The sequence below is a fragment of the Oncorhynchus gorbuscha genome, linkage group LG04 (genome assembly GCF_021184085.1).
Source record: "Oncorhynchus gorbuscha isolate QuinsamMale2020 ecotype Even-year linkage group LG04, OgorEven_v1.0, whole genome shotgun sequence".
NCBI lineage: Eukaryota > Metazoa > Chordata > Actinopteri > Salmoniformes > Salmonidae > Oncorhynchus > Oncorhynchus gorbuscha.
The window spans coordinates 55,412,813-55,484,901 of NC_060176.1; the positions used below are offsets into that span (position 1 = coordinate 55,412,813).

The 72,089-nt window shown below is 42.5% G+C and overlaps 3 protein-coding genes and 1 long non-coding RNA gene across 6 annotated transcripts in view; 1 reads left to right on the plus strand and 3 right to left on the minus strand.

Annotated features, from left to right (window-relative positions):
* Positions 1-17,364: 17,364 nt before the first annotated feature.
* On the minus strand, positions 17,365-23,502 carry LOC124033306. Its single transcript, XR_006838357.1, has 4 exons — positions 23,030-23,502; positions 22,803-22,907; positions 21,489-22,122; positions 17,365-18,066 (listed from the first exon to the last, which is right to left on the minus strand). It is a non-coding gene; the product is annotated as an uncharacterized LOC124033306 (long non-coding RNA).
* A 1,120-nt stretch (positions 23,503-24,622) lies between these two features.
* Positions 24,623-27,230, plus strand: zgc:153044 (uncharacterized protein LOC751678 homolog). Its single transcript, XM_046347328.1, has 2 exons — positions 24,623-24,694; positions 26,370-27,230. The coding sequence occupies exon 2, from the start codon at positions 26,449-26,451 to the stop codon at positions 26,989-26,991; it is 543 nt and encodes a 180-aa protein (XP_046203284.1). The 5' UTR covers positions 24,623-24,694; positions 26,370-26,448; the 3' UTR covers positions 26,992-27,230.
* Positions 27,231-27,264: 34 nt separating this feature from the next.
* On the minus strand, positions 27,265-38,417 carry tgoln2 (trans-golgi network protein 2). Of its 2 annotated transcripts, none has more exons than XM_046347327.1 (4): positions 38,217-38,417; positions 30,839-31,503; positions 29,778-29,861; positions 27,265-29,587 (listed from the first exon to the last, which is right to left on the minus strand). In XM_046347327.1, exons 1-4 carry the CDS (start codon positions 38,272-38,274, stop codon positions 29,585-29,587), a joined length of 810 nt encoding a protein of 269 aa, XP_046203283.1. In that variant the 5' UTR covers positions 38,275-38,417; the 3' UTR covers positions 27,265-29,584. The 2 variants fall into 2 exon arrangements, with proteins under 2 accessions (XP_046203283.1, XP_046203282.1); XM_046347326.1 differs by having other exon boundaries at positions 27,265-29,590.
* Positions 38,418-47,337: 8,920 nt separating this feature from the next.
* Positions 47,338-72,089, minus strand: part of LOC124034311 (transcription factor 7-like 1-B) — a 54,551-nt gene continuing 29,799 nt past the window's right edge. The window contains exons 5-12 of one of the 2 annotated variants that reach the window (XM_046347325.1): positions 53,957-54,092; positions 53,656-53,758; positions 51,681-51,764; positions 49,875-50,021; positions 49,461-49,620; positions 49,223-49,330; positions 48,940-48,991; positions 47,338-48,257 (exon numbers count right to left, since the gene is read on the minus strand). In XM_046347325.1, coding sequence (XP_046203281.1) covers positions 47,770-48,257; positions 48,940-48,991; positions 49,223-49,330; positions 49,461-49,620; positions 49,875-50,021; positions 51,681-51,764; positions 53,656-53,758; positions 53,957-54,092 — 1,278 coding nt within the window. In that variant the 3' untranslated portion in view covers positions 47,338-47,769. Of the gene's footprint in view, positions 48,258-48,939; positions 48,992-49,222; positions 49,331-49,460; positions 49,624-49,874; positions 50,022-51,680; positions 51,765-53,655; positions 53,759-53,956; positions 54,093-72,089 lie in introns of both variants that reach the window. The other variant, XM_046347324.1, reaches the window with a different exon arrangement.

A 72,089-nucleotide genomic window follows, 5' to 3' on the forward strand; every position in this document is an offset into this window, starting at 1 on the left:
AGTGTCACTCAGATATCCCACTTAATGGTTTGGTGAAGGCCTGGGATTCTTTCTCTTCCATTCGCAATCCTCCTAACCCTAGCTCCCCGCCAATTACGCCTTTTAATCTATATGTAGATAATGGTGTCCAGGACCTCCCTGTTGAAATGGCAGGTGTGAAGAGGTTATTAGCTAACTTTTAATTACTGTCCATCATTCAGCGCCGTGCCTGATAGATTGGGCCTCTCTGCCTGTCCGCTTATCTAGCCTCGCTATGTTGGCTGAACGCAGGGTTAAAGGTGACGGTTTAGAAAGCACCGGGTCGCTGACTTAATATCACCATTTTTACACAGACCTTTGGGGTGGGGAGAAATGAGATGAGGAGGGGGGGGGGGGTGTAAAAGGAAACAAGACAAATTGTGTCGAATGGTATAATGGAGGATATGAGGAGAGAGAGAGATCAGGAAAGGGGGAAGGACAAGAAGGAAGAATGAAGAAAAAAGGGTTGTAGGGAACAGCTCTGGAGCAGCATCTCTAGCCACAGGTGAAGTTATGAGGTAGATTCATTCTATGATCAGTGGTTCAGACATACGCATTTTCTCATTCAAATAATGAATTGCAGATAAAACTAATTTTGGCAAGTTTAAAGTCACATGCAAGGTGCACCATCCATCTATTCATATAGACACTTACACCTGCCCTTCACTGTCAGAGAGAGATCACGCTGTTCTTAGAAATTACTTTTAAATCTCTCGCTCTCTCTCTCTGACCATTTTCCTGTACTGGCCTGGTGTAAAAGCCCTTATTGTACTTCCACAAAAAACCCAACCCCATTCATCCTCCCCAATACTTCTAGTCCGAAAGCCCAGAATAACATGACCACTGAGGCTCAGAGCTCTGTCTGTGTCCATTAGCAATTTAACAAGCTGCAGATTACTTTGGCTAAATTTATGACACAGGAAGGAATTAGATTACCTAGCAATAAGAAAAATAATTAAAAGGAAAAATATATTTTGTTTCGTTGGCCATTTTTATTTCAGGGGTAAGATGTAAAAAGAGTACTCTTGCAGTTAAACTTTTAAAAAGCAGTTTGCTTCTCAATGTTATGGGGTTGGAATGAATCCACACTAAACAAAAATATAAACACAACATACAACAATTTCTATGATTTTATTGAGTTTCAGTTCATATAAGGAAATCAGTCAATTGAAATAAATTCATTAGGCCCTAGTCTATGGATTTGACCTGATGCGGTAGGGGCGCAGACATGGGTGGGCCTGGAATAGCATATGCTCACCCACTGGGGAGCCAAACAGAAGGAGGTTTTCCCCACAAAAGGGCTTTATTACAGACAGAAATCCTCCTCAGGTTCATCAGCTGTCCGGGTGGCTGGTCTCAGACGATCCCGCAGATGAAGAAGCTGGATGTGGAGGTCTGGTGCTGGCGTGGTTACATGTGGTCTGTGGTTCTGAGGCTGGTTGGAAGTACTGCCAAATTCTCTAAAACGATGGCTTATGGTAGAGAAATTAACATTAAATTATCTGGCAACAGCTCTGGTAGACATTCATGCAGTCAGCATGCCAATTGCAAGCTCCCTCAAAACTTGAGACATCTGTGGCATTGTGCTGTGTGACAAAACTGTGGCCTTTTATTTCCCCCTGCACAGGGTGCACCTGTGTAATGATCATGCTGTTTATAAGCTTCTTGATATGCAACACCTGTCAGGTGGAGGGATTATCTTGGCAAAGGAGAAATGGTCACTAACAGGTATGTAAACAAATTTGTGCACAACATTTGAGAGAAATAAGCTTTCTGTGCATATGGACAATGTCTGTGATCTTTTATTTCAGCTCATGAAACATGGGACCAACGCTTACATGTTGCATTTATATTTTTGTTCATTGTAAATGGAATGACATGTTTTATGTTCCCCCAGTTTATAGTCCCCCACTTTTCAAATCAGCTTATATGCTTCATTTACTACATGGTTCATTTTAAAGCTTTCCAGAGCATAACTATTATTTTTTTGGAGAAAAACCTAAACTCAAATCCTGTTCCCAGCAGCAGACTGAAATGTGACATGATTCTGTGTGTTTATTTGAGTGTGTTAGCTAATACAGTATATGTGCTTCATTTGAGAGTGTGGAAGTGTGTGTGTAGACATTTTCCAGTCTCTCAGAGTGACCCATCAATAACACTGGAGCAAGATCATTACTTTTAATGTTGTGCCATGGTATTAAACCCTGTGTATTAAACCATAGACGCTTCATCATAACGTTGTTGAGACTTAGGGTACTCCTGGGTTTTTCAGGTGAGTTACAACCTGTAATGTAAAACATGTTTTGTTAAACAGCCTTGGCACAGAAACAGATACATGGACATGTGTTTATTGGCTGTTTTAGAGCACTGAATAATGCTGCTATTTAGGTTGGTTTTGAGAATGCACCAGGGAGGATTTTATGCCCTTTACCCACACTTTGCCCTCCTTCCCCCTTCCCCTAGAGGTGAATTGGGGGTAAATTTAAAATACTAGGCCAACCCCATTTATCCCCCTTTCCTAGTGCCTGAGGTACATAGATACACACACTCAAAAACACATATGTGCCTATTCAAAACCACAGTGAACAGGGTTTCTTCCTCTCGGTCCAGCATGGAAAAGACTACAGGACAGTCTGGGAATTATAGGTTTCCTGGTTGTCTGATATGTTCACCAAAGTCTTAGATAAACATACAAAAACATACAGCTGATAGACATACTTGCAATCAAGACATTGGCTGAAACATTTTTACAAGCTCCCATTCACAACTGTACACAGCCTCGCACGGCCACCTCACTGATTCAGGGAGAGCCATCACTATTTAGCCCTTGAAATGTCTTCGATCAGATTTACTATTTTAAACTGTGCATGGCCAGGCACTGTCACAATGATTAGAGCGCTGTGGAAATCCATATTTCCCAAGCTTAGTTTCTCTCTCCTCCCTCACCATCTTTTACAGCTTAGAGACTAATTCTGTTTGAAGCGATCTGCTGCTATTCCAGCACACAGTATATCTGGTTATTCCAGGGAACTCCCTGCTTTCGTGTTGAAGAGGAGAGGAGCATACAAAGGACAGAACTAAAAAAAGTAAAAGAATTGGTCAAATCTAAAACATTCTTGCAAGAGGAGTTCATTTAGACCAAGCAAAAAGAAATCTAGCCAATCTACTTTTCCCTTTCTCCCTCCTGTCTCCCCCTTACACCAGATATATACAGCACTGCTCTTCAACTAATTTAATCTTTATAAATTTAGAAAAATGTTTATATACAATGATAGCCTCCAATATGACAGTGAATCCCTAAAAAGTCATGCTTACTGTGCAAAATAAACAAGAAACTCTACTTGATGAATATGCATTTGCATGCTTACATAAATGCCAAACAGTATTGAGAAGTATATCTTGTAAGCCCTTGAGTTACCACTTGATATGGTAATGAATAAAGGTGTGACGTGTAAATTCTTTCCTGGCCTGTTCTGTGAAGGGGTCCTGTGCGTTTTGATTCTGTGTGCTGAGCTCTGTGGTAAATTAAAAGTGACCCATGAAGACCCTGGGCCCGGCCCCGCCGCTCCTACCTATGGAAACCCCTCATCTGGATCACATTGGGCTCAAATGGAAAGCAGAACCCCTTTTCTGATACAGGGAGAGGGGAGGTGGGAGTAGGGGTCTATCGGGAGGGAACAGGGTGGGGGCACTTGTGTTTCTACTCAAGCCTGTCCCTATGTGTATCAAAGTGCAATACAATATCTTGGGCTCTTTCTTTCTCTCTCTCTTTCTCTCTCACACACACACACACACACACTTTCCAGTCAAGTTCTCAGTATGGAGAATGAGAGACATGTGTGTCCTTAAACTCAGTTAACATCTGAAATGGTGTGCAAGTTTCAATGCTTTAGTTACCCGAAGCAAATAAATGACCAAGTAAGAAAATACTACGGAGTGGCTGTGGATCAGACTATTCCTGAACGTTTCTTTCTGACAGCTAAAGGTCCAAGAGGACCTGCGCGTGTGCAGATGTAAGTAGCACAAACGTCTCTGTGGACGTTATGGTATTGGTTACCATTGTACAAATGGTGGCTGCATAGCTTTATCATTAGAGAGAGTCTCTCAGTCTCAGAGAAATGCAGACAGCTGACATTTTGACCATGGTATCCATGGCAACAAGGATGTGAGGAAAAAGTGTGTTCCAGGTGAACTTTTTTTGTGAGCACTCCTGAACTGTTTTTCATTAATCGTCTCACAATGTGTATTTTCACCAGTCAGAAAACTCAAGAGTATGAAATAATCATTATCATCTACATAATTTAATGGTCACAATTATGTGTGTGTGGTTTTGCTATCCTTGTGGGGACCAGAATCCTCACAAGGGATTGTAAAACAAGGAAAATTCAAACAACTGGGGACATTTAGTCAGTCCCCAAAAGGGAAAAGGAAATTTTAGGCCAGTGTGTGTATGGTTGTTTTCCTACCTTATCAGGACCCCAATGTCCTAACAATTAACCCGAATGTCCTGACAACGTAGAACTTTTTTGATGTCCTGAATTTGTTCAAATGCTATTTTAAGCTTAAGGGTTAGGTTTAGGGTTTGGGATCAAGGTTAGGATTTTTGGGGTTAGGGTTAAAGGTTAGGTTTAGGGTTTGGGATCAACATTAGGGTTTTTGGGGTTAGGGTTAAGGGAACATTTTATTTTTAAATGGTCAAACATTTTTACTTCCAAAAAAGTCCTGAAATTTAATGAAAGAAAATCTGCTTGTGAGATCTACTATTATGATTTATTTAGAAGCTGTATTCTTAAGCTATATTCTTCAAGAATCATTGGGTACATTTGTATAGCCATTTAAGGCCATGCGATTGCATATACTATTAGTCTTAAACACCCCAGGTAATGTGATTGAAAATTCTGAGTAAAATAGAGCTTTCTTACATCATAAAAGTGTACAAATTCGCATAAATCCCCAAAGTACATGCAGTGCTGGTTCAGAATGGTATCGCCCAATCATAATATATGACAACACTTCAAAGGGGCAGTCCGCATTTTAAACAAAATGTTTCCCCACCACTGTCTTGGTAAAAAGCTGAGGGATGGGGCTGGAGAAATGTAACCAGTCTCAAAATCATAGACAGCTGTGGCCGCAAGGACTGATCCTCTATGATATCAAAAGTTTAGTCTTAACCATGTTGAGGCTATACAGTGTTTGGATAGCCTTAATATATTGGGGGGTTCTGATGGGGTACATGAGTTGAACTAAGCTCATGAGGCATTTATAAGCTATATTCTTCAAGAATCATTGGGTACATATAGCTCAATTATGTAATTGATTTAAGTCCAAAAATGGATGTAGCAACTGCATATTGCCCCTTGACGTGCCATATATGGAACGTGTGTTCAATATAAAATGACAGTACTCTCATCCTTATCAGCAGTGGTGCAGACCTTGGCCTGTATAGGGACGGATGGGAGGGCATATTGGTCCAGGAGAACAGCATAGTCTTATTTTGGCCTAATACCTAACCTGGCTGACACACCTGATGCCATGAGCTAAACCAAGCACAATCCCACCTTTATCACCAAGCTATTGAACAATCACGAGCAGAAGAATCATCTAAGCAGGCTTAATTTTGAGACAGCAGCAACGCGGTTTTACTTGGGGCGTTACTGCCCCCTGCTGTTAAACCCTAGGAATAAAATATGATAACGCAACATGGAGGGAGGGTGGGGGCGACGTTGAACACAAACTTATTGTAAGGTGCTACTCATATACAGTAATAGTCAACAGTTTGGACAAACTTACTCATTCCAGGGTTTCTATATTTTTGCTATTTTCTACATTGCAGAATAACTGTGAAGACATCAAAACGATGAAATAACACATATGGAATCATGTAATAACCCAAAAAGTGTTAAACACATCAAAATATATTTTATATTTGAGATTCTTCAAAGTAGACACCCTTTACCTTGACAACTTTGCACACACTCATGGCACTCTCAACCAGCTTCATGAGGTAGTCACCTGGAACGCATTTCAATTAACAGGCGTGCCTTGTTAAAAGTTCATTTGTGGAATTTGTGGATTTTTTTCCCTTTGTAATGCATTTGAGCCAATCAGTTGTGTTGTGACAAGGTAGGGGTGGTATACAGAAGATGGTCCTATTTGGTAAAAGACCAAGTCCATATTATGGCAAGATCAGCTCAAATAAGCAAAGAGAAACGACAGTCCATCATTACTTTAAGACATGGAGGTCAGACAATATGGAACATTCCAAGAACTTTGAAAGTTCCTTAAAGTACAGTCGCAAAAACACAAAAACACTATGAAGCACTATGATGAAACTGGCTCTCATGAGGACCGCCACAGGAAAGGAAGATCCAGAGTTACATTACCGTTCAAAAGTTTGGGGTCACTTAGAAATGTCCTCGTTTTTAAAGAAAAGGATGTTTTTTGTCCATTAAAATTACATCAAATTTATCAGAAATACAGTGTAGACATTGTTAATGTTGTAAATGACTATTGCAGCTGGAAATAGCAGATTTTTTTATGGAATATCTACATACAGAGGCCCATTATCAGCAACCATCACTCCTGTGTTCCAATGGCACGTTGTGTTAGCTAATCCAAGTTTATTATTTTAAAAGGCTAATTGATCGTTTAAAAACCCTTATGCAATTATGTTAGCACAGCTGAAAATTGTTGTCCTGATTAAAGAAGCAATAAAACTGGCCTTCTTTAGACTAGTTGAGTATCTGGAGCATCAGCATTGGTGGGTTTGATTACAGGCTCAAAACAAAGAACTTTCGTCTGAAACTCGTCATTCTATTCTTGTTCTGAGAAATGAAGGCTACACCATCAACTTTTCAGAGACTGCGTGAATCATGTCTTCATGGTCGAATTGCTGCAAAGAAACCACTACCAATAATAAGAAGAGACATGCTTGGGCCAAGAAACACGAGCAATGGACATTAGACCACTGGAAATCTGTCCTTTGGTCTGATGAGTCCAAATTTGAGATTTTTGGTTCCAACCACTGTCTTTGTGAGACGCAGAGTAGGTAAACAGATGATCTCCACATGTGGTTCTCACAGTGAAGCATGGAGGAGGAGGTGTGATGGTGCTTTGCTGGTGACACGGTCAGTGATTTATTCAAGGCACACTTAACCAGCATGGCTACCACAGCATTCTGCAGCAATACGCCATCCTATCTGGTTTGTGCTCATTTGTTTTCCAACAGGACAATGATCGAACACACCTCCAGGCTGTGTAATGGCTATTTGACCAAAAAGGAGAGTGATGGAGTGCTGCATCAGATGACCTGGCCTCCACAATCACCCGACCTTGACCCAATTGAGATGGTTTGAGATGAGTTGGACCGCAGAGTTAAGGTAAAGCTGCCAAGTGCTCAGCATTTTTTTTTTTTTATTCCAGCCCCCTTCCCCAAAGGAGGCCTTTTTGCCTTTGGTAGGCCCTCATTGTAAATTATAATTTATTCTTAACTGACTTGCCTAGTTAAATAAAAAGGTTAAATTAATTGTTAAAAATGTGCAAACTCCATCAAGACTGTTGGAAAATATTCAGGTGAAGCTGTTTGAGAGAATACCAAGAGTGTGCAAAGCTGTCAAGGCAAAGGGTGGCTACTTTGAAGAATCGAAAATAGAAATATATTTAGACTTGTTTAACACTTTCAGTTACTACATGATTACATGTGTTATTTCATAGTTTTGATGTCTTCACTGATTCTACAATATAGAAAATAGTAAAAATAAATGAAAACCCTTGAATGAGGTGTCCAAACTTTTGACTGGTACTGTACATATTCCTTGATTTACTTATACTATAAGTAATTCAACCAGATGTCACACTGATAGCAACTTTATACTATTACCCAATTCATAGGACACAAGATAATATTTAATTTCACAGGACAATTAATTTATTGTGGACATTTTGACCATTAAAAGATCTTAGAAATATTATACTTATGTTAACATTTGGACAATCCGATGTCTTGAAAGTATGCTTTCTTGAATTGATAAGAGAAATATTTCCTCCAATTCAAACATTGGACAGGAAATTGTTGTTGAAGTGCTCTCCGCAGTTTGAGGAGGTTTGTTAAGCACAGGTGTTTTCAGCATTGTGAATATTAAGGGCTCTGCATGTGTCAAATACACTGTGGTAGTAATCACACGCCGCTATGATTACTGCAATTAAGAGACCAAAGACATCGCCCCAGTCACCTGTCTGTCACTCTACAGAGGCAGGCTGGGGTGGGGTGGGTGGTATGGGGGAGCAGTGACTGGCTGGCTGAGTGAAAGCTGCCTACTGCAGACAGAAAGAGAGCCTCCATGGGAGCCTTTCACACACTGGAGTACAGAGTGATAACGCAGTATGGTTGAGTGGCAACCTGCTGTTCCCACAGAGCGATAATATACATACAGAAAGATCATTCTTGGACTTAAAATTGGTTCAAGAAACACCAGGCCTGGAATGTTTAGCCGCTTTCTAAAAATAATTACAGTAGCGCTAAAACAAGACAAAGAGGCGCTTTTCAAAATGTCTGACAGTTTATTCCACAGTGAAAAGAACATGGGGAATGTGTTTCATCAATCCAGAATTCAGTAATGGCAGTACATAAAGGACAGAGAAGCCAAGGAAGTAAGACCTCTTCCACACTGGTGGTCACTGATTAGTTAGGTTGGTCATCCTTAACTCCTATGACTGAGCTATTCTGAAAAACTGCTTCATACAGTACAGCTTGATCAATTTGATAGTCAAGCTTTGACAGTTGTTTCGTTATCATAAAATGCAGTCTCATTTTTGGGCTAAATCACTTGTAAATAGGGGATGAGGACAACATTGCTATGCCATAATGTTACTCAGCAGAAAACTGATAGATAAACATACTCATTAACACTCAGACAAAATCATCTCGTCATGCACACAGTTTGAGCATAAATGTACACACATGCAGGCACACACACACACACACATGCTCACACATGCACACGGACACACACACACGTGAGGTGATGGTTTGTTGAACCAAAACCTCAACTCTGAGCACATGATTTTAGCTTGTTTGTTAGATAATTAGTGGGTTAGTTAGATAATTAGTGGGTTAGTTAGATAATTAGTGGGTTAGTTAGATAATTAGTGGGTTGGTTAGTTAGATAATTAGTTAGTTAGTTAGTTAGATAATTAGTGGGTTAGTTAGTTAGATAATTAGTAGGTTAGTTAGTTAGATAATTAGTTAGATTGTGGGGAGCTATCATGTCTCAAAAGAGCGATTCCATGCCAGCTGAAAATATTTTTTATATCTCAGATTGTTCTGGCAATTCTCACAGAAACTTCATTGGGAGATGGATGTTTGACTGGATGGTTTTTACATTTGTATCATTAGTTTGTTGCTGTTAAATCATGAAAGTAGCTTTTTTAGACCCTTTTAAAGACCCCTTGAACAGTACATGACAGACATCTTGGTGTCATTCTTCTTCTTATAGTGTACTGTAAAATATGTATGTCTTGGTTCTGAAATAAAACCTTTCACAACTATTAATAAGAATCTCAAAACTACCTTTTTAGAATTTGTTTCATTTTAAGACATTGTTTGGAAGCATATACTTTACAACAGGAATCATCAACTAGATTCAGCTGTGGGCTGATTTTACTTGAGCCGATGGTCGGAACATAATTACAAATCATTTGTAGACTGAAATTACCGTAAGAAACCTAAACGGATATAATATGACAAACAAATCATTTCAAACCTTGCTTAAATTTGTATATGATTACCTGTCTCTCGTGTGGGAATACATTTCCTAAATTAAAACTCACTTGGAGATGATTTCCTAGTGTTTTGCAGTATTTTATGTCCAACAATGAAAATTCCAATAAACAAAAAGTTGGGGGGCCAAATAAAACCACCAGTGAGACTAATTCGGCGCATGGGCCACCAGTTGGGGAACCTTGCTCTACAAGTAAATCAAATTTCCAGAGTGGGCTCTCCGCTAATTCTGAAGGTATGATCAATTTGAGCATCACCAAAACAGTGAATGGACAAAATATTTCAAAGGGAACTCTGCCGGTGACAAGGAGGACTGGAATTGGTTAGTGACCTAAATATCTATGTATAAAAACGGGTCATATCATTAAAAGTATGATAGAGCCCACTCTGGAAATTCGACATGGTTTGAAGAGTATATTGTTACAATGTCTAAAAATAAGCCAGACTCCAGCTACCCAAGTCATAGACTGTTCTCTCTGCTAACGCGCGCCAAGTCTGGGACCAAAAGGCTCCTGAACAGCTCCTACCCCTAAGCCATAAGACTGCTGAACAGTTAATAAAATGTCAACCCTGACTATTTGCATTGAGCCCCTTTTTATTTGTACTGACTCTCTTGCACCGGCACTATGCAGACTCACTGGACTCCACCCACACACATTGACGTCACACTCACACTATCACATACGCTGCTGCTACTCTGTTTATTATCCATCCTGATTGTCTAGTCAGGTTTAACCCCTACCTATAGTTGAAGTCGGAAGTCAAATTAGGTTGGAGTCATTAACTCGTTTTTCAACCACTCCACAAATTTCTTGTCAACAAACTAGAATTTTGGCAAGTCAGTTAGGACATCTACTTTGTGAATGACAAGTCATTTTTTCCAACAATTGTTAACAGATTATTTCACTGTATAACAATTCCAGTGGGTCAGAAGTTTACATACACTAAGTTGACTTTGCCTTTAAACAGCTTGGAAAATTCCAGAAAATGATGTCATGGCTTTAGAAGCTTCTGATAGGCTAAATGACATCATTTGAGTCAATTGGAGGTGTACCTGTGGATGTATTTCAAGGCCTACCTTCAAACTCTGTGCCTCTTTGCTTGACGACATGGGAAAAATCTAAAGAAATCAGCCAAGACCTCAGGAAAAAAATGTGTAGACCTCCACAAGTCTGGTTCATCCTTGGTAGCAATTTCCAAATGCCTGAAGGTACTGCGCTCATCTGTACAAACAATAGTACGCAAGTATAAATACCATGGGACCACGTAGCTGTCATATCCGCTCAGGAAGGAGATGCGTTCTGTCTCCTAGAGATGAATGTAATTTGGTGCAAAAAGTGCAAATCAATTCCAGAACAGCAGCAAAGGACATTGTGAAGATACTGGAGGAAACGGGTACAAAAGTATCTATATCCACAGTAAAAGGAGTCCTATATCAACATAACCTGAAAGGCTGCTCAGCAAGGAAGAAGCAACTGCTCCAAAACCGCCAGAAAAAAGCCAGACTACGGTTTGCAACTGCACATGGGGACAAAGATCGTACTTTTTGTCCTCTGGTCTGATGAATCAAAAATGGAACTGTTCAGCCATAATGTCCATCGTAATGTTTGGAGGAAAAAGGGGGAGGCTTGCAAGCCGAAGAACACAGTCTCAACCGTGAAGCACGGAGGTGGCAGCATCATATTGTGGGGTGCTTTGCTGCAGTAGGGACTGGTGCACTTCACAAAAAAAGATGGCTTAATTAAGGACAACAAAGTCGAGGTATTGGAGTGGCCATCACAAAGCCCTGACCTCAATCCTATAGAAAATTTGTGGGCAGAACTGAAAAAGCGTGTGCGAGCAAGGAGGCCTACAAACCTGACTCAGTTACAACAGCTCTGTCAGGAGGAATGGGCCACAATTCACCCAACTTATTGTGGGAAGCTTGTGGAAGGCAACCCAAGTGAAACAATTTAAAGGCAATGCTACCAAATACTAATTGAGTGCATGTAAACTTCTGACCCACTGGGAATGTGATGAAAGAAATAAAAGATTAAATAAATTCTCATTCTCTCGACTATTATTCTGACATTTCAGATTCTTAAAATAAAGTGGTGATCCTAACTGACCTAAGACAGGGAATTGTTACTAGGATTAAATGTCAGCAATTGTGAAAAACTGAGTTTAAATGTATTTGGCTAAGGTGTATGTAAACTTCCGACTTCAACTGTACATGTACATATTGCCTCAATTTCCTCGTATCCCTGCAAATTGACTCGGTACCAGTACTCCTTGTATATAGTTTTGTTATTTTGTTTGACCATTTCCTTTTTATGTTTCTTACTTAAAATGGCTACTTTCATCATGATTCTCTCAAACAGTTTGATAGAAATAAAAGCATTTCAAACATCCTTCCTCCCAATGAAGTTTCTATGTGAGAATTGAAAGAACAATCTGATAACAAAAATATTTTCTGCTCCCACTGGCGTGGAATCACCCAATAGTTAGTGTTCTCACTCCATTTCAGGAGGTTAGTAAAATGTCATATGATCAATGACACAAGGATGTCCATCCTCATGATGACTCAGGAAGTAAAGACAATATACTGCATGGCCTACTAGATGCTGTTTGATCTCACCAAGGGGCAGGGTGGAGTGGGTGACAGGATTAAGAGTCACATATGAAAAAAATACTATAGTATACTATGCTCTAAATACTGTAGTATTACTATATTTATATACTATCGTATTCAGTGTAGTGTTTTATGGAAGTATATTATAGTTTTCAATGTAGTGTTTTTGCGGACATGACTAATATACTATAGTATTCACTGTAGTTTTTGCATAAGTATACTATAGGTTTCACTGTAGTGTTTTTGCAGACTTTACTGTAGTGTTTTTGTGGACAACTCTAGTATACTGTAGTAAAGCTTACTACAGTATAAATACTGAAAATATTACTATAGTAAAAACTATAGCATATACTATAGTAATTACTGTAGTTTTTACAGATATTGCTCTAGTATTTACTATGAGGTTTTTTGTAGTATTTGTTTGTACTTTTTACCCCTTTTTCTCCAATTTCGTGACATCCAATTGGTACTTACAATCTTGACCCATCTTTGCAAACTCATGTTTGGACTCGGGAGAGGCTCATAGAAATGGAGGATTTCTCCTTGAGGAAACCTGCTGGGCAAAAATAGCAAATGTTCCATAACCTGTAGGTAGGTAGGTAGGTAGGTAGGTAGGTAGGTAGGTAGGTAGGTAGGTAGGTAGGTAGGTAGGTAGGTAGGTAGGTAGGTAGGTAGGTAGGTAGGTAGGTAGGTAGGTAGAACTGGAGTCTGATCAGATATTTCAGAGCATCTGTTCTTTTTTTATTATCTGTAGGGAAGACAATATTTGCTCTATACGTGGCATGTAGGCATCTCACTCATAGTTAGCACAAACTGAGATATGGGGCAATGAAGAAAAGCACAAAATGTTCATACTTGAGTAAAACTAAAGATACCTTAAAAGAAATGACAAGTAAAAATGAAAGTCACCTAGTAAAATACTACGAGTAAAAGTCTAAAAGTATTTGTTTTTAAATGTACTTTATCAAAAGTAAAATATTGTAAAATTCCAGACGGCACAATTTTGTTTTTGTTTTATTTACAGATCGCCAGGGTCCTTCTGTAGCTCAGTTGGTAGAGCATTGCGCTTGTAACGCCAGAGTAGTGGGTTCGTTCCCCGGGACCACCCATACGTAGAATGTATGCACACATGACTGTAAGTCGCTTTGGATAAAAGCGTCTGCTAAATGGCATTTATTATTATTATTATTATTATTACTATTATTATTATTATTAACCCTCAGACATAATTTACTAATGAAGCATGTGTTTAGTGAGTCCGCCAGATCAGAGACAGTAGGGATGTTCTTTTGATAAGTTTGTGAAATAGACAATTCTCCTGTCCTGCTAAGCATTCAAAATGTAACAAGTACTTTTGGGTGTCAGGGACAATGTAAAGAGTAAAAAGTACATTATTTTCTTTAGGAATGTAGAAGTTGTCAAAAATATAAAGTAAAGTACAGATATCTCAAAAAAAATACTTCACTAGTACTTTCAACTATTTTTACACCACTATGGGAGGGGATGGGAATGTGAAGCATATGCAAATTAAAAATAATCTAGTATAACAATATTTTTATAAAAAACTGTTTGTGGACATTGCGGTAGTATTTACTAGTGTTTTTTGCAGATAATGCTGTATTATTTAATCTAGTATTATACAATACAAATATATAGTAAGAACTACACACGACAGAGGGATATTACAATGTAGAGTGTAGTATTCACCAGTATACTACACAATCCAATAGTAAGCACTATACAGTCAAGAGATACTACAGTGTGTAGTATTGTATTCCACAGTATACTACAAAAGTATATAGTAAGCACTACACGATCAAGGGATACTACAGTGTGCAGGATACTATTCTACATTTTAGACATTTATCAGACAAGTCGCTCTGGATAAAGAGTGATTTACAGGAGCAATTAGGATTAAGTGTTTCGCCTTGTCGACTCAGGGATTCGAACCAGTGTCTTTTCGGTTATTGTATACCGAAATGATATAGTAATTTCTACACATGATCCAGGGATACTACAGAGTGTACTATAGTAAAATGTAGCATTGTTTTATGTGGGAAGATACAGTATGTTAGTAAGAGCAATGAATCAATAGCCAAATTGTTAGGCCTCATATGGGGTGGTTAGTATACCAGTCAGTTAGTAGTAAAGCAGGAAAGGGTTGCTATTTCCTTTGGTTTATCTTAGAAGATAATACACATCAGTGTCTATGCAGACTGCAAACCAAGCACTGAGCTACAACACCTTTTGCAGGTTGGCCACACAATGGACAGAGGGACAAACATTTGTCAGCCATTTGTTAAGATAGAATACTTCAGCTTTAATGAAATACAATTCAGCTTTAATGAAATACAATTCTTTATCATAGTTACTGTACGATTTGTAATATATATATATATATATATATATATATTTAAATCAATCGTCACCCTGAGCAGAAGTGTGTGGTCGACCTAGGTGCACTTTTTCTTTAAATCTATTGTTTGATCCAGCTTTCCATCCCAGATCCTGGAGTCACCCACCATTGTGCTTTAGGGGGCCAAAAGTAACATGTCTCAAGAAACATATCACACTTAAGGTTATAACAGATTGATAAATACATAGTTCTTGTATATGATTTTGGGTGATCTGTGTCTGGCGGAGAAGGGTTTCAGGAAAATGTGAGAGGACTGTCTCAGACTCAGGGCACAAAGCAAAGGGTTAGTGAGTGTGTTAGAAATTACAAGTCCAGCCAACATCATCCATAGTACAGTTGAGTATTAGTAACAATAGGTCTGTTAGCAGACGTTAGTACTGTTAAGTATTAGAGTGTTATTGTTAGTGTATTTATTAAGGAATGACAAGAGAGCTGTTGGCAGTTGGGGGTTTGGTTTCAGTGTAAGAATATTAATGACAGTAACAGCCCCACTCTTAAACACACAATGTACACCCACACACACAGTGGTTTTAACAGACCATTAGGTTAAGGATGGTTTTAACCAGGGAGAGTCAGACAAGGCACTTCTCCAGTGCTTGGGTTTCAGTTTGGTTGATTAGTGAATGTTAGACTGTTAGTCCAGGTTAGTAAACCAGGATTACCCCAGTGTTGGTTAGTTCCTCACGACTTCAGCTAAGGTTACTCAAGAGTTACCAGTACATGCAGCAATCACAAGACAAACCAGGCCTCAGGAAACCATCTAAAAACTAGGGTGGTAAGATTGAGAGATGCCCCCAACCCCCAACACAGCTACACACACTGACAACTCTAACATCCTCAACACTCCTGTAACGTTAAGGTAGACTAATGTTACCAAACCATCCGCACGGGCTTGTCATGGGCATGCTCCCTGCTAGCTTGGTTAGGAGCACATCATTGAAATTAACAGCAAGGCCATCTCAGCAGACTCAATCTTGTTAGTCATGTTAGACATCAGAGAGCGGAGGTGAGTAAGGCGTTAGTGTTGCAGAGAAGAGAAAGGACAGTGCTGACAGCATGAGGAGAAGCAGGCATCAGAGAGAGGTGTTAGTCAACTGCAGTGTCAGTGCTTTGATCAGCTGAACAGTGTGGAAGGGGATCAGAACGTGTTTACAAAGGAGGGGAGAGAAAAGCATCCCTCAGTTAAACAGTATTTCAGGGAAAGAAATGCAAAGCACCAAAGAGTCAGACACACAACACTACAACACCACCCCTTATGAGTCTCTCTTATGGCATGAAATGTGGTCCTGTCCAATAAAGTCCTGAGCAATGTGGCATAAAAGACTACAAGTAGCCCTTTCCTGCAGTCAAATGATCAAATCTCCATCTAAATGGACTCATGGGTGGAATGTTATTTATATCTTTTATCATTAAACATTATTTCAAAAACCCGCAGAAAATTCTGTGTTTCTATGGTTTTGTAATGTTTGTCTTCTTTGATGTATATAAACTGTAATATTGGGATGCAAACTCAAAATTGAATACATTTCAAATGTATTTCTAATATGGTACAGGTATTTCTTTAAAGCCCATAACCATGTGTGTGAGGTTTCATAGTAGATTTGTTTAACTTCTTGGTGACAGGGGGGGCAGTATTGAGTAGCTTGGATGAATAAGGTGCCCAGAGTAAACTGCCTGCTACTCTGGCCCAGATGTTAATATATGCATATTATTAGTAGTATTGGATAGAAAACACTGAGGTTTCTAAAACTGTTTGAATGATGTCTGTGAGTATAACAGAACTCATATGGCAGGCGAAAACCTGAGAAAAATCCAACCAGGAAGTGGGAAACCTATACAGTGTAAATGGGGTCGTAATTACACTTCCTAAGGCTTCCACTAGATGTCAACAGTCTTTAGAACGTTGTTTCAGTCTTCTACTGTGAAGTGGGGGTGAATGAGAGCTGATTGAGACAGTTGTCTGCCAGAGTGCCACAGGCTCCGAGTCACGGTCACGGGAGAGTTAGCTCTCGTTCTATTGCTTTTCTACAGACATAGGAGTTCTCCGGTTGGAACATTTATGATAAAAACATCCTAAAGATTGATTCTATACTTAGTTTGACAAGTTTCTACGGGATGTAATAACTTTTTGTCCACCGTTCGGCTGGACCTGAACGCGGGTTTGGATTTGTTTACCAAACGCGCTAACAAAAGAAGCTATTTGGACATAAATGGACATTATCGAACAAATCAAACATTTATCGTGGAACTGGGATTCCTGGGTGTGCATTCTGATAAAGGTCATCAAAGTGAATATTTATAATGCTATTTCTGACTAATGTTGACTACACAATATGACGGATATATTTTTGGCTGCTTTGTTGTCTGAACGCTGTACTCAGATTATTGCATGGTTTGCTTTTTCCTTAACGTTTAAAAAAAATCTGACACAGCGGTTGCATTAAGGAGAAGTATCTCAAATTCCATGTATAACACTTGTATTTTCATCAACATTTATAATGAGTATTTCTGTAAATAGATGTGGCTCTCTGCACAATCACCACATGTTTTACTACTGAACGTAACGCGCCAATGTAAAATGAGATTTTTTTATATAAATATGCACTTTATCGAACAAAACATACATGTAGTGTGTAACATGAAGTCCTATGAGTGTCATCTGATGAAGCTCAAAGTGATTAATTTTCTCGTGGTTTTTGTGACTCATCTCATTGGCTGAAAAAAATGGCTGTGTTTCTGTGAGTTGGTGGTGACCTAACATAATCGTATGTGGTACTTTCGCTGTAAAGCATTTTTGAAATCCGACACTGTGGCTGGATTAGCGAGAATTCTATCTTTAAAATGGTGTAAAATTTGTATGCTTTGAGGAATTTTAATTGAGATTTTTGTTGTTTTGAATTTGGCGCCCTGCACTGTCACTGGCTGTTGGAGAGGTGGGATGCTACACATCTCCCAGAGAGGTTAAGACAACCAAGAAACACTGACTGATTTTGCTGATTGCAGTAAAAGGTTAAAGGGGAACCAGCAATGTGCCAATGATAATCCCATTTTATGTAGGCTAAGTAAAATATCCAAATAATCACAGCAAGGTGATACACTTCTAACACATATTGATAACTAAAGAAGTGTGGCTGTGCCCCATCAGCAGTGAGTGAATGCCAATGTTGTGCCCCTTTCTCAGTGGGTGAAAGCCATAGGTCCCAGTTCCCGTCCCAGTTCGGTAAGGATGAACCACGTTGACAACTGCAGGGGGAATGACATGACAAGTCACTGAGTTCTGTTTTACACAATACAGTAATATGTGTAGAAAACAAGAGGAAGAGGACAACAGACATTTAGTCTGCACATAAAATGTCACTAATTTTGTCACAAACTTCAAGTAATAAACAAGGAGTCCTCGTGTGTGTGTAATCAGATTTTTGCCAATGGGCTGGATTCTAAGGATTACTACAGTTCCAGGACATGTGTGTTACCTTGGTAATCCGATCTGGCATATGTCACACATTAACTCAACAGCCATGAAAGCAGATTAGACTAATCTGATTTAGTTATGGTTCTGCTTTCAGGTTGCTTTGTTCTCTGCCTTTTTTCTCTGGCAGTATAGGTCGACTGCTCTGTTAAAATGCGGTGGATTTATATACAGTTGAATTCGGAAGGTTACATTCACCTTAGCCAACTACATTTAAACTCAGTTATTCACAATTCCTGACATTTAATCCTAGTAGAAATTCCCTGTTTTAGGTCAATTAGGCACACCACTTTATTTTAAGAATGTGAAATGTAACATATATATATATAATATATATATAATTTATTTCAGCTTTTATTTCTTTCATCACATTCCTAGTGGGTCAGATGTTTACATACCAAATACTAATTGAGTGTAGCATTGCCTTTCAATTGTTTAACTTGGGTCAAGAGTTTTGGGTAGCCTTTCACAAGTCTCCCACAATAAGTTGGGTGAATTTTGGCCCTGTCCTCCTGACAAAGCTGGTGTAACTGAGTCAGGTTTGTAGGCCTCCTTGCTCACACACGCTTGTTCAGTTCTGCCCACAGATTTTCTATAGGATTGAGGTCACGGCTTTCTGATGGCCACACCAATACCTTGACTTTGTTGTCCTTAAGTCATTTTGCTACAACTTTGGATGTATGCTTGGAGTCATTGTCCATTTGGAAGACCCATTTGCAACCAAGCTTAAACTTCCTGACTGTCTTGAGATATTGCTTCAATATATCCACATAATTTTCCATCCACATACTTTTCCTTCCTCATGCAGCCATCTTTTTTGTGAAGTGCACCAGTCCTTCCTGGAGCAAATCACCCCCACAACATGATGCTGCCCCCAACCGTGAAGAACGTGGGTATGGTGTTCTTCAGCTTGCAAGCCGCCCCCTTTTTCCTCCAAACATAATGATGATCATTATGGCAAAACTGTTCCATTTTTGTTTCATCAGACCAGAGGACATTTCTCCAAAAAGTACAATCTTTGTCCCCATGTGCAGTTGCAAACCGTAGTCTGGGTTTTGGAGCAGTGGCTTCTTCCTTGCTGAGCGGTCTTTCAGGTTATGTTGATATAGGACTCATTTTACTGTGGATATACAGTGGGGCAAAAAGTATTGTCAGCCACCAATTGTACAAGTTCTCCCACTTAAAAAGATGAGAGGCCTATAATTTATCATAGGTACACTTCAACTATGACAGACAAAATTAGAAGAAAAATCCAGAAAATCACATTGTAGGATTTTTAATGAATTTATTTTGTTCTTTTGATGCAACTCATCATTCTTTGTCCTCAACACGGCGAGTTGAGTTTTTACCAAAAAGTTATATTTTGGTTTCATCTGACCATATGACATTCTCTCAATCTTCTTCTGGATCATCCAAATGCTCTCTAGCAAACTTCAGACGGGCCTGGACATGTACTGGCTTAAGCAGGGGGGCACGTCTGGCACAGCAGGATTTGAGTCCCTGGCGGCGTAGTGTGTTACTGATGGTAGGCTTTGTTACTTTGGTCCCAGCTCTCTGCAGGTCATTCACTAGGTCCCCCCGTGTGGTTCTGGGATTTTTGCTCACCGTCATTATGATCAGTGACCCCACCGGGTGAGATCTTGCGTGGAGCCCCAGATCGAGGGAGATTATCAGTTGTCTTGTATGTCTTCCATTTCCCAATAATTGCTCCCACAGTTGATTTCTTCAAACCAAGCTGCTTACCTATTGCAGATTCAGTCTTCCCAGCCTGGTGCAGGTCTACAATTTTGTTTCTGGTGTCCTTTGACAGCTCTTTGGTCTTGGCCATAGTGGAGTTTGTAGTGTGACTGTTTGAGGTTGTGGACAGGTGTCTTTTATACTGATAACAAGTTCAAACAGGTGCCATTAATACAGGTAACGAGTGGAGGACAGAGGAGCCTCTTAAAGAAGTTGTTACAGGTCTGTGAGAGCCAGAAATCTTGCTTGTTTGTAGGTGACCAAATACTTATTTTCCACCATAATTTGCAAATAAATTCATTAAAAAATCCTACAATGTGATTTTATGGATTTTTTTTCCCTCATTTTGTCTGTCATAGTTGAAGTGTACCTATGATGAAAATGACAGGCCTCTCATCTTTTTAAGTGGGAGAACTTGCACAATTGGTGGCTGACTAAATACTTTTTTGCCCCACTGTAGATACTTTTGTACCCGTTTCCTCCAGCATCTTCACAATGTCCTTTGCTGTTGTTCTGGAATTGATTTGCACTTTTTGCACCAAATTACATTCATCTCGAGGAGACAACGCGTCTCCTTCCTGAGCGATATGACGGCTGCGTGGTCCCGTGGTGTTTATACTTGTTCATCTGTACAAACAATAGTACACATGATACCTTCAGGCGTTTGGAAATTGCGCCCAAGAATGAACCAGACTTGTGGAGGTCTACAATTGTTTTAACAAGGTCTTGGCTGATTTTTATATTTTTCCATGATGTCAAACAAAGAGGCACTGCGTTTGAAGGTAGGCCTTGAAATACATCCACAGGTACACCTCCAATTGACTCAAATGATGTCAGTTAGCCTATCAGAAGCTTCTAAAGCCATGACATCATTTTCTGGAATTTTCCAAGCTGTTTAAAGGCACAGTCAACTTAGTGTATGTAAACTTCTGACCCACTGGAATTGTGATAAAGTGAATAAGTGAAATAATCTGTCGGTAAACAATTGTTGGAAAAATGACTTGCGTCATGCACAAAGTAGAGGTCCTAATCGACTTGCCAAAACTAGTTATTAACAAGAAATTTGTGGAGTTATTGAAAAACAAGTTTTAATGAATCCAACCTAAGTGTATGTAAACTTCCGACTTCAACTGTATAAACACACTAAACTAATCCCTTACTTTCTGTCTCACCCTCCCTTTCATATTCCCCCTCTCTCAGCACGAGGAGATACTGTACAGCACAATGGTAGCACTGTTCTTTGTGTGAGTATAAGGCCCTTGAACCAGTGTGTAACGAGATGTGTCATTGCTCAAACGCCTAACAAAGCCTCAGTCATATCTAGAGAAGAGAAAACAGTCTACCTCAATGTAGGTTACCAGATGGTCTCCTTAATTAACAAGGTCATTTAGCAAAAAATAGTGCTGTCTTAGTCAATGACTTCAATGGAAATCTACATTAGCTTGATAAATAGTGTTACCTGTTTAAAAACAGCTTTGTTGACAGCCTTGTCAGTCAGGACATGTTGTGGACTCATCTAAATAGGCTCTGAGGGCTGGCACCTTCCCAACATCTTCCTCAGGATATATCTGGAGATAAACACAGAGCAGAGAGCAGCAGAAAGTGGAACGCAACCCCCTGGAACACCTGTCCCCAAAACCCTACCAAGGACGTACTGGACCATTGGCCTTGACCACTGCCAATAGATACTATGAAGAGTTACTAAATTAATCTGCAAAATCACCAAGAATCATAGGTGTTGAGGAACAGTATCTAATGGACCTGAATAACCTTTTTTTTTTTTTTACTTATTTGACATGTTTTACCTTGAACTAACCTCATTTAAATTAATAACTTGTTACGGCAGCCCCCACTATTACCAACAATTGTCAATAAAAAAAATATCAAGGAATGGAGCACACAAAACAGAATTACCATCAATAACGGCTGTTAAACCTCTGCCTTTACAAGAACCCCCTCCACAGTATGAGGATATACTGGACACATACCCATCTCTCTCCCTACTCCTGTATTCACCAATCCTTCAGGGACACCAGGGCACCCCAGTCGTCATGGGGACTTGCATCCTGCCAGCTGGGCTGTGGGTTTGGCCACTGTATACAGAGGGCATCCATTAGCACCATTTAAACATCAGCAGTGGAGGTGGACAGGGTGAAATAAGAACTGTTTGTAGTAAAACTAGATTGATGCACACTACCCTTCCGTCATCACATGCTGATGCCATAGAGGGGCGGCAAGCATGAATGTCTGCCCAAAGAAAAATACATGTTGATTGTTCCTATGATTACATTTTTTAAACTCCATCGTGGAACAGCAGATTGCCAAAACGGACAAGGCACATGATGCTGTGGTGGCTCACACACTCACTGCGCTGTTGCTACATTCAAATGTCTCAATTATTAATGTAGGGTTAGACTAGTTGGTCCTGCGGAGCTTTGCCTGTGAGTGTCTGCTTGTATTAGGTGTTTTCCTTTAAACTTCACTGAAATGGGTGTTGAAAGGGTATTTAGCTCTTATAAATCTGCCGTGCTACACGAGCGCATCATAAAACATAATTTCAAAATGCACCTCGCAATGACGATTTGTCAAACCCAGCTTGAATGATTAAATACCATACATTATGATCGTTTTAATGTTCTCCTGCGCATGGTGTAATTGGGACAACAATTGTATGTCTGAGGCTACGGTCTTGGAAGCTAATCACTTATTAAAATGTAGAAGGAAATGTCATGTTATTAAACGAATATCAGAAAATCGGTCAATGGTCTCCCACCTTTTGCTATGATGTAAATTTGACCGCCGGTCCACAATGCACCAGTCTCGCAGCATCTGTGTCAGTCAGTAAGGGTGCGATGAAACGCTCGAGCTGTCCGATCCTCTTCGGGTAGGATGAGAGATGTGCAAAACTATCACTCATATAGTGTAGATATTCTTAATTAAAAGCGAATCCTTACCAATTGTTTTGTGAAGCACAGTGCACAAAAACCTATTCCAACTTACCCGTGCGTCGATCTCCTCTAAAATGAGGACGTGCTGTGGAGCGCGTCATGTTGCTTGAGCAGAGGTCTGGTAAATGGCGAGCAGCTGCCTCTGATGGGCGGTTAAAAGAGAGTAAATAAAAAGACTGGACAAAGGAGTGTTTGGATGGCATGAGGAATTACTAGTATGCAGATGTCTGTATTTTGTATGCAAGCGCGTGTAGGCTATGGACTCCAGCTGCCATAAATATACGTCCTATTGTTACTGCAAACTCGAGACAGAATGCCCGTAGGTCTCCTCCACCATCTGCGTCCCCTCTGTAATCAAAACGAGTCTATGCGCTGTCCCAACCTTTTCAAATGGGCTACAACAACAACATAATCTCTGCGGTGAGATAGAATATAATGAAGCACACTGTAAATATGGGGCCTATCCTATGCCACAATGTAATCCGTGTCCAGTTTGTTTAAAAAAAATAAATGATCACATTAATAATAGCCTTGCCTGCACAACGACATTGAGAAATTAAATGTAAGCACACTCCTGTCTGTGACCACCTATAACCTAATCTCAATAAGAACTTAATCTCATACAGAAAGCAATTATATGCACATACACACAGTACCAGTCAAAAGTTTGGTCACATCTACTAATTCAAATTTTCTCCATTGTAGAATAATCGTGAAGACCTCAACTATGAAATAACACATGGAATCATGTAGTAACCAAATAAAGTGTTTTGGAAGAATCTTATATTTGAGATTCTTCAAAGTTGCCTTGATGACAGCTTTGCACACTCTTGGCATTCTCTCAACCAGCTTCATGAGGTAGTCACCTGGAATGCATTTCAATTAACAGGTGTGCCTTGTTAGAAGTTAATTTGTGGAGTTTCTATCCTTCTTAATGTGTTTGAGCCAGTCAGTTGTGTTATGACAAGGTAGGGGTGGTATACAGAAGTTACCAAATAGGGCTAAAACCAAGTCCATATTATGGTAAGAACAGCTGAAATAAGCAGATAAATAACAGTACATCATTACTTTAAGACATGAAGGTCAGTCAATACGGAAAATGTCAAGAACTTTGCAAGTTTCTTCAAGTGCAGTCGCAAAAACCATCAAGTGATATGATGAAACTCTCTCTCATGAGGACCGCCACAGGAAAGGAAGACCCAGAGTTAACTCTGCTGCAGAGTATAAATTCAAGTCAAAAAGGCAAAGGGTGGGTACTTAAACAATTTTTTGGGTTACTACATGATTCCATAGGTGTTATTTCAGAGTTGATGTCTTCACGATTATTCTACAATGGAGAAAATACTAAAAAATAAAGAAAAACCATTGAGTGGGTGTGACCAAGCTTTTGACTGGTACTGTATATACATACACACAGCACCTGTTGCTACCAGACTTAACTATTGCTAATACTGAACAATTTAAAACACTTGCCCCCCAATCCCCCTTCCCTGATACATGTGTAAATATTATGCTGTAAATTGGACCTTCCTGTATTATACTTATGCTAAAATGTCTACTTCATTCATCGCACACACAGCACTGTAATTTCGGTAAACTATCCCTTTAAAAAGAAACGTGTTGTAAGATATGGTCACTTCGGGATTCCGTAGCTGAGAAATGAACAGACGTCACTTTACTTCTTCCTGAAAAGAATGTGAGCCCGAACTGAATTGAGGTAGTTTCTATTTATTTTTTCAATGTTTTATAATTGGTAAATTATATTTTGGCAAAAGTATTGAACTATTTTAATAAACAGAGCTATGTACAAGTTGCTGTTGATTAGCCGCTTCCTAGCAACTGGCTGGCTATGTTAGCTGCATGGAGATATTTTCACATCCCCCGGCGGCTCCCCATTAAAGCGCGTTAAAGGGGCACCCGACGCCCTTGCAATTGAATGGAGCATGTTTAATGCAGAGCCGGTCGCCGGGGGACGTGTGTGTGTGTGTGTGTGTGTGTGTGTGTGTGTGTGTGTGTGTGTGTGTGTGTGTGTGTGTGTGTGTGTGTGTGTGTGTGTGTGTGTGTGTGTGTGTGTGTGTGTGTGTGTGTGTGTGTGTGTGTGTGTGTCCGGCTGTCGGACGCAGATGAAACGACGTGAAAAGGAATCGCGCAGTCACCTGGTCTGTTGAGGCTAGAGATTCTGGCTACGTTCCAGGCAGACTGAGTTCCTAAATATTGTTTCAAAAGCTGCAACATTGCTTTAAGGCCGATTTACACAGCTCTAGCACAATAATAACTCCAGTGCCCCAAAGCCTCTTTTAGCATGGTCAGTGCCATTGAAAACTTGTCAAAGTTAGTGGATAAATGTCTTACTCAAGCTGCTTACCATTGAAAAGACACACTTGTCTGCTCAAAGCAGAGTTTTCCAACCCTCTCCTTTGGGCCCCCCATCCCCAGATCTTTCACATTTTGGTTTAAACCCTAAACTGGCACACCTGGTTCAATTAGCCAACTAATCATCAAGCCTTTGACTAATTGAGTCAGGTCTGCCAGTTTAGGGTTAAAGCACAAATGTGAAAGTCTGCGGGGGGCCAGAGGAGAGGGTTGGGAAACCCTGTCTTAAGGGGCTACTGTCCCATAGGCACCAATACGATTGCAGCTGGGTCTGGTCTGCTTAATTCAGGGGTGTCAAATTCATTCAACAGAGGGCCCAGTATCTGCGGGTATATGTTTTCTCTTTCGATGACGCCCTAGACCACCAGGTGAGGGCGTTCCTTACGAATTAGTGATTTTAATTCATTAATCAAGTACAAGGGAGGAGCAAAAAACCCACAGACACTCGGCCCTCCATGGAATGAGTTTGACACGTGCTGTATATGAACCAGAAAAAAGTGAGTGAGATGTCTCTTCTGTCTCGCTTTATTGCGTGGCACAACTGGTAAGACACTTCGTGCGAGCGGTCACATGTGCTAACAAGGCAGAGGTCCTGGTTTCAAGCCTCGGTGTGAGCCTAATCAGGAGTAGGGGGGTACTTGCTAAGCAGGCAGCGTGATGTCCGCTACATATGGCCATGACACATTTATTTCCCTTCAATCATTTGAAAGGAAATGACTGGTCTAAGAAATATAGTGGAAACACCCCCCCCCCCCCCCCTAGCCCAGCCCATGTGTGCGTCGCAAATGGCACCCTATTAGCTGCTTTTTATAGGTAGCTACTTTTGACAGGAGCCTTATGGGCATTGATCAAAGTAGCGCACTACATAGGGAGATTTGTGAAAGATGGAACCCATGTCTCCACCAAGCCAATGCTTTTAGTTGTGTTAAGTAGTCTGCAGGTGCTTGGAATGCAGCCAGATTATTCTATCAATTCATGTGTTGTTGCCTAACAAGTATCTTTCTCCCATCTATTTTAAGTGTCATCTTGTCTGCCAGTCAGCTATCTGTGGTCCACACACAACACTGCCTACGCACTTCCTTTGGTTAACCTGTTTCCATGCATCTATCTGGTGAACAGAGACTTGCAGGTTTGTGTCAAATTACCGAACACCTTTTCCTCAGCAACGGCAGAGCTGCAAATGATAAGGCTGTCATATCTCGTTTCAACATCACCTGCATCATCAATGCCACACAAAACATCACAAATACTTCCACTGCAGAGGTGGAATATGTCCATATACCTGTTACAGACTCTCCATCTTCTCCTCTGAGCAACTTCTTTGATGAGGTAGCGGATAAAATCCAGCTCGTTGGGGAGCAGTGTGGACGCACATTGGTGCACTGCAATGCAGGTGTGAGTCGCTCAGCTACGTTATGCTTGGTGTATCTAATGAAGTACCATGAAATTACACTTTTGGAGGCACACAAAAAGGTAAAATCTTGTCGACCTATCATTAGACCAAACAGTGGATTCTGGAAGCAACTCATCCAGTATGAACGCAAGCTCCGTGGTTGTGCCACGGTCACAATGATCACATCCCCCATGGGTGAAATACCTGACATTTATGAAGAGGAGACCAAAGATATGATTCCTCTTTGACATGCACTGTTTGTCAAAGTGATTGTCAACCCCATTGTAAAAATGCATTAGTACTCGTTTTATATCCAGTATGTTGAGTTGGAAGTGGTCCTCTCAAATGTATTTGTAAACTTTGATTCAGAAATAAAAATTAGTTGTACAATGTCACTTTACCATTTACAACTAAACAAAGGTTTGTCTGTTTTGTAAAGGCTACAACTTTAATAGTGTCATCCAATGTAAGAAGTGTCCACGGGTAGAAAAGTTTACAAAAAATAAATTCAAATGACAATGAATTGTTAAATACATTTAATTCATTTCAACTCCCACCAAAAAAGAAAAACATTTGCATTGTTGTGACAGTGACCAAACCATGGCAAGTATAGTATAAAATGTAATTTCTAATCCAATTTAGCTTAAATTGGTCCAGCATACAAAAAGGATCTGTGCAAAATGACTACTTCCATTTGCCATATACTCAACTATTGACTATTGAAAAGCACATTGTACGGAAAGATCTCTGAAACAAGGCCCTGGGTAGAAATATAGTGATCATTTAGGACGCAGCCACAGGAGAGAAATATACACTGGCTCAGTCTTAGATATTCTTCAATTGGATAATATTTTTATCTTCTACATTCCTCGGAATGTTAATCAATACTCAATTTTGCCAAAATGTCTACCCTACCTAAAGCCCTCAAAGTACAGCTTTGATGAGACCATGAAAAGTTTGGGACAGATCAGCTATTTTTGGGTCCTGAGTGGCGCAGCGGTCCAAGGCATTGCACCTCAGTGCAAGAGGCATCACTACAGTCCCTGGTTCAAATCCAGACTGAATCACATCTGGCCGTGATTGGGAGTCCCATAGGGCTGCGCACAATTGGCCCAGCATAGTCCTGGGTTTGGCTGGGGTAGGCAGTCATTGTAAATAAGAATTTGTTCATAAACTGACTTGCCTGGTTAAATAAATAAAAATGTCCCTCTTTAGAAAGAACATAAATTACATAATGCCCCCCTTCGCATGCTAGATAGCTCAAATCCTGGGGAGAGCCCTGCACGTGCATGAATTTTAGCACTAGCCTACCCAGGCCCAATTACTTCTGCCAAATTTAAAGGCCCAGCCCGAAACCAGAAATAACTTCCTCACTTAGTAAATCCATTAGCTGCTCCTCTCTGTCCGTCTCGCGCTAGCAGCACGCTCTGCATGCACTATGCTAATAGCGGCTCAGTCTGTGTAACCATAGCAACGGCTCCGTTGGGCTGCTCTGCTCAATGACGAAGACATGCGAGAAGTGTTAAAGCCGTTGATCAATCATGTCAATGCAGAGCTATAGGGAGCCCTCCGCATGGGTACAAAATCTGGGAGGCGATGCGGCCACCGCAAGAGCTGCATCACACCCTTTGTACAGAGCCTCCGCCGCATGTAACAATGCTGGGAGCTCCGTACCACTCCACATTGACATGATTGGTTGATGGTAGGTGGGGGCGGTACATCCCGTATAAACACAAACGCACTTCCTTGCTCTGCTCCTCAAGATATGAATGCCCTGACTTCTGCAGAGACCGCATCGCATTAAATCCTCTACGGCCAATTCAGCTGCCAGATTAACCATACATTGGCTTTTAGCTACTTTTTGTCACTCTAAACTTCTACAAAACTCAATGAACATTATTTGTGAAATAAGCTCTCCCGTTATATTTGAAGCACTTCTGGCACCATGTTATGATCTTAGATATGACTGTACGGAGCAGAAAAGCACAAGCAAATGGCTCAGCTTCAACATGTTACTGATCAATTTAGTGATACCCGAGCCCCGACCGTACCCTAGTTATTGATGGGGGTAAAACAGGCCTACCAGGCTCTAACCAATGTATAATGTTAGGGCCCATCAGGCTTGGGTCAGGTAGCAGAGCTCTAATTCAGACAGCTAGGAAATAACACATTGTGGCCTTCCGAACCTCGTAAAGATAATGCTTTCGACACCCCTGCTCTAATATATTTGGAACTTAGACCTAGGTTAACTTCAGTATCATTCATCCACATGCATTATCAGTCACACAATCACCTTCACTGTTTTTCCACTTACTCTACTCCAACCAACACAACGCAACTAAAACGTCCCTTTCCTCTGCCATCTCAGAAGGGATCAAGCTAAAAAGAAAATACAACACTCCAAAACATACAAGAAGTACAATTACATTCATCTGGCCAACATTGTGGTCATCATAGCAGGTGTCCAACTACTGTCCAATAGTATTTGCAAACACTAAGGGACCAGTTGGAATCCTCACAATACAACTTCTTCTGTGACAAACAACATCATCCTGAGTCAGTACATCAAGGTATTATGGACTGACTGAGAACACAAAGGACGCCCCAAAGTACCACAATAACACAGGAGTGCAAACACAAGCATGCTCATCTTTCTCAGCAACAGTATCCTCTGCATAGTCATGCAATAAGCATCCAAAGACAAACAACTATTAAGTAATACCCTTTTTTTTTTGTTGATTAAACCAAGCAAGTCTTCTTTCCCCCAGGAATCAGTTTGGTGCCTTATTTCATCTTAACACCTATATCCACAGTTTTCTGGCAATGACATCATGACATTCTTCACTACTGAAGAAGAAAATAAACTAAATTAGTGCCAGACAGGGAAATAACCTACAATCTGCTTCTGAAACCCTAGAACACACATAGGGAGCGTCATATCTTTATTCATAACCCTCCATGTATGGACAGAGCAATAAATAAAACAATAAAAATGGATTGAATTGACTATGGAATCCATATTTTTCATACTTACATTCTGTTCCAGCTTGGTGTACTCTGCGCCTTTGGGCCGACGTCCCGATCTTGACCTCTTTCCCTCGACGCAATAGGCAATGATCTGACAAAAACAGACAATAATAGGCCTGTGTCACAACTTGTTTAATTGACTGTTCTCTTACATGTTTTTAGCTAACACATTCATATCACTAGTGTCTTGGATGTGCTTGTTCTGTAGGTATCTTTTTATGGACTAATTCATATACTGAAGAAAAATATAAAAACGCAACATGCAACAATTTCCGAGATTTGACTGAGTTACAGTTCATGTAAGGAAATCAGTAAATTGAAATGCATGAATTAGGCCCTAATCTATGGATTTTACATGACTGGACAGGGGAGCAGCCATTGGCCCACTCACTCGGGAGTCAGGCCCAGCCAATCAGAATGAGTTTTTCCCCACAAAAGGGCATTATTACAGACAGAAACACTTCAGGTTTATCAGCTGTAGGTGGCTGGTCTCAGATAATCCTGCAGGTGAAGGAGCTGGATGTGGAGGTCCTGGGCTGGTTACACATGGTTTGTGGTTGTGAGGCAGAGTGGACGTATGGCGGCTTATGGTAGAGAAATAAACATTACATTCTCTGGCAACAGCTCTGGTGGACATTCCTGCAGTCAGCATGCCAATTGCGAGCTCCCTCAAAATGGAGACATCTGTGGCATTGTGTTGTGTGACAACACTGCATATTTTAGAGTGGCCTTTTATTGTCCCCAGCACAAGGTGCACCTGTCTAATTATCGTGCTGTTTAATAAGCTTCTTGATATGCCACACCTGTCAGATGGATGTATTATCTTGGCAAAGGAGAAAAGCTCACTAACTGGGATGTATACAAATTTGTGCACAACATTTGAGAGAAATGTGTTTTGTGCATATGGAAAATTTCTTGGGTATCTTATTTCAGCTCATGAAACATGGGACAGGTTATGTTTATATTTTGGTTCAGTATATTAATGAATGTATTTTATATAGAATCTCAGACACTCATTATGACCAAGAATCAAAAGCTGTAATGTGTAAATCGATATTAGCCAAGTACCTTCCGCTTGTTGTGGTAGCTAATGTAGAGCACTGCCACCAACACAGCTGAACACACAAGATAAGCAAAGAAGTGACTGCTCTCTGCCTCATCACGTGTGCCGTGGGTTTCCTTTCCAGCCGGGTCTACTGGTGCCGTTTCCTTTCCAGCCGGGTCTACTGGTGCCGTTTCCTTTCCAGCCGGGTCTACTGGTACCGTTTCCTTTCCTGCCGGGTCTACTGGTACCGTTTCCTTTCCAGCCGGGTCTACTGGTGCCGTTTCCTTTCCAGCCGGGTCTACTGGTGCCGATGTCGTTTCCTTTTCAGGAGAGGCTCCTGGTGCCAGTGTCGTTTCCTTTTCAGGAGAGGCTCCTGGTGCCAGTGTCGTTTCCTTCTCAGTAGATACTCCTGCTTCTGGTTTATTTTCAGCAGATACTCCTGCTTCTGGTTTATTTTCAGCAGATACTCCTGCTTCTGGTTTATTTTCAGCAGATACTCCTGCTTCTGGTTTATTTTCAGTAGATACTCCTGCTTCTGGTTTATTTCCAGTAGATACTCCTGCTTCTGGTTTATTTCCAGTAGATACTCCTGGTGCTGACATGTCCTTTGCAGAAATGTTCTGTGCTGGCATATCGCTTACAGGTAGAGAATTTGGTAACAGATCCTTTGAGTCTCCTTGAAGAGGACCTATAGATTAAAAAAATTAAATGAACACTGAGCTGATTTCAAATGTTTTGAAAAACATTTGCTGGACTGCTTAGTGAAAACTAAAAACTGACCGCAGCACTTATTTATAGTAAGACCTGGAGCGACCCCACACCCGAATACATATGAGGAAGAAATCTGCAGCAGAGTACAGTGTGTTTAAACCAAAATGTGAATTTTTAAAAACGAATGTGGCACTGGCCATATAGTGTCTGATTTTAGCTAGCTCCTGCCATTCAACAATTATTTGATCAGATTAAATAGCCAGTTCAGTATAACATTAGGACACTAGCAAATCTAGCTTTCAAAAACACTTCTCTGCAGGGTTTTCAGCAGTTAGCGTTGCCCACGGCTGCCTGTGTTTGAACTACAATTTAGACAGTGTTTTAACGTTTAGAAACGTTTTTTTTTTAAATCACCACCTGCGAAACATATGCTGATATGCCCCTTATCTTTCATATCAGCGAGAAAGATACTTTCAAATTTATTTATTTTTTTAAATACACTTCATGTAGCAGTTTTGTACAGATCCACAAACTGTGTGCCTCCAGTTGACAAACTACACTTCCTCCCCAGTTACGCTTACACACAGGTCTTCGGAGCACACTAGATAGTACAGGTGAGCACCTCTTGTGAATCGCAGACTACTACCTTGCCCCTAGCAAGTCTCTCAGAGGGCCCTCTGTCACCTGTTGCTGATGAAACTGAGGGTAACTTCCAGAGAATGGCAGGGGATCAATAAACCCATGACACACTCGTGACTTAAATGATGCAATTCATGTTCCACTTTTAAATAATAAAACGAGCATGAAACTCAAATGAACAAATATCCTGTCATTTTACAAAATGTAAACCTCAGTAACATTTAATTTGGGAGGTATTTATCTTTTACTTGTCAAGTCTCGACATCAGACGTAAACAAATGCAGGTGTCATAATTAGGCACGACGTCTCCATTATTTTGCATCAAGTTCCGCAAACTCGTGGGATTCCACTTTACTAAGAAGCCGGCAGCATTGCAGGCTCAGTCAAAGTTCATACCGGAGGGGCTAATTAGTCCTTGCACCCTCAATAATTTCCACTCCCTCAGCTTTCTCAGATGCCTGAGTGAATGTGCAAATGGAGGGGCGAGGGTAATTTGGGATTCAGCCACCGCCTTCAGTCTGTCCACGGTAAACAAGCACTGTAACATATGGCCAGTGTGGGAACAAAACCCTATAAAAAGGGGCCTCCTGAGTGGCGCAGCGGTCTAAGGCACTGCATCACAGTGCTAGAGGCGTCACTAGACCCAGGTTCGTTCCCGGATTGTATCACAACCGGCCGTGATCAGAGTCCCATAGAGGTCGGTGCACAATTGGCCCAGGGTCATCCGGGTTAGGGGAGGGCTTTACCTGGCTCACCACGCTCTAGTGACTCCTTGTGGCAGGCCGAGCACCTGTAGGCTGACCTTGGTCGTCAGTTGAACAGCGTTTCCTCTGACACATTGGTGTTGCTGGCTTCCGGGTTAAGCAGGCGGGTGTTAAGAAGCGTGGCTTGGCATGTTTGGACACATGGCTCGATCTTCGCCTCCCAAGCCCGTCGGGGATTTGCAGTGATAAGACTAGATCGAAATTGTGGTGAAAAATGGTGATAAAATATAAAGGATAAATATATATCTAATACAAAAAAAAATATATATATAAAGACGTAGTAATTTTAGCTTTTTCAAAATGGTTGATGTGAAAGATACATTCCTTAATGTTTCCAAAACCGTTCCGCAAGCGATGCGTTTTAACGTTCAGAAGGAGTGTTTGGGCTGTTAACAAATTTACACTGGACAGAAGATACTACAGATGGGCTCGCTGACATCACAAAAACCATGTGCGCTTCCATCGGACAGAAGTCAGCGTGTTGTTGTTATTCTGGTTGGCCAGATTACTAGCAAGAATGACAAGAAACTGTCATGTGGGAAATCGTAAACTGCTCGTTTCAGCTCGTTATTGATATCATGTCTTCTTTTGACTGATTTCATGTCAAAGCTAATATGGCTAAAATTCACTAGCTTGCTAACTAACAACTGTAACAATGTATTTTAGAGATGTGCTCGTTGTGCAAATGTATTTATGTTTTCAATAAACATTGGAGAAGAAATATAGCTTACATGTCAACAGTCTAAGGGTGTGTTTGTAAATTCACTCTGTAGAGCCAGAGTGCACTCTGGGCGTTAGTAAATTCAGAGTGTTGTCAGATTGTCCATTCATAAATTCAGAGTGTTTTGCTTTAACACACTGGACGCTCTGGCCGAGGAGTAGGGTTGATCGAGGGTTTTAACCTCACAACAGCAGTCAAGCACACAAGCTAACTGGTTAGTTGGCTACCTTGCTTGCTACCTACCTAGTTCCAGACAAATGAGAGAACACCTCACTCTGGCCATTTTACTACCCATAGTAGAGGTGGTTCATGCTATCTACAGCGTTGGTGACTAACTGTGCTGCTAACAACAATATAATTACTTTTTTTGCCAGTGTTTACTCATACCATAGAACAGAATCTACAGGCAAAACCAAGATGTTTGAGTGACCAGGAAATCAACAGGATTTCTGGAGGCACGTTTTCCATGATCTCCTTATATGGCTGTGAATGCACAGGAATGAACGGACACTTCCTATCGTTTCCCCCAGGTGTCTGCAGCATTGTGACGTATTTGTAGGCATATCATTGGAAGATTGACCATAAGAGCCTACAATTACCAAGTGTCCTGCACAGTGTCTGCGTGGAAATTGGTGCGCAAAAGTCAGGTACCAGTATTTTTCCATCCGAATCAGAGAAGAATGCACGCTTCCAGGGAAGGGATTTCAATGAAGAGATATATGACAAAACACCTTGAGGATTGATTCAAACAACGTTTTCCATGTTTCAGTCGATATTATGGAGTTAATTCGGAAAAAAGTTTGACGTTTAGGTGACTGAATTTTCGGTTAGTTTCGGTAGCCAAATGCATAGTAACAAAACGGAACGTTGTGTCCTACACAAGCATCTTTCAGGAAAAACTGGACATCTGCTATGTAACTGAGAGTCTCCTCATTGAAACATCTGAAGTTCTTCAAAGGTAAATTATTTTATTTGATCCCTTTGCTGGTTTTTGTGAATGTTGCGTGCTAAATGCTAACGCTAAATGCTAAGCTAGCTATCACCACTCTTACACAAATTATTGATTTTCTCTGGTTCTAAAGCATATTTTGAAAATCTGAGACGACAGGATTGTTAAGAAAAGGATAAGCTTGAGGATAGGCATATTTATTTCATTTAATTTGCAATTTTCAGAAATCGCTAATTTTGCATTATGGTAATGAGCTTGAGGTTGTAGTCACGATCCCGGATCCGGGATGGGGCGGACTAAGAGGTTAAGTAATCACGAAAAAAAACAGGCATTATTTTAGGGCCTTTTTGACCCTGCCAGCTGCTATTAGTTCTATTGAGCACTGTGGCACCAACTCGCCTTCCGAACATTCTAATCCAATTTTGTTGTACTATGTAACAATGGCAGCGTTGCTATAGTTGGCAATGGAGACCTGCTCACGTTGTTTATAGTTACAATGTAAACAACAAATTACTCATGTTACTCTGAGGTCGTCCCATAGTTTACTATTTTGCCAAATATATCACAATATGTATATTTAGATTTGAATTAACTGTACACCATTTTAATCATGAGAATCTCCTCTCTAATTATGTAAGGCTGGGCAGTGTATCTCGTTGTCATCAAACGCTAGTCCAGAAATAGTCAGAAGTTACCATTTTTTCCCTACTTCCTCGTTATGCAGACAAGCACACTTGGCACCATTGAGGTGCGGATTTTTACTTTCTACACAAGTTATTTTTTCAGTTTCATCCTAAGAACAGATTGTAGTGGTAAAATAAAATAGGATACATGTTTTGGTGCCTTTTAGACTAAATGGAATTCTAAGCTTCACTCCAGTCAAAACAGGCTCTGCGAACGTTCGATTCAGTTTTTCAGCTTTGGGTGAATTTTGACTCTATTGTCCAGCCTAACTCAAGCTTCATGTCCAGCAGATGCATTCGACTTTTTGCGTTCCTGCGGAGGTCACGCCTCGATCAACCCAACAGTGTTTTTGCATTTTGGTACACCAGAGGTACATTAATTTTCAATTGAACATTACGTTTGCCTTGCAGAAGCAGTTGCAGTTGTCCCGTGTGGTGCATACGTTGGATTTATCAAACATATGCATCAAACGGCTTGACAGAAATGGTAGAAGGTGAATGTTGAACTTTTGTTGCACACATATCCAGATGATGCTGTGTACCATTTTGCGCAATGATGCTGTCGGTGTGATCAAGGCGTCATTCATTGTCAATGGAGCAGTCTGCAACGCTACATTTGGGATGCCGCACCCTGTGTATTCCGTGTACCGCGTGCAATCAATATTTAACTTGTGCACTGCATGACTTTGCAGTGGTACAAACGCAAGATCATAAAAGTTCCCATGGCGGGGGTGACACCATACAGTTCCAAATGATGATGACTATTGTGTAGTTAGAGAAGAGACCGGCTGAACGACTAGAAAGTTGTCTCAGGTAAGAATGACACAGACAATTCATCATTACTACACTTGGGTAGTGTGCCCTGTTGGCTAGTTTTCAGGAAACCAGCACACAGAATGGTGTGAGAAATTAATTACGCACAACTGTCCTGTGCACAATTTAGCCTGCCATCATGCAGGACAAGCTAGTGATTTGAAATCAGTACTCTATTATTCAATTCAATTTATTGATGTCTCTAGTGATGAGTGACAGAAGAATAGAAACAAACTAGATGAATTGTTGCAATGCACCCTTCTGTTTACCAGCCTGTTGGTAGCTCTGCCAGCCTAATAAAAAACTAAAGTTAATATCCTATTCACCTAATCTGTTCAAATGATTAGCTTTGGTCGAACAGGGCAAAAATGATTTTATCCCATGCTTCAAAACGCTCTGAAGCCTTGTGAAGCACATGTGCAGCAAATACAGACATCTGGCAAAAACATACAGCAAAACGCATGTGCCTCTGGTGGGCGTACGGCATCAGACGAGAGTGCTCTGAAATCGGAGTAGATAGCCAGAGTCAATTTAAGAACGCATCCTAAGCTAACCCAGTCTGTTTGGCCCCAACCAGTGTTTTGTCAAAAGGCGCTAAAAAGTCGTTAGTTTTGCTAAAACCCATTCATAGACGCTATGTAAATTGGCCCACGTCATTGGGGTAGCTAGCTAACGTAAACTCACCCCATTCTGTACAAATGTGCGCAACTGCAACATTCAAACGAGGCTACAAAGAAAACTAATGGGACTGTGTTGACTTCAAAATCGGGGGTGTGAACTAGGTATCTATTCAAGAGGTGATCGACATGGTAATGGCTCTATAGTATTGGAGAAAAGTTGAAAAAAACTGACCCTCCGTTACATCTTGACGTGTCATGTGGAAGTGGTGTTGGAGGGCCAGTAGGAGGCACTCTTTCCTCTGGTCTAAAAAAATATCCCAATGCCCCTGGGCAGTGATTGGGGACTTTGCCCTGTGTAGGGTGCCGTCTTTCGGATGGGACGTTAAACGGGTGTCCTGACTCTCTGGGGTCATTAAAGATCCCATGGCACTTATCGTAAGAGTAGGGGTGTTAACCCCGGTGTCCTGGCTAAATTCCCAATCTGGCCCTCAAACCACCACGGTCACCTAATAATCCCCAGTTTACAATTGGCTCATTCATCCCTCTCCTCTCCCCTGTAACTATTCCCCAGGTCGTTGCTGCAAATTAGAACGTGTTCTCAGTCAACTTACCTGGTAAAATAACGGAGAAATAAAAATAAATAAACGTACAGCACGCATAAAGCAACTATTTCTGTCTTACAATCTCTCTCCACCAGGTGTAGCACTTCTCATCCTTTAAAAACAAGAAATGGACAGTGACGGGGTAAGGGAGGGATACCTAGTCATTTTTTGCTTCATTGCATGCAATCATCATTCTCAAAGCAGCTGTTTACTTCTAAGATCACTGTAGCACCGCCCTAAAAACCTGATTAAAATTCGAGACAAACCTTCAAATAGGTATGTAATGACACATTATATAAACTCTTTAGTGTTTTATTTACATTTTAGAGGCGATAAGTTGATAAATTGGACAGCTCAAGTGAAAAAAAGCAATTTTCCCACACATCATCTTTTCACTATTACGCATTAGTTTCGCTTCCCCACCTGACATTTAAAAAAAAGACCCAATGGGGCTCATTGCCTGCTTGAATTATGCAGAAACGGGCAGAGTTTAGGTCATGTAATTAATTCTGTTGGAAAGGGGAGAAATTGTGCTTTACAATGGTATTAACAATACAGTTGATCTGGAAGTATTACGTTTTGGGGGCGCTAAAATAGGGGCAATTGTACTGATCAAGGCGATGTACGAGTTTACGTGAGTTTACTATAGCTGTCTCATGTTCCAATATCCCTCAGATCAAATCGATTATCTAACGTATAGCCAGTCTCGGTACACAACACACATAAAAACAAAGATTGACTGTTCAAAGATATTGTAACGTTACTTGAGGTAAAGCATTTGTTTAAGTAGCGTTATATAGTAGGTATGGCATGCACCTGGTCTAAGGAAAATTAAGATTAGCAGATTGAGCGCTAAATTAGCTAGCTATCTTTTAAAAATATTTTACAAAAACTCTCACCTCTGACACCACCAGACAAATAAACCAGCACGATAAACAACATAGATATTGTTCTCATTGTAGCTTTGAGGTAAAACAAACCTAGTCAGATATAAGAAATTACTACGGAAAGAGTTCCCAGTAATGCTTGGCTCAAAAGTGATGACTCAAATCCTGATATAAACACTTCCTTCTTCCTCCTACTGTTCAAGTCTGCCAAAACCAAGAGTGTAATCATTAGTCCAAACAGTTCCGTTTTGCGAGTAAAACGACAGTTTCTATTGGACAAATTCAGCTAGATCCCGCCCCGTTTCTTTCCGTTTGCTTCCGTCTAAGAAACGTTTTGCAACAGAATCAACGTAATGAATACACCTCTGATTTTACGTCACAGATTGAATCATTGTCAAATAAAACAGATGATAAACTCACGATTTCCAATATCCGATTTTTGTACATTAAAAGTTGGCTATGCAAGCGCTCCAAAATGTAGATTTATTTTGTCTGCCAATTGCAACATTTAAAGGAATCCAGCAGAGATCAGTACAGGCTTACTGATGATGTGATAAACCTTGAAGTTGATCACCAGTATCATAGAATATCACATTAAACCATGTTTTCCAATATGTCTTAGAAGTGTATATTAGAATAATATTTATACCGGTCTGTTTAGACGCCTATATATACAGATTCATATTACATTTGTGAAACGTTTCCAATAAGCATAGGCCTGCTAGCTACTAGAGCCTGTCACAATCTGTATAGGAGAAAGGCCAGTTTGCAGCTAAGGTCTAATGGGAGATGTTTACAGACCAAAATGCTACCTGGTCTCAGAGCATTTTGTATTATTCTATATGTAAATCCGAGACACTCCATTTAGTATAAAATGTTACATAATACAGATGGTTACTTGGTCAGCGTTAATTGATGGGTGGGTGTATAACGCAAATGTATAGTAACCCAAAGGTTGTGAGTTCAAATTTCATCACAAACAACTTTCCCAACTACTTTGCAAGTTAGCTAACCCTAACCCTTTTAGCTAACCCTTCACTTTTCATTTTTTTAATGTAACCTTTATTTAACTAGGCAAGTCAGTTAATTAAGAACAAATTCTTATTTTCACTGACGGCCTAGGAACAGTGGGTTAACTTCCTTGTTCAGGGGTAGAAAGACAAATTTCTTACCTTGTCAGCTCGGGGATTTGAACTTGCAACCTTTCGGTTACTCTAACCACTAGGCCACCCTGCCGCCCCACATTGATTCTGTACCGGCACCTCCTGTATATAGCCCCGCTATTGTTATTTACTGCTGCTCTTTATTGATTTGTTATTCTTATCTCTTAATTTTAAAAAATTAAAAATTAACTGCATTGTTGGTTTAAGGGCTTGTAAGTAAGCATTTCACTGTAATTTCACCTGTTGTACTCGGCGCATGTGACAAATAAAATGTTATATATGAGCCATAATAACAGTCAGAATGAGTAAGTAATCCACATTCTACATGGGCTGTCTAGGAGGGGTAGGGCTGCAAAAAATAAATGGAGTGCTGCTTATCTCAAATTTCAATTATGTTATTGTCTACAGACAGAACGGAAAGAGTACCAGATTATCAACTAAAGTAATACATGCATACAGGGTTCAAATATAGGGTCAAATATGTCATTATTTCTGTACTTATACAATCACGCCTGCTTTTTCCTGTGCTATCATTATCTTGGTGTCCATATCGATAGATATCAGGATGTTGGAAGTGTCTGGAAGGTTCCAGTGTGTTTGCCTCTACCCTGCTTTCTCAACATGATATCAATTGATTGTTTCCCCCCCAGTTTGACAAGACTCAGCTGGCACCTCTATGAAGACAGGTATCACTTGCTGTGAGCTTAAGAACCCCATTCTTAATGTATTATTCATACCCATTTGACCTTAAAGAAGGGAATGCAAATGTAACTCAAGAATGAGATAGATGATCCAACTTTCTAAATGTCAAACACCATAATGAAGACACATTCATGACAAGAATCCACAGGTCTCTCGTTTCCAGCTGAGATGTAAAATACCTCTCATTAACATTTGGATGATTACCACTCCCACAATCTCAGGTTGTGTGCTCAAAACAAGTTGCATTTTATTGATGATTCCGTAAGGAAGATTATCTCAAGGCTTTTGCACATATTGAATGTTTACTTTGAATGTTTACTTTGCTGCGCCTAGGAGGATCTAGAGCTTTTTATCGCACAAATTGACAAACAGCTCCATGGTAGTAGTCAGACCCCACTGAATCTCTCTGCATTTGCATATGAATGTGTTCACAGTAAGATCGGCATGGATCCCAATGTAATTTAATATGACACCATAAAATAATTATTATATTTGTCCTATTTCACGCAACTAGCAACTTTTCGTTCACTGGCCCAACACTCCAACCGCTAGGCTCTGCTGACAAAATACATAAGAAACCTTTACTTAATAAAAACAATAGATTTCTTAAACCAAACCACCTTGAAGGATCAAAAAATGCTCCTTATGGGATTTGAACCAACAACATTGTGAAACCTGGTCTCAGTACATTTCATATTATTCTGTACGTAAACCCGGGACCTTCCATTTAGAATGATATTTACATTTCGTATGGTATGTATTAAATTGTATGATGTGTTACGAACTACAATTTGTGTTATATGTTATGAATTTGCAAAACTTGATATACACTGAACAAAAATATAAAACGCAACATGTGAAATCTTGGTCCCATGTTTCATGAGCTGAAATAAAAGATCACAGAAATGTTTAATACACACAAAGCTTCTCTCAAATTTTGTGCACACATTTGTTTACATCCCTGTTAGTGAGCATTTCTCCTTTGCCAAGATAATCCATCCACTTGACAGGTGTGGCATATCAAGAAGCTGATTAAACAGCGTGGTAATTACACAGGAGCACCTTGTGCTGGGGACAATAAAAGTCTACTCTAAAATGTGCAGTTTTGTCATACTATACAATGTCTCAAGTTTTCAGGAAACGTTCAATTGGCATGCTGACTTAAGAAATGTCCACCAGAGCTGTTGTCGGATGATTGAATATTAATTTTTCTACCGTAAGCCGCCTCCAACATCATTTTATGGATTTTGGCAGTACGTCCAATCGGCCTCACAACTGCAGGCCATGTGTATGGCATTGTGTGGGCAAACGGTTTGCTGATGTCAATGTTGTGAACAGGGTGACCCATGGTGGTGGGGTTATGGTATGGGCAGGCAGGCAGGCATAAGCAACGGACATTGAACCCAATTGCATTTTATCAATGGCAATTTGAATGCACAGAGATACCGTGATGAGATCCTGAGGCCCATTGTTGTGCCATTCATCCGCTGCCATTACCTCATGTTTCAGCATGATAATCCAAGGCCCCATGTCACAAGGATCTGTACACAATTCCTGTAAAATGAAAATGTACCAGTTCTTCCACGGCCTGCATATTCACCAAATATGTCAACCATTACACACGTTTGGGATGTTCAGGATAAACATGTACAACAACGTGTTCCAGTTCCCACCAAAATCCAGCAACTAATGCACAGCCATTGAAGAGGAGTGGGACAACATTCCACAGGCCAAAATCAACAGCCTGATCAACTCTAAGAGAAGGAGATGTCGCGCTGCATGAGGCAAATGGTGGTCACACCAGATACTTACTGTTTTTCTGATCCACACCACTACTTTTTTTAAGGTATCTGTGGCTAACAGATGCATATCCTTATTCCCAGTCATGTGACATCTATAGATATAGGGCCTAATTTATTTATTTCAATTGATTGATTTCCTTATACGCTGCGTTTATATGTTGCGTTTATATTTTTGATCAGTATAGATTTGTACAATATGTTACGAATTTGTTAAATGTATGGTATGTTACGAATTCTAGCTAGGTGGCTAATGTTAGCTTGCTTGTTAACGTTAGCTAGGGTTTAGGGTTAGTGGTTAGGGTTAAGTTTAGGAGTTAGGTTAAAGGGTTAGGGCTAGGTTTAGGTTTTGGGCTCCCGTGTGGCGCAGCAGTCTAAGGCACTGCATCTCAGTGCAAGAGGTGTCACTACAGTCCCGGGTTTGAATCCAGGCTGTATCACATCCGGCCGTGATTGGGAGTACTGTAGAACGCACAATTGGTCCAGCGTCGTTCATGTTTGGCCGGGGTAGGCCGTCATTGTAAATAATAATTTGTTCTTAACGGACTTGCCTAGTTAAATAAAGGTTCAATGTGCTAGCCAGACCTGAATATTGTAGCCTATAAGCCACTACTAGGATTTTATGTCCATGCTACCTGCATATAATAACAGGATGTTACAGTGTCTCCTGAATGCCAATCTGAATGGATCCTTCTCTATAATCAAATAGTATTATTTATTGAATTCAAGAATTAACCACTGATATTCTAACCTGAGAGGAGTCATATTAACTCCTCTGTCTAATGGGGTACTTATTTGGGTCTCTACAGTGGAGACTTGTCTATGCAATGTCTCCATGTCATGCATTTGAAACATCAAAGGGTTAACCTGGAATGAATTTGTGATCAAAGGAGGGCCCAAAAAAGAACCTTGACAAGAGACTGCAAGAATTTAATGAGCAAAATTAACATGTATTAAATCTGACCTTGTGCACATGGCAGATATCTAGTAGAGGCAACCAAATACAATACTTATTATTCGATAAACAGTGACAAGTAAGGGCTAGGGATGCACACTTACAAGGGGTGACAATAACCCCCTCCCCCCCCTCTTTCAATAAATATACAGTACTAATATCTGTTATTTTCAAATGGGATCAGGAAAATGTTTATAGGTAGAACGCTATTACTACATTTTTAGTTCCATCATAAGATTTAATTGTCACTCTTATAGTTCATCAACAAGGGGCTAAGGATTCAGACTCTACAATGTTGTGCAAATAAAAGCCTAAAATACTAATATCAAGAAAAATACATTCAGTTTCTGGCCTGTATGTATGAAGCAACAAATAGGATAGCATTTGTTCAAATATGAATTTTATACATTGCAGCTACATGCACTACATGACCAAAAGTATGTGGACAGCTGCTCGCCGAACATCTCATTCCAAAATCATGGGCATTAATATGGTGTTGGTCCCCCCTTTGCTGCTATAACAGCCTCCACTCTTCTGGGAAGGCTTTCCGCTAAATGTTGGAATATTACTGCGGGGATTCAGCCACAAGAGCATTAGTGAGGTTGGGCACTGATGTTGGGCAATTAGGCCTAGCTCACAGTCAGTGTTCCAATTCATCCCAAAGGTTTTGGATGGGGTTGAGGTCAGGGCTCTGTGCAGGCCAGTCAAGTTCTTCCACACCAATCTCAACAAACCATTTCTGTATGGACCTTGCTTTGTGCATGGGGGCAATGTCATACTGAAACAGAAAAAGGCCTTCCCCAAACTTTTCCCACAAAAATTGAAGCACAGAATCCTCTAGAATGTCATTGTAGGCTGTAGCATTAAGATTTCTCTTCACTGAAACTAAGGGAACTAGCCCGAACCATGGAAAACAGCCACAGACCATTATTCCTCCTCCACCAAACTTTACAGTTGGCACTAGGCATTTGGGCAGGTAGCGTTCTCCTGGCAACCGCTATACACCAAGTCACTTGGCTCTGTCAACCTCACATGGTCTCTCCTATCATTGCTATGCAGACGACACACAATTAATCTTCTCCTTTCCCCCTTCTGATGACCAGGTGGCGAATCGCATCTCTGCATGTCTGGCAGACATATCAGTGTGGATGACGGATCACCACCTCAAGCTGAACTTCGGCAAGACGGAGCTGCTCTTCCTCCCGGGGAAGGACTGCCCGTTCCATGATCTCGCCATCACGGTTGACAACTCCATTGTGTCCTCCTCCCAGAGCGCTAAGAACCTTGGCGTGATCCTGGACAACACCCTGTCGTTCTCAACTAACATCAAGGCGGTGGCCCGTTCCTGTAGGTTCATGCTCTACAACATCCGCAGAGTACGACCCTGCCTCACACAGGAAGCGGCGCAGGTCCTAATCCAGGCACTTGTCATCTCCCGTCTGGATTACTGCAACTCGCTGTTGGCTGGGCTCCCTGCCTGTGCCATTAAACCCCTACAACTCATCCAGAACGCCGCAGCCCGTCTGGTGTTCAACCTTCCCAAGTTCTCTCACGTCACCCCGCTCCTCCGCTCTCTCCACTGGCTTCCAGTTGAAGCTCGCATCCGCTACAAGACCATGGTGCTTGCCTACGGAGCTGTGAGGGGAACGGCACCTCAGTACCTCCAGGCTCTGATCAGGCCCTACACCCAAACAAGGGCACTGCGTTCATCCACCTCTGGCCTGCTCGCCTCCCTACCACTGAGGAAGTACAGTTCCCGCTCAGCCCAGTCAAAACTGTTCGCTGCTCTGGCCCCCCAATGGTGGAACAAACTCCCTCACGACGCCAGGACAGCGGAGTCAATCACCACCTTCCGGAGACACCTGAAACCCCACCTCTTAAAGGAATACCTAGGATAGGATAAGTAATCCTTCTCACCCCCCCCTTTAAGATTTAGATGCACTATTGTAAAGTGACTGTTCTACTGGATGTCATAAGGTGAATGCACCAATTTGTAAGTCGCTCTGGATAATAGCGTCTGCTAAACGACTTAAATGTAAATGTAAACCGCCAAACCCAGATTTGCCTGTTGGAATGCCAAATAGTGAAGCGTGATTCATCACTCCAGAGTCCAAAGGCGGTGAGCTTTACACCACTCTAGCAAACGCTGGGCATTGCTCATGGTGATCTTAGGCTAATGTGTGGCTGCTCGGTCAAGGAACCCATTTCATGAAGCTCCAGACAAACTGTTGTGTTGACGTTGCTTCCAGAGGCCGTATGGAACTCAGTAGTGAGTGCTGCAACCGGGGCACACAATTTTTATGCGCTACTCACTGGTCCCTTTCTGTGAGCTTGTGTGGCCTACCACTTCGCGGCTGAGCCGTTGTTGCACCTTGACGTTTCCACTTCACAATAACAGCACTTTCAGTTGACCTGGGCAGTTTTAGCAGGGCAGAAATATGACGAACTGACTTTGTTGGAAAGGTGGCATCCTATGACGGTTCCACGTTGAAAGTCACTGAGCTCTTCAGTAAGGCCATTCTACTGTCAATGTTTGTCCATGGAGATTGCATGGCTGTGTGCTCGATTTATACACCTGTCAGCAATGGGTGTGACTGAAATAGCCGAATCCACAAATTTAAAGGGGTGTCCACATACCTTTGTATATATAGTGTATGAAACAAGGTATATCTACTACTATTGCCTCATCACAAATTCTGCAACTGTATTCCTATGATCATTTTTCAACAATAATGCAGTGATGGATATTGACTGAAATTCATTGACATTGCTTGAGCCATGTTTTGAAGCAGTATTACATGACTTGAAGCCAGCCTGGAATAGCCAGCATATTTTAAGTCATTCACATGGAGTCTCTCAGTTTTATGTGTTATTGACTATAGAGAATGTAACAATAGATGTATAGCCTTGAGGAGACAGTTTCATCGGCTGTTTTTGACAACTCATTACCTGTCATTTCAGTGGATTGGAGAAGTAGCTGAGGGTAGGCAGGCATGGCACCAGAGACCACAGCCTCTGCCTGTGGTGACATAAACAAGCAGAGACTAATAATTAGTTAAAACATTGCTGGGAGACTGACATCTCAGTATCTCACCGCAGGGCAAAAAAATTTAAACAAATCCTCTGTGTGCACATGTCCGTCAGTCTGTCGTTCGCAGTTCAGACCATAAAGAACTCAGTCTAAGAGAGAGAGAGACACCCTTGTCTGAGGGCATTGTCCTACAGCTGTGTTTAGGAAAGGGTTCAAGTTATCGATTATGGATAACACTAATGAATGACAGCTATTGGTATTGGTTGCATACATATAGAATTAGAATAAAACTCATAATTTTGTGTGCAGAGCCATATTATTTTACGCTGCTCCATCAGAACTTGGCTAATCTGTATGTTCATAGCCTCTCAATCAGAGCTGATAAGGATGCTGAACATGGTAAGCAAATGAGTGTGCATGTTGTCAACCATCGTTAGTGTGACACAGGAGGGGATACCCTGGGGAAACCAAAGAGGAGTGGATTTGGGACAGGAAGGCTGGTCAGTCTCCTACCATCTGGATGTTGCAGGAATACAATGACTAATTGCTTACTTCTTCCATTTGATTTTTAGAATACCCAAACTACCAATTATCTCAATGGCAATCTAACTGTAGCTCTCCTCTCTCTCTTCTTTGTGGGAAGTGTGGTTAAGGACAAGGTAAGGTCTAAAACATAGAGTCACAGGGCGAAGGAACTTCCATGTGCTCTTTCAAGGCTAGTACCAGAGCTAGAGGCTAATTGGACCATCCCTGGCACTGGTCCTCATCTCCAAAGCCACCAAAAACTGTAACCTACCTTGTGTATTTTTGACTAACTGAATATCCTAATTAGGTCCCAGGAGCTACATCCCATTACCTCGGAGTTAATTAAGCCTCAGCACTGTGCCAAACGGTGAATGAAGATGCAGTAAAACTGTGCGAGGGAAAGGGCTTTGGTGTGCTGGGGAGGAGGCTGACCTGCTTGTTTGTCGTTGTTATGGAACTCTACATTCCAGGATGTCTTTTATTTTTTATTTGTTTTTATATTTGGCTTAAAATGTTGTTACCTTGGCACAGGTTCTCATTTTCCAGCATGGTTAGCCTAAATTCACCCTATTAAAGATGAACTAGTGATTCTTCCCCCACTATCGTCATGATATATTTATTATCCACAACTAAACTGCCCAAAATACAACATATCTGTTACTAACCGATGAATGACCACTTCCAATATTTATCTTGAAGAACTTCATAGTGCCTCCATCAGCTGTTAAGTTTTAAAACTCCCAGCAAATAGGTTCCTTCCAACTTTGCATTTGCACCTGTATTTACATCTACCGGTTTGAATCTGTAGGAAATATGTACATTGTTTCAAAATTCATATAAATGTAACAATTATGTTATTGATTCATATTCAAAGGAATGCGCATGATCAGAGAGTGATGAAAATAACACTCATCTTGCAGAGTGCATGGAAGAAAAGAGAAGCAGGCATTTCTAAGAAACAATCTCAAAGGTTTATTTAACATGTCAAAAGGAAGGTCACACACTTGGGAATTTAAAAGGGATCGTTGAAATTACTGAAATAATTGGCAAAAACTATGAATTAAACTCAATACTAACATTAAATCAGGTTTTGGTTAAAAGAAGAGGGTGTTTTTTCTTTTCCTTGTTTTTTCTTAAACATTTTATACATGGGTTATTTTATACAACTGGTTCATTGGATAAATGCATCAAAAAGAGAAACCAGTTCTGTAGTAAACTTTACAAAAAAATACACTTTGTTTCATTGAGAGTAGAAAAGGACGGGATCAAATATTGACCAATAATATTTCTTCCTTTTCATCATTTAAAAAAAGTTGTTCTAATATCTATTTTTTGAAAAGTAAAAGCAATATACAGCACAATAAAAGAGAAAGGAATTGCTTTTGTATATTTAGTCAGACGATTTGGTTACCAAGGAGAGGGGCTGTGACTGGAACAGGGCATGATGGGAATGCAGGGCTGCTTGATGGAAAGGAGAGGGCGGGGAGAGCATCGAGTGGTGTAGGGAGCTGAATGGGATTGGCCGAGAGAAAATTGGTGCGGAGTGGCTGGAGTGGCTGCCTGAAGTACCAATAGGGATAGAGATGCTTGGGTGGGACGAGGAGGAAGAGGAAGAAGATGAAGATGACGAAGAAGAAGCAGATCCAGAGGGCTTGCCAGTTAGGAAATGATGGTGCAGGCGTCCCTCTGGTTTGGTGGTGAGGGACAGTGGCTGGGCCTGCTCTGAGTGGGTGGCGGCGGGCGCAGCCGGGGAGGCCAGAGCTGCAGAGGGTGTGGCTGGAGAATCCAGCATGCTGCCGTGAGACGAGGCAGGGCTGTCACACATCTTCTCTGAGGGTAGGTACTGCACACACTGATTCTTGTTCCTGATTGAGAAGTCTGGGTAAACAAAAGGGAGGGGCTTCTTCAATATTGCTGTTAAAAAAGCCAACAATCGTGTCCTTCAACAGTGCCCATTTACTTGTACACATGATAGCTGGCCAAAAAATAAAAAACATTCACAGACAATGTACAGAACATGGAAAACCAAAAGGTCTCGGACAAACAGATAAACTTGAATTAATTTATTTTAAAAAAGGTGAAGTTGCAGAAGTGAAATTAACAACAAAATGGCATATGATTTTATAAATAAAACAAATCGGCCGGAAAAAACCATCTGTGATCATATAAACAAAGTCGATGACACGTTAAATGCCTGCATGTAAATGAGGTTTGAGTGTTGTGCTGCAACAGACCAAACCACTGTGGGTGGAGTGGAGAGCAGTGGCCTGCAGTTCAGCCACACTGGTTCATAACAGCAGACATACCTGCCACAACGTCACTATTAGCACTGAACCTCATATGCTGCTTGTTAAAGTATAGAGGGAATAGAGGAGTTAGTAAAGAAGGAAAAAACTGAAGTCAAAAACATAAAAAGGTGTTATTGCATGTTGTATTGGACCACTGCCAAGTCACATGACCAGCAAAGTGAAGCTTGAGGTACTATTTCACACAGGCCTCTTTCTGCCCTAAATCGAGAAGTACGGTCCAAGAGAAGGACAGAGAGAAAAGGGCCCCTTACCCTCTGGTGTTGAGTCTGGCTTATTATCTCTCTTCCTCTTTTTCCGCTTTCCCTGAGCAGATAAACAAAACAACGTGTTTAGAAAAAAAACTGGTCTCTATCCAAGTGACAGCAACATGCTTCAGCACTACCTCATACAACTTCAGTGTATGAGAACAACAGTACAGCTATTATTACAGATACAGTATTGAATCATTTTTAAACCAAGTGGAAATGAGGGGGCACTTAAGCAACCCACAGTTCCCTCATTGTTAAAAGATCCATGGAAAGATGTCCTACTCACATAGTTATCTCGTGCTGACCAGCCTGGGTAGAGTTGGGAGTGGAGTTGCCTCTCTTTCCTTGCCAGCTCATAGTATTTGGCTTGCTCTTCTCTCGAAAGTGAGTGCCACTGAACACAAACATGACAAAAGTCAGAGAACTAGTTGAAGCATGTACAGAATTTACATCCACAAACACATTCCCAAACTGTTGTGTGTGTGTGTGTGTGTTTGTGTGGTCAGGCTGTGTGCTGTGCTCACCCTTCGACCCAGTATCTGGTTGATGGCAGCGCTCTCCTTCAGAGTGCACTCAGCCACCACCTTGGCCCTCATCTCCTTCATGTACAGCATGAAGGCATTCAGAGGCTTCTTGATATGAGGCTTCTTGTCTTCCTCCTTCTTCGCTGGGCCCGGAGACTTCCTGCTGAGACAACAAAACACACATTCAAATGTCACTTAAAATATTCCTTTTGTGTGAGGTCTGATTCACTTCCAGAAGACCTGGCTGACCCATTACAAAGGTCAGGATATTCTTGAATCCTGGCCCTTTAAATGGAACTATGAATAGAGACTGGATACTCAGTCAATCATCCATTTGAATAAGATCAGAGTATAAAGAGTGTATATGTTTGGCAATAAGTAAATGTGAAGAATCTGTTAGTTAATGGTCCTTACGAATGCATAGAGGGGCTCATGTGGTCATGACTGTTGGGCTCCTGCTTGATGGCTGGTGATACGATAGCAGGATGAGGGATACCAGTCTGGTGCATGCCGTGAGGGTGGTGGGGCATCATGTGGGGGGAGAAACGGCTAGACACCAAGCTGGAAAACAACAAAGACAAAACACCTGTTAAACTTTTCACAGGCACTTTTTGTCTGGCCTGTCAAGTCAATTTCGACTGCTTTGACTGTCTGGAGTCTAGACTAAAGTAATGTCCAAAGTTAGCTACATATTTTTCTTCTTCTTCGAATAAAGGCTCAAAAACCCCTTTATCCGACCATGCCTGGAGAAAAGTGGAGTGTGTGGTAACCATGGTGACCAAGGGGCCCTGACACCTGAAACCACTTCCCTCCCTGTGTTCCAAACCATGGAGGGACTTTCACAGCTACCAGAACAGAACATTCAGATAACTGTCGGAAAATGAGAGTGGTGCTAACACAACACAATGGTACATTGTACACGGACAAAGGGGGGAATTAAGGTCTGTGCTCCTCTGCCACGCATTCCTGTTAAATATATGATTGAATGGAAAATCCTTTCATGTTTCATAAAAATCTCATAACATTTAAGACAGATATGGTCCATGATTTACTATAGCCTTGTACCGTAAGTTTGTGAGTGTGCACAGATGCTTTCCTTGCTTTACTTCCCCAGAGTCAGGTGAACTTGTGGATACCATTTTAATGTCTCCGAGTCCAGTATGAAGGACGTTCGAGGGAGTTTTCCGAGCGGTTCCCATAGACTTCCAGTCATTGCGATAATGCTAGTTAGCAATTGCGCAAACGTTAGTTAGCAACTTCCATCAAACTGCACCCAGACAAATGGTATCCACAAGTTCATCTGTCTCCAGGGAAGTAGATAAAGGGATTCTTGCCAAAATCCTGAAGTATCCCTACAACAGTAACAAGTCAAATTGAGGATAACCCCATAGGGTAAATCTTATGAAAATATTCTCTCCAATATTTTTTGACTTAAAACTATAATCTCATACGTAAGAGGGGCGGGCCTCTTTCAACCATTACCATCCCAGCAGCCCCAAAAAACAATGAGGAAAAGAAAATATAAAACATAAAAAGTCAAGCAGACATTTTGCTACATACTGTATGAGATACCGTACATAAAGTAATATACTTGTGACGAAACTGTCAAGTATTACCTGACACACGTATCATGTCTTGTTCAAGGGGGGCGGATGGTAAGACAAACTTTGTAACAATGTGGCAGGAACTGAGAGTACTATTGATCCCATTGAGACCCTGATGAATATTTCATCCCATACTAGCACCGGAAGGCTCGCTACAAATCTTTCACATTTTGACAGAGGGCAGAGAGTTAAATCAGATGGGAGTTGTCGGTTCAGATTAGCTTTGATTTGTCCTAATCGATTCTTAGCCCTTTCATCTTTGTGTGTGTGTGTGTGTGTGTAACAGAGCAACTCAGAACATTGGCCTGAGCGAGAAAAGACAGTGCTGTCTACCGGGTAAGGTTTTGAATGCCAATAGTCTGTTCGCTTTCTCTTTGGAAGGAAGGCTGATCTCATCTTTAGAAGACTTAGCCCCCCACATTCCTTTGTAGTCCCTACCCCACTGGCTGTCCATGGTTGGTTACCCATGTCCTAATACTGTTATAAACTAATGAGCAATGACAAGATCAGAAACATGACTACAGAGTGTAATGTAACCACTAGATATTGAATATCTCAATTTTTAGGGAGGGTTAGGGGTGAGACTGGGTGACAAAAAGCAGAGAGATCCACTCACCTGGACATGGACGCATTCATTGCGAGGGCGGGATAGGGGTGCCGGAACCCCCCTGGGGGGATAGAGTACATGTGCTGGCCCTGCCTGAGAATGAGAGAACGAGAGGGAGGCAACAGTGAGAAGAGGATCCGACACAGCTGAGAGAGAACGCAGCAGTACTAATCCAGCCCTCATCAACTGCAATCCCCTGCGTGAGGAACAGCACCATTCAAATTGATTACAAGACCCATGGCAAAACCCATCGAATGTGAAGTATTTATCGTAAATATCTCAAATATGACAGTGTTTTAATATTTTGAATATCAGAACGTGCTTTAAAGTTTAAGAAATGCATCAGATTGTAGTCAATGTTTCTCCTATACTATAGTTGAAGTCGGAAGTTTACATACACCTTAGCCAAATACATTTAAGAACTTGGTTTTTCACAATTCCTGATATTTAATCCAAGTACAAATTCCCTGTTTTAGGTCAGTTAGGATCACCACTTTATTTTAAGAACGTCAAATGTCAGAATAATTGTACAGAGAATGATTTATTTCAGCTTTTCAGAAGTTTACATACACTCAATTAGTATTTGGTAGCTTTGCCATTAAATTGTTTAACTTGGGTCAAACGTTTTGGGTACCCTTCCACAAGCTTCCCAAAATAAGTTGGGTGAATTGTGGCCCATTCATCCTGACAGAGCTGGTGTAACTGAGTCAGGTTTGTATGCCTCCTTGCTCGCACACGACTGTTCAGTTCTGCCCACACATTTTCTATAGGACTGAGGTCAGGGCTTTGTGATGGCCACTCCAATACCTTGACTTTGTTGTCCTTAAGCAATTTAGCCACAACTTTGGAAGTATGCTTGGGGTCATTGTCCATTTGGAAGACCCATTTGCGACCAAGCTTTAACTTCCTGACTGATGTCTTGGGATGTTGCTTCAATATATCCACATAATTTTCCTCCTCATGATGCCATTGATTTTGTGAAGTGCAGCAGCCCCTTCTGCAGCAAAGCACCCCCACAACATGATGCTGCCACCCCTGTGCTTCACAGTTGACATGGTGTTCTTCAGCTTGCAAGTCTCCCCCTTTTCATCCAAATATAACGATGGTCACTATGGCCAAACAGTTGTTTCATTAGACCAGAGGATATTTCTCCAAAAAGTACAATCGTTGTCCTCATTTGCAGTTGCAAAATGTAGTCTGGCTGGTTTTGGAGCAGTGGCTTTTCCTTGTTAAGCGGCCTTTCAGGTTATGTCGATATAGGACTCATTTTACTGTGGATGTAGATACTTTTGTACCTGTTTCCTCCAGCATCTTCACAAGGTCCTTTGCTGCTGTTCTGGGATTGATTTGCACTTTTCGCACCAACGTACGTTCACCTCTAGGAGAAAGAACACGTCTCCTCCCTGAGCAGTATGACGGCTGCGTGGTCCCGTGGTGTTTATACTTGCATACTATTGTTTGTACATATAAACGTGGTACCTTCAGGCATTTGGAAATTGCTCCCAAGGATGAACCAGACTTGTGGAGGCCTACTTGTTTTTCTGAGGTCTTGGCAGATTTCTTTTGATTTACCCATGATGTCAAGGTTTGAAGGTAGCCCTTGAAATACATCCACAGGCACACTCAAATTATGTCAATTAGCCTATCAGAAGCTTCTAAAGCCATGGCATCATTTTCTGGAATTTTCCAAGCGGTTTAAAGGCACATTCAACTTAGTGTATGTAAACTTCTGACCTACTGGAATTGTGATACAATGAATTTTAAGTGAAATAATCTGTCTGTAAACAATTATTGGAAAAATGACTTGTGTCATGCACAAAGTAGATGTCCTAACCGCCTGGCAAAACTATAGTTTGTTAACAAGAAATTTGTGGAGTGGTTGAAAAACGAGTTTTAATGACGCCAACCTAAGTGCATGTAAACTTCCGACTTCAACTTCAATATGAGATTTGGACTGTATGATTTAATGCTGTGTGTTACTCACTGTGGCACCAGCCAGCCCAGAGGATGAGGGATCTGTCCCACTGCACCTGGAGACAGGGGGTAGTATGGAGAGAGCTCTGATGGGTGGGGAGTCCGAGGAATGCCTGAAGGGAACACAAAAGGGGACAGTTTAAGCATTTAGGTCATTATACTAGTTACAGTCAAGGTTATTTTATCTAAGAAATTAGCCAATGATAAAGTCAGACATACCTCAGTTAAAGTTGAATACAAGCCATGCAATGCTTTTGGATCAGAGGCGGTATTAGGCAGCAACATGATATTCCATGAGGTTGTGTGTGTACCTGTCTTTGGGTCAAGGATCTCCGGGGAGAGGTGTGAGGGAGGGGTTCCGGGGGAGAAGTGTTCGTTGCTGTAGGTGATGAGGGGGGTCAGCGGATGGACGTGGTGAGCATGCTGCACCACTGGGACCTTGTTGGACTGTAGGAGAGACAAGAGGAACACACAGAGGGACTTTAGACATGGGAAAGAGAGGATCGGTTAGAGCAGGGGTTTACTGGTATTCCTGGGTCTCCAAACACTCTCACAGAAATTGTCTCATTCATAACTTACAGATAACACAGTCTGGCATTTGTAACACGTTGTGCATGATGTTTGACATATTCATTGACATACATGTATAGCCTTCTGCATCATAATGTTCCAAATCCATCATGGAGCCAGTGAGCATGAAGGTACAGTGCATTCGGAAAGTATTCAGACCCCTCAACTTTTTCCATTTACGTAAGTATTCAGACCCTTTGAAGCACCTGTGAATGCTATTACAGCCTCGAGTTATCTTAGGTATGACGTTACAAGCTTGGCACAACAGTATTTGGGAGTTTCCCCCATTCCTCTCTATAGATCCTCTCAAGATCTGTCAGGTTGGATGGGGAGCATTGCTGCACAGCGATTTTCAGGTCTCTCCAGAGATGTTCGATCAGGTTCAAGTCAGGGCTATGGCTGAGCCACTCAAGGACATTCAGAGACTTGTCCCGAAGCCACTCCTGCGTCTTGGTTGTGTGCTTAGGGTCGTTGTCCTGTTGGAAGGTGAACCTTCACCCCAGTCTGAGGTCCTGAGCGCTCTGGAGCATGTTTTCACCAAGGATCTCTCTGTACTTTGCTCCGTTCATCTTTCCCTCGATCCTGACTAGTCTCCCATTCCCTACCGCTGATAAACATCCTCAAAGCATGATGCTGCCACCACCATGCTTCACCGTAGGAATGGTGCCAGGTTTCCTCCAGACGTGACGCTTGGCATTCAGGCCAAAGTGTTCAATCTTGGTTTCATAAGACCAGAGAACCTTGTTTCTAATGGTCTAAGAGTCCTTTAGGTGCATTTTGGCAAACTCCAAGCGGGCTGTCATGTGCCTTTTACAGGGTTCAGTCTGACCACTCTTCCATAAAGGCCTGAATGGTGGAGTGCTGCTGAAATGGTTGTGCTTCTGGGATGTTCTCTTATCTCCACAGAGGAACTCTGGAGCTATGTCAGAGTGACCATCGGGTTCTTGGTCACCTCCCTGACCAAGGTCCTTCTCCCCCGATTGCTCTGTTTGGATGGGCGCCCAGCTCTAGTAAGAGTCTTGGTAGTTCCGAACTTCTTACAATTAAGAATGACGGAGGTCGCTGTGTTCTTGGGGACCTTCAACTGCATTTTTTGGTACCCTTCCCCAAATCTATGCCTCGACATAATCCTGTCTTGGAGCACTGTGGGACCTTACATACAGTACCAGTCAAAAGTTTGGACACACCTACTCATTCAAGGGTTTCTCTTTATTTACTATTTTCTACATTGTAGAATAATAGAATACATCAAAGCTATGAAATAACACATGGAATGATGTTGTAACCAAAAAAGTGTTTTGTTAAAAGTTAATGCGTTTGAGCTAATCAGTTGTGTTCTGTCAAGGTAGAGGTGGTTTACAGAAGATAACCCTATTTGGTAAAAGACCATGTCCATATTATGGCAAGAACAGCTCAAATAAGCAAAGAGAAATAACAGTCCATCATTACCTTAAGACATGAAGGTCAGACAATCAGGAAAATGTCAAGAACTTTGAAAGTTTCATCAAGTGCTATGATGAAACTGACTCTCATGAGGACCGCCACAGGAAAGGAAGACTCAGAGTTAGCTCTGCTAAAGAGGATGAGGTCATTAGAGTTACCAGCATCAGAAATTGCAGCCCAAATAAATGCTTCAGAGTTCAAGTAACAGACACATCTCAACATCAACTGTTCAGAGGAGACTACATGAATAAGGCCTTCATGGTTTAATTTCTGCAAAGAAACCACTACTAAAGGACACTAATTAGAAGAAGAGACTTGCTTGGACCAAGAAACACACACAATGGACATTAGACCGGTGGAAATCTTTCCTTTGGTCTGATGAGTCCAAATTTGTGATTTTTTTGGTTCCAACCACCATGTCTTTGTGAGACACAGAGTAGGTGAATGGATGATCTCTGAATGTGTGGTTTCTACTGTGAAGCATGGAGGAGGAGTGATGGTGCTTTGCTGGTAATCCCGCCTGTGATTTATTTAGAATTCAGGGCACACTTAACCTGCATGTCTACCACAGCATTCTGCAGCGATACACCGTCCCATCTAGTTTGCGCTTCGTAGGGCTATCATTTGTTTTTCAACAGGACAATGATCCAGCACACCTTCAGGCTGTGTAATGGCTATTTGACCAAGAAGGAGAGTGATGAGTGCTGCATCAGATGACCTGGCCTCCACAATCACCCAACCTCAACCCAATTTAGATAGTTTGGGATGAGTTGGACTGCAGAGTAAAGGAAAAGCAGCCTTCAAGACGGTTGGAAATTAATTCCAGGTGAAGCTGGTTGAGAGAATGCCAAGAGTGTGCAAAGCTGTCATCAAGGCAAACGGTGGCTACTTTGAAGAATCTCAAATAGAAAATATATTTTGATTTGTTTAACACTTTTTTAGTTACTACAAGATTCCATATGTGTTATTTCATAGCTTTGATGTCTTCACTATTAATCTACAATGTATAAAATAGTTTTAAAAAATAAAGAAAAACCCTTGAATGAGTATGTGTGTCCAAACTTCTGACCGGTACTGTATATTTCCCGAGTTGTATAATATCTCCTAGATATAGGACAGACACTTGTTGTTTTCTCATTGTTATTATGGGGTATTGTGTGTAGATTGATGAGGAAAATAAATCATTTCAGCGATTTTAGAATCATGCTGTGACGTAACAAAATGTTGAAAAAGGGTCAATGGGTCTGAATACTTTCTGAATACCCTGTATGCTGTTGGTAGTCACCGTGGCACTGAGTCATGTGTGTAAAGGTGATGGTGAGCCCCTTTGTCTGTGTCTGCCTGTCGCTCTTCCTCCCTGGTAAACAAAACAGGCTGTGGCAGTGCGTGTGACGGGCCCTATGATGCAATCTGGATCCCCACCAAGGCACAGTGAAAGCCTGCGGATACATGCCAACACCATTACGGCCATGTAGTGGCGGAGAGAACTGTTTGTTCAGCCTAACAGGCAAAACAACAGGGCCCAATATCCAAAAGTCACACCTGTAAGTACTCTAGGTACTTCAATGCCCATACACATGACTGGATCCCGTATCTCACGCCGCTAACTCACCCATGTTACCCCTATACACATTTTTAGGATCTCTCATTGATTTGGTCTGAGTACACTACACTGGTATTAGATCCATCTTTATGGTCTATGGGAATAAATTCCTATATACACTCAAAGCACTCACAATACAGCATAAATCACAATGGGAGTTGGGAAATACACTTCAAGAAGTTTTCTGGAGCAGACTCATTGTTATTTCAGCTTTTTTAATAGAGCTGTGTGGTGCCAGAGAAACTCCAGATCACCAATAGTCTGCTAGCTAACTGCACTAGAGCTGGCCAGGACAGCCAGGAGGATGATGATGATGATAATAATAACCAGAGTCTCTACTTTCATTAGGCAGCGTTCAGCCTCAGTCATTTCCCCTGGCTGCCCCGCTCAATGGAACGCTTGTTGGCCCAACTCGTCACATGGGAGGGTCAGCGGTGGGGGGGAGAAAGGAATCTTGTTCCTCCAGACCTAACCTTTCTTCAGTATCCCTCCCCAACTCCTTCTCAACCTCTCGTCTAACCAATGAGGTCCAGGAGGGAACAAGGTTTGCATTGAGACGTCTGTACGCTCTCTTACTTCACGCTGCTTAGAATTGTTCCAAATATCAGGCATGCTTTTTCTGCCCTTTTTTATATCAGTTCCAACCTTTCCCCTTTTTTAAGTCTCAGCAAACTTGTTTCTCCTGCTCCCAAAGCCTGCTTTGATTTCAGAAATGCCAGTTGTGACGAGGATAATATGCAAAGCGAAACGAGAAAATTAACTTAAAATGTTTAACGCCTTGTAAAAGGTGAAGTATACATTTGTTCAAAGTGCACATTAGGTGTAAACAAACAAAGAACCCATGATACGGATAAAGCTTTCATATTATATGATGGTTGCATAAAGCATTATTGCATTATGTAGAAAACCCAGTGCTCAAATGTCATGTATACTTTAGGCAGGCTTTGTTGTTCTACTTCATGTACAATGTGATAAAATTTCTCCTATATTGTGGATGCTGTTTGAGACCTCTGGACCTGAGTGCCAACACATTTTGGGAAGCACTTCAGTGAGAATTGGAAATGATCGGCATTAATAATTTGTACTTTGGAATACACCAATCACGTGTTCACTTCGAACGGATTTTTAAGTTTAACAGCGCCAGCTTCAACATGGATACCAGACTCTGCATTTTAGTAAAGTGTTGCCAAAAAATGTGTGGAACAGAAATATGTACTGTAGGTGTGGGCTGTTCACATGCAAAACCTTTTTGGCCAGCAGCCTACCTGCTTAAACCATCTCCAGAGGAGAGGTCCCTCTTTGGTCTACCTTAAGGGACATAGATGGTTACCTCATCAACTTCTACTGGCTTATTAGGTACTGACTGAAAAGTAAGTAAGTCCCTCCCACTAGATCTGAATATTATGAGTGGCTACAATTAAATAAGAAAACTTTTAAAAATGAAGGCAATGGTATTACACTTCTTCAGTCTGTCACCTAAACGTTCAGCTGGAATGCAGTTCAACAGTAATTACCAGTTAGTAAATGTGAAATTCCCACAACAAGTCATCTTAACATGTAAAAGTGATTTTAAAAAAATACTGATTAAGTTAGTTTAAGATGTTGGGGGGGGGGGGGGGGTTCTAAGCCGACATGTGGAATTGTTTTATGAAGGTCATACCATGGATCATTTAGCCATTTGATTTTGAATTTTAGGACCCCTTTAAGTAGGCCGCAAAAACATTAAATTTGATAAAATATTGAATTTGGCATTTACTACTATAGCCCATAGATTAATACATTAATGAATTTAAAAATTGACAGTCAAAATAATACATCATAAAGAAAAAGGTTTTGAAGTGTCTGTCCTATATCTAGGAGATATTATAAAACTCAGGAAAAATACAGTACCAGTCAGAAGTTTGGACACACCTACTCATTAAAGGGTTTTTCTTTATTTTTTACTATTTTATACATTGTAGAATAATAGAAAACATCAAAGCTGTGAAATAACACATATGGATTCATGTAGTAACCAAAAAAAGTGTTAAACAAATCCAAAAATATTTTCTATTTGAGATTCTTCAAAGTAGCCACCCTTTGCCTTGATGACAGCTTTGCACACTCTTGGCATTCTCTCAACCAGCTTCATGAGGGATGCTTTTCCAACCGTCTTGAAGGAGTTCCCACATATGCTGAGCACTTGTTGGCTGCTTTTCCTTTCCTCTGCAGTCCAACTCATCCCAAACCATCTCAATTGGGTTGAGGTCAGGTGATTGTGAAGGCCAGGTCATCTGATGCAGCACTCCAACGCTCTCCTTCTTGAATCAAATAGTCCTTACACAGCCTGTTTTGGGTCATTTGGGTACTGTTGCAAAACAAATGATTAGCCCCACGAAGCGCAAACCAGATGGGATGGCGTATCGCTGTAGAATGCTGTGGTAGCCATGCTGGTTAAGTGTGCTTTGAATTCTAAATAAATCACAGACAGTGTCACCAGCACCCCCACACCATCACAAATCCTCATGAGAGCCAGTTTCATCATAGCACTTGGTGGTTTTTGCGACTGCACTTGAAGGAACTTTCAAAGTTCTTGACATTTTACATATTGACGGACCTTCATGTCTTAATGTAATGATGGACTGTTATTTCTCTTTGCTTATTTGAGCTGTTCTTGCCATAATATGGACTTGGTCTTTTACCAAATAGGGTTTATCTTCTGTATACCACCCCTACCTTGTCACAACACAGCTGATTGGCACAAACGCATTATCTTTTAACAGGGCACACCTGTTAATTGAAATGCATTCCAGGTGACTACCTCATGAAGCTGGTTGAAAGAATGCCAATAGTGTGTAAAGCTGTCATCAAGTCAAAGGGTGGCTACTTTGAAGAATCTCAAATAGAAAATATATTTTGAATTGTTTAACACGGTTTTGGTTACTACACCATTGTGTCCAAGAGTGTCTCCCCTTTCTACAGTGGGGTCATATTAGTTTGTAGCCCAAACGGTTTGGAAGCAACAGACAAATGTTGGGACATCAACATTAGCATCTTCAGATGAGTCCCGTGGGGCTTGTAAGAGCAAAACAGAGAACACCACCGTGTTTGTGAGAGTCTTCCCTTTCGATAGAGTGATCATATTAGTTTGATGACCAAACCGTTTAAATGCTACAGTGCTTTTTGTGAGAAGACCAAGAAGTCTCCTGGTCTGACAAACAGCGCTGTAGCTCTGCCACTTTCCAATGCAGGGCGACATGTGGGGATGCAGCTGATTGAGACGCAGCCCATTCAAAAAGCTAGACACTGTATTTCTAGCTTAAACGGACAGATTTTGATGGGGATTTGTTTTCTTCCTATGCTGCGTTTAGATGGTACGAGGTAGACAGCAAACCAGATGTCATTCTTTTCAATGAGACCCCGAATGTAAATGCTGTGGAGGATGGCGGCGGAAGACGAGACTTGCCGCCAGAGTTCAAATATTTAAAGCTCTGCCGTCTGCCGCAGCATTTCTTTTCTACCGGATGTTGATTTGCACTGTTTGTTTACGGAAATCTCCGTAGCAACACATACTGTCGCGCTGGCTTGCTTTTGCTGTCGCCCTCTTTCTTGCTTTCTTGTCCCGCTTTGCCAACAGGTAGTTTTTGCATCCCTCGTCTAAACGCAGCATTAGATTCCAGGTGTGTCAATAGACACTAGGTCAATAGACTCTAGCCCATCAATACCTCTATTCATCCTCTAATAACCCTCCTACCCATGACAGCTTCACATGCTTGGCTTCATGATCACATGGGCAAGGAACATAAGATATGTTGCAATCTGGAGCCAGATGGGCTCTGCATTGACCTGCCTACATGTTGAAAACTGCCCAATCCACTGTACCAAAACACAATGCCTTCACAAATGGCGTGTGGCAACACTGACTAATGATATTAGATTTGAGTCGACACGGTAACAGGAAGAAAAGTTGCCGAGCCAGTGCAGAGACAAGGTCGCTGTCTGTTAAGCGGTATGAGGTGAAGTAGGCCGAGGTGGCAGTACCTCACTGGGCCATTAAACTTGGAACACTGCTAAGAAAACCACACTCCTTGGTCTATGTGGGTGTAGGGGTGGATTTCATTCAAGCAAACATGTTTTTGGATCCTGCACATCTGAATTGAATTACTACGCAAACAGCCAATGGGGAAAGAGAGCGCAGAACAAACTTTGTGTATGCCTTTCTACTACGCAATCCCTTCAGGGTGGGAAGCTCAGAGGCCTTTCAAAACTCCAGGAAAGAAAGAGTGAAAAGATCGCATGGCATGCTGAGAAATCCAAGCCTTGTTTGTCAATGACAAAAGGAAACAGACGTAAGTTGACTGACCATGACACATGTTTTTAGAATCAACCCACCAAAAACTATGCCATTAATCACAGAGGCGCTACGCCACTTTGTCTGACCAGTCATCCCCTCTGAAAGGGTCAATTGCAAGAATGTTTAAGGTTAAGAAAATGACTGTGTCACTTCAGTGGCACGACTCAGCACCATACTCTACAGACCAGTGATGCATAACCAAATCAGAGCTGCACTATCCTTATATGCAAATAGACCATTGCCATATATGAATGTGTGCAATTCACTTTTAACCGGACTGTCTTTACAGCATTAATGGTGGCGAGTAGATGCATCTTGTTTTGAGATCAAAGACGAGAGCAGCATGTAGCCACGCATGCACATTTGTTCATAGAATTTGCTAGTAAGTGAGTTATTAGCAAAGTTATAGCTCATTTATAAATCAGCAATGAGAGAGTGGTTGCTTCCTACAAGAGCACAAAAAGTATGCATTTCTATCCATCTTTGAAAAGCGAGTCAGGTAAAGATCATTTTTTCTGTCTTAAAGGGACAGTGTTGTACTTTGAGACTAAAGAAGCCAATAGGCAGAGGGTAGCATCATTTGTCTGATTTTCTGTAAAAATGGTATGGGAATAATAATTCACTTTATTTTGTAAAGTGGTTTCTTCTTGCATTAAACAGCACATTTTCAGTCACCTCCTTGTGTCACTTTCTGACCTTAGTTCCTTTGTTATGTCTTTGTTTTAGATTGGTCAGGGCGTAAGTTGGGGTGGGTAGTCTATGTTATTTTTTCCATGTGTTTGGCCTAGTATGGTTCTCAATCAGAGGCAGGTGCTGTTCGTTGGCTCGGATTGAGAATCCGAGCCGGGAGGAGTGGTGCCAAGGCTGCGCACCAGGGCTCCAGTGCTCCCCCACAGTCCGGTCCATCCGGTGCCTCTTCTAAGCACCAGGACTCCTGTAGGTCTCCCCAGCCTGGTGGGTCTAGTGGCAGCCCCACGCACCAGGCTGTCTCTCCGTCTCCTCCCTCCAGGTTCTGCCGTCTGTTAGAAGCTGCCGGAGCCGCCCGTCAGTCCAGAGCTGCCAGAATCTCCCGTCCATTCGGGACCCACGGCTAGGGTCCCCAGTCCAAGGTCGGCGGCGATGGTCGCTGCTCCCAAGGCGCCACTTAAGTGGACCAAGACTATGGCGGAGTGGGGTCCACATCCCACGCCAGAGCTGCCACCGCGGACAGACGCCCACCCAGACCCTCCCCTATAGGTTCAGGTTTTGCGGCCGGGGTCCGCACCTTTGGGGGGGTCACGTGCTGACCTTAGTTCCTTTGTCATGTCTTTGTTTTAGATTGGTCAGGGCGTGAGTTGGGGTGGGTAGCCTATGTTATTTTTTCTATGTGTTTGGCCTAGTACGGTTCTCAATCAGAGGCAGGTGTCGTTCGTTGTCTCTGATTAAGAATCATACTTAGGTAGCCTGTTTTTCCCATTTTAGTTGTGGGTGATTGTTTTCTGTTGGTCTCATTCCAACGACGATCGTTACACCTTGTCTGAAGGACAAGTGGATAAACAGGTTAATGCCAAGCCCTGCATATTTTTTTCCAAAAGTATTAAGGAATGTTTGCCTACAATGAACACCCCACATTGGCTGATACTGTAGGCTGAATGATAGAACAGCTATTTCTGTCATGTTTGTCATTTATTATCATGTCTTGTCCCTGTGCTCCCCATTCTATTCGTTTCCCTCTGCTGGTCTTATTTGGTTCTTTCCCTCTTTCTATCCCTCTCTCTCCCCCCTCCCTCTCTCACTCTCTCGCTCTCTCTTCTCTCTATCGTTCCGTTCCTGCTCCCAGCTGTTCCTATTCCCCTAATCATCATTTAGTCTTCCCACACCTGTTCCCGATCCTTTCCCCTGATTAGAGTCCCTATTTATTCCTTTGTGTTCCGTTCCTGTCCCGTCGGTTCCTTGTTTAGTATTCACCATGCTGTGATTGCGTTTCGCCCTGTCCTGTCGTGTTTTTGCTGTGATTGTGTATCGCCCTGTCCTGTCGTGTTTTTTGCCTTCATCAGATGCTGCGTGTGAGCAGGTGTCTCTGTCAACTACGGCCTGCGCCTACCCGAAGCGACCTGCAGTCTGTGGCCGCTTCTCCTGTTATTCCCCTCTACAGACTAGAGGATTTCTGTTATTCCCTGTTTGGACTTGAATAAACTCTGTTTCTGTTAAGTCGCTTTTGGGTCCTCTTTCACCGGCATGACAGAAGGAACCGACCAAGGAATGGACCCAGCGACTTCAGACGCTCGTTACACTGCCGTCGAGATCCAAGGAGCCATGCTCGGCAGACACGAGCAGGAATTGTCTGCTGCTCGCCATGCCGTGGAGAACCTGGCCGCTCAGGTTTCCGACCTCTCTGGACAGTTCCAGAGTCTACGTCTCGTGCCACCTGTTACTTCCTGGCCTGCCGAGCCTCCAGAACCTAGGGTTAATAACCCACCTTGCTACTCCGGGCAGCCCACTGAGTGCCGCTCCTTTCTCACGCAGTGTGAGATTGTGTTCTCTCTCCAACCCAACACATACTCTAGAGAGAGCTCGGGTTGCTTACGTCATTTCACTCCTTACTGGCCGGGCTCGAGAATGGGGCACAGCTATCTGGGAGGCAAGGGCTGATTGCTCTAACAAGTTCCAGAACTTTAAAGAGGAGATGATTCGGGTTTTTGACCGTTCAGTTTTTGGTGGGGAGGCTTCTAGGGCCCTGGCTTCCTTATGCCAAGGTGAACGGTCCATAACGGATTATTCTATTGAGTTTCGCACTCTTGCTGCCTCTAGTGAGTGGAACGAGCCGGCGCTGCTCGCTCGTTTTCTGGAGGGACTCCACGCAGTGGTTAAGGATGAGATTCTCTCCCGGGAGGTTCCTTCAGATGTGGACTCTTTGATTGCTCTCGCCATCCGCATAGAACGACGGGTAGATCTTCGTCACCGGGCTCGTGGAAGAGAGCTCGCATCAACGGTGTTTCCCTGCTCCGCATCGCAACCATCTCCCTCCTCTGGCTTTGAGACTGAGCCCATGCAGCTGGGAGGGATTCGCATCTCGACTAAGGAGAGGGAACGGAGGATCACCAACCGCCTGTGCCTCTATTGCGGAGTTGCTGGACATTTTGTTAATTCATGTCCAGTAAAAGCCAGAGCTCATCTGTAAGCGGAGGGCTACAGGTGAGCGCAACTACTCAAGTCTCTCCATCAAAGTCCTGTACTACTTTGTCGGTCCATCTACGCTGGACCGGTTCGGGTGCTACATGTAGTGCCTTGATAGACTCTGGGGCCGAGGGTTGTTTCATGGACGAAGCATGGGTTCGGAAACATGACATTCCTTTCAGAGAGTTAGAGAAGCCTACGCCCATGTTCGCCTTAGATGGTAGTCATCTTCCCAGTATCAGATTTGAGACACTACCTTTAACCCTCACAGTATCTGGTAACCACAGTGAGACTATTTCTTTTTTGATTTTCCGTTCACCGTTTACACCTGTTGTTTTGGGTCATCCCTGGCTAGTATGTCATAATCCTTCTATTAATTGGTCTAGTAATTCTATCCTATCCTGGAACGTTTCTTGTCATGTGAAGTGTTTAATGTCTGCCATCCCTCCCGTTTCTTCTGTTCCTACTTCTCAGGAGGAACCTGGCGATTTGACAGGAGTGCCGGAGGAATATCATGATCTGCGCACGGTCTTCAGTCGGTCCCGAGCCAACTCCCTTCCTCCTCACCGGTCGTATGATTGTAGTATTGATCTCCTTCCGGGGACCACTCCTCCTCGAGGTAGACTATACTCTCTGTCGGCTCCCGAACGTAAGGCTCTCGAGGATTATTTGTCTGTGTCTCTTGACGCCGGTACCATAGTGCCTTCTTCTTCTCCGGCCGGGGCGGGGTTCTTTTTTTGTTAAGAAGAAGGACGGTACTCTGCGCCCCCTGCGTGGATTATCGAGGGCTGAATGACATAACGGTTAAGAATCGTTATCCGCTTAGCCCTAGGCGAATGGCGACAGTGGTTGGAGGGGGCGACCGTTCCTTTTGTCGTTTGGACAGACCATAAGAACCTTGAGTACATCCGTTCTGCCAAACGACTTAATGCCCGTCAAGCTCGTTGGGCGTTGTTTTTCGCTCGTTTCGAGTTTGTGATTTCTTACCGTCCGGGTAGCAAGAACACCAAGCCTGATGCCTTATCCCGTCTGTTTAGTTCTTCTGTGGCTTCTACTGATCCCGAGGGGATTCTTCCTTATGGGCGTGTTGTCGGGTTAACAGTCTGGGGAATTGAAAGACAGGTTAAGCAAGCACTCACGCACACTGCGTCGCCGCGCGCTTGTCCTAGTAACCTCCTTTTCGTTCCTGTTTCCACTCGTCTGGCTGTTCTTCAGTGGGCTCACTCTGCCAAGTTAGCTGGTCATCCCGGTGTTCGAGGCACTCTTGCGTCTATTCGCCAGCGCTTTTGGTGGCCGACTCAGGAGCGTGACACGCGCCGTTTCGTGGCTGCTTGTTCGGACTGCGCGCAGACTAAGTCGGGTAACTCTCCTCCTGCCGGTCGTCTCAGACCGCTCCCCATTCCTTCTCGACCATGGTCTCACATTGCCTTAGACTTCATTACCGGTCTGCCTTTGTCTGCGGGGAAGACTGTGATTCTGACGGTTGTCGATAGGTTCTCTAAGGCGGCACATTTCATTCCCCTCGCTAAACTTCCTTCCGCTAAGGAGACGGCACAAATCATTATTGAGAATGTATTCAGAATTCATGGCCTCCCGTTAGACGCCGTTTCAGACAGAGGCCCGCAATTCACGTCACAGTTTTGGAGGGAGTTCTGTCGTTTGATTGGTGCGTCCGTCAGTCTCTCTTCCGGGTTTCATCCCCAGTCTAACGGTCAAGCAGAGAGGGCCAATCAGACGATTGGTCGCATACTACGCAGCCTTTCTTTCAGAAACCCTGCGTCTTGGGCAGAACAGCTCCCCTGGGCAGAATACGCTCACAATTCGCTTCCTTCGTCTGCTACCGGGTTATCTCCGTTTCAGAGTAGTCTGGGTTACCAGCCTCCTCTGTTCTCATCCCAGCTTGCCGAGTCCAGCGTTCCCTCCGCTCAAGCGTTTGTCCAACGTTGTGAGCGCACCTGGAGGAGGGTGAGGTCTGCACTTTGCCGTTACAGGCCACAGACGGTGAGAGCCGCCAATAAACGCAGGATTAAGAGTCCAAGGTATTGTTGCGGCCAGAGAGTGTGGCTTTCCACTCGCAACCTTCCTCTTACGACAGCTTCTCGTAAGTTGACTCCGCGGTTCATTGGTCCGTTCCGTGTCTCCCAGGTCGTCAATCCTGTCGCTGTGCGACTGCTTCTTCCGCGACATCTTCGTCGCGTCCATCCTGTCTTCCATGTCTCCTGTGTTAAGCCCTTTCTTCGCACCCCGTTCGTCTTCCCTCCCCCCCTCCCGTCCTTGTCGAGAGCGCACCTATTTACAAGGTACATAAGATCATGGACATGCGTTCTCGGGGACGGGGTCACCAATACTTAGTGGATTGGGAGGGTTACGGTCCTGAGGAGAGGAGTTGGGTTCCGTCTCGGGACGTGCTGGACCGTTCACTCATCGATGATTTCCTCCGTTGCCGCCAGGATTCCTCCTCGAGTGCGCCAGGAGGCGCTCGGTGAGTGGGGGGGTACTGTCATGTTTGTCATTTATTATCATGTCTTGTCCCTGTGCTCCCCATTCTATTCGTTTCCCTCTGCTGGTCTTATTTGGTTCTTTCCCTCTTTCTATCCCTCTCTCTCCCCTCCCTCTCTCACTCTCTCGCTCTCTCTTCTCTCTATCGTTCCGTTCCTGCTCCCAGCTGTTCCTATTCCCCTAATCATCATTTAGTCTTCCCACACCTGTTCCCGATCCTTTCCCCTGATTAGAGTCCCTATTTATTCCTTTGTGTTCCGTTCCTGTCCCGTCGGTTCCTTGTTTAGTATTCACCATGCTGTGATTGCGTTTCGCCCTGTCCTGTCGTGTTTTTGCTGTGATTGTGTATCGCCCTGTCCTGTCGTGTTTTTTTGCCTTCATCAGATGCTGCGTGTGAGCAGGTGTCTCTGTCAACTACGGCCTGCGCCTACCCGAAGCGACCTGCAGTCTGTGGCCGCTTCTCCTGTTATTCCCCTCTACAGACTAGAGGATTTCTGTTATTCCCTGTTTGGACTTGAATAAACTCTGTTTCTGTTAAGTCGCTTTTGGGTCCTCTTTCACCGGCATGACAATTTCCATGTTAAAATGTTATGGGATGCATTTTCTCTATTGTTTTTGATGGTAGGCCACTTGATAGGCCTACATTATGATCACATAGCCACAGTAGTCTACTTGGCCACTGTTATAACTGTAACTTAAAGCAAGTACAGCCTCAGTGTTCACAATAAACGCATCCCAGAAGTTGCACGGAATTTTTACAATGTTCCAAGTTTGCACTCAGCAGACCTGAAATTTGCTCAGTGCCCCCAACAATTGAGGGAACAAGTGCACTTTCTTGTTTATTAGTGGCTATGTACTTGGATATTAGGACCTGGTTCCTATCAGTGTGTGTCTATAAAAGCAGTGTTTCTGCAGAGCCATGGAAGGACTGCAGCCTTTCCATCAGTATTCAGTTCAGGCTTCCCAAAGCCTTTGATTTCATGATGGACTCTGGTTGTTCAATGCGTAATGCAACACTGGCAAATCTCAGAGGACACCCAGTCAAAGGTCTTTCAAACTATTTTGGACTGCGAGCTAGCAGAAAGTATCTTTGGCAAACCCAACCTGTACCATTCTCTGTCGTCTTTACAAAAACTTCTACTCAGTCTAATGTGCTGAAAAATGCACAGGCACTTCATGGAGAAGCCATCTTTGGAATGGAAATCCATGTCAATGCTGAGGTCTTACCACTTCAATTCAATTAACAAGCAACCAGGTGACTGCCATACTCCACTAAGTGAATTATGACATGCTGCTGACACACGGGGAACCAAGACAGCGCTCCTGTCATCATGATTGCGCTGTAATGGGGTATTGAAACACAGATAAAATAATTATTCTTACATATACCTTTGTCAAATTCAGAACAGGAGGCCATATTTGAGCTGAGAGTACTGATCATCTGATGACTGAACTGGGCAGATAGACACTGAAGTCAGGACTATAAGACCTCGTTAGGAAGTCACATTACTTCGTAAAACTTGCTTAACAGTGAGTCACTTGTTACCAATGACATGTCTAACATGTCATCAGTAGGAATGGTAGAATGACTTAAATGAGCGGAAGTGTGTGCTATTGACACAGCTTGATCACCACGGTGATGATTAGGCAGAGTTAGTCTAGTCTGAGGAGTGCGTTATTACTGCTGTGATCTGAGGAGGCAGAAGGCAGGCAGCTCTCTCCCTGTCCAGTCTAGTCCGGCTGGCATACCGCTACTGGTGACTGACAAGGCTGAGGCTGACACCCACAATGCATCACCTGGCCTTGCATCGCCTTTGATGTATAATACATGAATAGGCAGCTCTCTGAACACAGGGTGTGATATTGGGGCGGTGGGGTGGTATTCACAGACAAGCTTGTTCCCTTCTCCATATCCAGCCCCCCACCCCAACTCCAAACCCCACCCCCATACTACCAAAAGCAATACCAACTGAATGCTAAATAAACCTGTCGTCTCGTGAATAATTGAGGATCTCGGCCGGAGCAGGCTCTGATTAGCATACGGGCCTTATGGACCCAATCTGCACAGCAGCGACAGGACAGACAGCCTTCCCTGTTTCCGGGCTTCTCAAATGCACAGAAGGGTTTCATTTCTATTTCAGACTCCTCTCACTCCTGGTCCACTAACACAACGAGAGACCAGTTCCATCATTCATTACAATGCACATTGTCTGCTGCAGGCCAGGCACCGTGAGGGACAATTGGTGATCTGAGGCACCAGGGATATGATCATAACCAATGGCATCATCATCTCATCACTGCTGTAGTGCTGCAGCTAAATATTAAATCAGCAAAGACACTAAGGGGGAGAAGGGCTTTGAACAAACACATTTGAAAGCAGATAAGTCGTATCAATTAAGAGCCATATGTGCATGAACATTGGAAGATACTTGACGGTCATCCCCAGAAGTCCCACATAATCAATACCAAGCAAAAACTCGTCTCCACACCAGCCGTCATGAATATACAATTATAACATGTAATGAGTGCTTGCAGAAGAGAGCAGGAATACATAAAGATGCTGCTGTCCCCTGGCTCCCTCTCCTCAGGTCCCTCTGACTGGCTGGCCCTGGCCCCTGGGCAGTAATCCCTGGACCCCCACGGACCCCATCCGCTCCCCCTGCTCTCATTAGTGCAGTGCTGGGGCCCTGCAGGCCTGGGGAGCCTGCCTCCTGCTCCCCCTTTCTGCTGCTGGGGTAATGAGCACATAATCAGCCTGGCTCCCTGGCAGCAGCTCACCAGAGGGGCACGTGGGCATATGGCCATGGTGTGTGTGTGTGGGTGGGAGGTGGTGGATGGTGGGGGTAAGGGCACAGTGGGGTGTTTCAGTCTGAATGGGTATCAGAGGACGCTTCTGCTCACACATCTGATGACCTTGTCTCTCAGATCACCTGATTTTCTCTTGGCTACATCCTCTTCTGGTTAACATGACCACTCTAAAATACTCCATGGACCGAAGAGATTTAGCTGAAGGGCAAGAAAATATAAACGAGAAAGGAGACAGTGACTTGAAATGGGAACAAGCAAACTGTCCACTACAAAATTGAAAGTTAGGCAACTAAAATAAGTAAAATATTCTCCTTCAAAATCAACTAAATCCTTCACATCTGAATGTCAAAGTCCTGGTCCTCATTCACTATAAGTCTCTCGCTATCAACCTTCCTGGTTCAATGGACATTCAATAAAGATGAAGGTCGCACAAATATAGAAGGCCCGTCACAGAGAAACATTAGTAGGTTTATTTTATGCGAATCTTGAGTTCAGCCAAGGTAGGGCAGCATGGAACCAAGCCAAAGACCTCAGGTTCCTCGTCAAGTCTTCAATAGCCCCTTTCATTTCCTCCTAATTCAATTGCAATTACCCTGCCCCTTATTCACATTTTTTTGCTGCCCTAAAATACAGGCCCGTGCATTTCATAATGTCATATATTAAGTAAATAAAATAAAATCCATTGGCAGGAACAAAACAGGGCACAGCGAGCCCTGTGTCCCGCAGACAAACGAGCCATACTCACAGAGAGTCACTGACAGGTCAGCACTGACAGGTCAGCACTCTAATAAAATATATTTAATTGGCTTCCAATTGAGAGGGAAGTCAGCCACAGAGAAGCTCTGGATTCCCCAGGGCAAGGCCTGCACTGCTCCCACTGACAACAGCTTCCCATTGAGAGGGAAGTCAGCCACAGAGAAGCTCTGGATTCCCCAGGGCAAGGCCTGCACTGCTCCCACTGACAACAGCTTCCCATTGAGAGGGAAGTCAGCCACAGAGAAGCTCTGGATTCCCCAGGGCAAGGCCTGCACTGCTCCCACTGACAACAGCTTCCCATTGAGAGGGAAGTCAGCCACAGAGAAGCTCTGGATTCCCCAGGGCAAGGCCTGCACTGCTCCCACTGACAACAGCTTCCCATTGAGAGGGAAGTCAGCCACAGAGAAGCTCTGGATTCCCCAGGGCAAGGCCTGCACTGCTCCCACTGACAACAGCTTCCCATTGAGAGGGAAGTCAGCCACAGAGAAGCTCTGGATTCCCCAGGGCAAGGCCTGCACTGCTCCCACTGACAACAGCTTCCCATTGAGGGGGAAGTCAGCCACAGAGAAGCTCTGGATTCCCCAGGGCAAGGCCTGCACTGCTCCCACTGACAACAGCTTCCCATTGAGAGGGAAGTCAGCCACAGAGAAGCTCTGGATTCCCCAGGGCAAGGCCTGCACTGCTCCCACTGACAACAGCTTCCCATTGAGAGGGAAGTCAGCCACAGAGAAGCTCTGGATTCCCCAGGGCAAGGCCTGCACTGCTCCCACTGACAACAGCTTCCCATTGAGAGGGAAGTCAGCCACAGAGAAGCTCTGGATTCCCCAGGGCAAGGCCTGCACTGCTCCCACTGACAACAGCTTCGTATTGACGCCACTCAATGAAGACTTTGTCAAGTGCATCATTGTGTTTATGCAATCCGACAAACACACCAAACTAAACAGACCCGTCTAGCCGGAATCACTAAGGTCACAGGCTGAGTCACTGTGATTACTTAACCACAGTGTGGTAACCATGGGTGGCTCGCTGAGCACAACTACCAGATCACTTCCCTAACCCCAGATCACCCAGATATGAGGTACAATACTGGGAGCCGTTACTAGACACAGTGAGTGGCTGGATGGATGGTGTGGTGTACTCACTAGGTGTCCTGGGGTGGGGGGGCAGGGGTGGCTGGATGGATGGATGGATGGTGTTGTGTACTCACTAGGTGTCCTGGGGTGGGGGAGCGGGAGTGGCTGGATGGATGGTATGGTGTACTCACTAGGTGTCCTGG

What these genes read in the sequence shown, in the direction of transcription:
- zgc:153044 (XM_046347328.1), top strand. Translation starts at nt 26,449, where the DNA reads ATGCATCTATCTGGTGAACAGAGACTTGCAGGTTTGTGTCAAATTACC.
- tgoln2 (XM_046347327.1), bottom strand. Translation starts at nt 38,274, where the DNA reads ATGAGAACAATATCTATGTTGTTTATCGTGCTGGTTTATTTGTCTGGT. An exon ending in TTTGTCTGGTGGTGTCAGAG is followed by an intron (nt 31,504 to 38,216) that starts GTGAGAGTTTTT and finishes TTTAATCTATAG; the next exon opens with GTCCTCTTCAAGGAGACTCA. An exon ending in GCTACCACAACAAGCGGAAG is followed by an intron (nt 29,862 to 30,838) that starts GTACTTGGCTAA and finishes TGTTTTTGTCAG; the next exon opens with ATCATTGCCTATTGCGTCGA.